Source organism: Aethalodelphis obliquidens, unplaced genomic scaffold, assembly GCF_003676395.1.
Source record: "Aethalodelphis obliquidens isolate GAN/ISIS:26980383/991018 unplaced genomic scaffold, ASM367639v1 scaffold58, whole genome shotgun sequence".
Taxonomy (NCBI): domain Eukaryota; kingdom Metazoa; phylum Chordata; class Mammalia; order Artiodactyla; family Delphinidae; genus Aethalodelphis; species Aethalodelphis obliquidens.
In genome coordinates, this window is record NW_020838002.1 from 203,108 (window position 1) to 275,196 (window position 72,089).

General features: G+C 39.5%; 1 long non-coding RNA gene across 1 annotated transcript; it reads right to left on the reverse strand.

Moving 5' to 3' along the window:
* Nucleotides 1–27,442: 27,442 nt before the first annotated feature.
* Nucleotides 27,443–47,419, reverse strand: LOC113609647 (uncharacterized). The gene is made up of 4 exons (XR_003428749.1): nt 47,408–47,419; nt 46,376–46,383; nt 44,795–44,801; nt 27,443–27,542 (listed from the first exon to the last, which is right to left on the reverse strand). It is a non-coding gene; the product is annotated as an uncharacterized LOC113609647 (long non-coding RNA).
* Between the last annotated feature and the right edge of the window lie 24,670 nt (nt 47,420–72,089).

Genomic DNA, 72,089 nt, shown 5'->3' on the forward strand with positions numbered 1-72,089 from the left:
TGTGCCTGTTGGCCATCTGTGTGTCTTCTTTGGAGAAATGTCTATTTAGGTCTCCTGCCCATTTTTGAATTGAGTTGCTTGTTTTTTTTCATATTGAACTGTATGAGCTGTTTGTATATTTTGTATATTAATCCCTTGGTGGTCACATTGTTTGCAAATGTTTTCTCCCATTCTGTAGCTTGTCTTTTTGCTTTGTTTATGGTTTCCTTTGCTGTGCAAAAGCTTTTAAGTTTCATTAGGTCCCATTTGTTTAATTTTGTTTTTATTTTCATTATGCTAGGAGACAGATCCAAAAAAATCTTGCTGCAATTTATGTCAAACAGTGTTCTACCTAGGTTTTCCTCAAGAAGTTTTATAGTATCTGGTCTTACATTTAGGTCTTTAATTCACTTTGAGTTTATTTTTGTATATGGTGTTAGAGAATGTTTTAATTTCATTCTTTTACATGTAGCTGTCCAGTTTTCCCAGCACCACTTACTGAAGAGACTGTCTTTTCTCCACTGTATATTCTTGCCTTCTTTTTCATAGGTTAACTGACCATACGTGTGTGGGTTTATTTCTGGGCTTTTTATTCTATTCCATTGATCTGTGTCTTTTTTTTTTTGCCAATACCATACTGGTTTGATTAACATAGCTCTGTAGTATAGTCTGAAGTTAGGGAGCATGATTCTTTCAGCTCCCTTCTTCTTTCTCAAGATTGTTTTGGCTGTTCAGGATATTTTGTGTTTCCATACAAATTGTGAAATTTTTTGTTCTATTTCTGTGAAAAATGCCTTTGGTATTTTGATAGGGATTGCATTGAATCTGTGGATTGCCTTGGATACTATAGTCATTTTGACAATATCGATTTTTCCAATCCAAGAACACGGTATATCTTTCCATCTGTTTGTGTCATCTTTGATTTCTTTCATCAGCATCTTATAGTTTTCAGGGTACAGGTCTTTTGCCTCCTTAGGTAGATTTATTCCTAAGTATTTTATTCTTTTTGATGTGATGGTAAATGGGATTGTTTCCTTAATTTCTTTTTCTGATAGTTCATTGTTAGTGTATAGAAATGCAATAGATTTCTATATATTAAATTTTGTACCCTACAACTTTACTGAATACACTGATGAGCTCTAGTAGTTTTCTGGTAGCGTCTTTAGGGTTTCTATGTATATTATCATGTCATCTGCAGTGACAATTTTACTTATTTTTTTCCAGTTTGGATTCCTTTTATTTCTTTTTCTTCTCTAATAGCTGTTATGCCTGCCTTTGAATTCTTGGCTTTTTGAGGTCAATACTCAACTCCCTATTTCCCTAAGTGGGAGAATTTTCATTAGTCACTGAAAGCGCAGACAGTGGGGCTTAGGTTACTTGTCTTGCTGGACAATGAGTGTCTTAGGTCTAAGAGCATAGAAGGACATTCCTAAGGCCCTAAGCTCTTGTCCATGTTCTGAGCTCCATGGACACTTAGAGAAAATGGACAGCTTTGCATTAGATCCTAGGCCCTGTTGGTGTCTTTACTATGTTAGGCTGGCAGCTGTAGGGCAAGGCAGTGGGAATTTGTGATTAGCAATTCATGTAGTCCTCATTCTTAATGACTAGGCAGTTTATTATTAATGATTCTTGGGTATTTTAAGCACTAATAAAACTAATGATTACTTTTGAATTTTAGCAGATTTCTATATCCCTTTTAGAGATAGATGGCTGTCAAGTATATATATTTCAGAGTGAGTGTCCAGCCCGAGTTGCCTTTTTTGGCAAATGTTCTTTCCCCCTCGGTGTGGACCTCTAAGAGCTTATATCTGTGCTATGTGATCTTAGTCCCTTAGCCACACACAGTTGATTAAGCCAAGGCTGGACACCTAACTCAGGGAGACTGTTAGGAAACAAGTATTTGTGTTGCCCCCAAATTCATATGTTGAAACCCTACCCTGTAACATGATGGTATTAGGAGGTAAAGCCTTTGGGAGGTAATCAGGATTATATGAGGTCATGAGGATGGAGCCCTAATGAATGGGATTATTGCCCATATAAGTGTCACAAGAGAGCTTGCTTCCTCTTTCTCTCTCCACCATGTGAGGACACAATGAGTAATCCATTGTCTACAACCCAGAAGAGGGGTCTCACCAAAATCCAACCATGCTGGCACCTTGATCTTGGGCTTCCAACTTGTAGAACTGTGAGAAATATATTCCTTCTTGTTATAAGCCACCCAGCCTATGGTACTTGCTATAGCAGCCCTAACTGACTAAGACAGGGATCTATGATTCTTTGAGCCAGTCTATTATTTCTACTGCTAAATTGAATAAAAGGCTAAAGAGAATGGCTGGATGAGATGGTACTGGGCAGGAAAGGTCAACACAATGTTGGAGCCAGAGTTGGAGCCATGGTCAGCTGGTTCTGTGGGCAAACTGAAGGTATGGGGAGAGACTCTGGAGCCTTGCCCAGAAGCTGGTCTTTGGAGAACATGAGTTGAGAGAAGCAGAGATGTGGGAGTACCTGGTACAGAGGGAGGGTTTTGGAAGTATCCTCAGTCCATCTGGGCCCAATTTCCTGGTTGCTCAACTGCTTGTTGTCCTACAGTGCCTAGTTTGAGTGGGTTTCTCTTCCTTGCAAGCAAACAACCCCTGACCAGAATAATGGTCTCTGCTGACCAGAGGTGACTGATCACAGAGTTAGGAATTGTCAGACTATCAGTGTAAAGGTTTGCAGCTTCCAGTTGGGCCAAAAAGTCTTCCTTGGAGCCAGAGCGTGCCATTTGTCCCAGGTAGGGCATGCTGTGCGATGGTGCCTCTGAGCACAAGTGTCCTGTAGAGAGCAGGGAAGAGAAAGAGTGGAAGGTTGAAGGTCTAGGGGGTTCCAGGCACTGGGTTAGGTGCTTTACACAGATGTCTTTTGTCCTTCAGTAGTTGTGGTAGGTAGAAGAATGGCCTCCCAAACATGCCCACCTTCTAATGCCCAGAACCTTTGTAATTTTATATGGTAAAAGGGACTTTGTGATGTGATTAAGCTAAGAATTTTGAGATGGGGATTATCCTGGATCATCCAGGTGAGCTGGTATAATCGCAAGGGTCTTTATAAAAGGGAGACATGAGGGTCAGTGTCAGAGGAGAAGGTTATGGGATGAAGTCAAGATTGGAGTGATATACTTTGAAGGTGGAGAAAGGGGCCACGAGCCAAGGAATATTAACAGCTATAAAAAGCTGAAAAATGCAAGGAAATGAATCTTCCCCTCAGAACCTCCAGAAGGAACCAGTCCTGCTGACACCTTGACTTTAGCCCAGTGAATCCAAGTTTAGACTTCTGACCTCTAGAACTGTGAGAGAGTAAATCTGTGTTAAAGCCTCTAAATTTGTGGCAATTTTTTATAGCAGCAGTAGCACACTAATACAGTATTGTTCTTGTAATCCCTGTTTTTACAAACAAGGAAAGCTCAGTGGGGTTGAGTAACATGCCCAAGAACACACAGCTAGTAAGAGATGGAACAAAGCTTTGGTCCCAAGACTGTCAGACTCAGAGCCTCTGCATTTCCTACTATGTGATTTTGCTGCCAGTGGAATCTTCTTTCCTAAGTGCATTTTGAACACAACAAAGGTTCGATTTGTGTCCAACAGATCAATGCAGGGCTACCTGGAGCCAGAGGATGGGTGGGATGACCTCTCAATATCCTTCCTTTTAGCAATGCCAAGAAGTACAATTTTTGCCAACTGTGTAGATGTGCACATAATCTCCTGTGGCCTCAGCAGCTGGGCCCTCCCAGCTAGATCTGGCATTGGGATCTTTTAGGTGCCTGCTTCTTTGAGGTTGCAGGAGTAGGTCTGATTTATTATGATGCATTCCACAATTTCATGCCAAATTATTCAATTACAGTTTCCCTCTGCACTCAGGAGAGGTTTCCTGCTGGCTTACAAAGATGAGACTGGGAGTGGCCTGGAGCATGTAGGAAAATTTTAGCTTATTATTTATTGGAAGGGGAAGTGGCATTTCTCCTACTTTGGAATAAGTTATTTAATCACTGTTTATGGGAGGAGAGGGAGGAAAAAATCTCCTTGTTTCCAAAACGAAGCCAGGTTTTAATGAAGAAATAAGGCAATGTTTTTTACCTTCTTTTCCCTCACTGCCTCATGCCTGTCAGTCAGCTCAGGGTTACTCCTGCTCTGTTGAAAGGAATGAAGGTTTATGGACTTCCCACTAACATAAAAACAATGGTTCTCACTTATTAAGCATTTACTGTGTGCCAGGCACTGTGCTAGGCAATTTACAAGTAATCTTTAAATTGAGCATGCAAAGTAAATGTTACTAGGCTTATCTCATAAATTGGGAAGCAAAGCTCAAATAAATGAAGGAATTTCCCCAACAACACCCAAGTGGTCAGCTAGAATTCAAACCTAGGTTTTTGAGTCTGGAGTGCTTATTGTTTCCAGAAGTGATAGCATGTGCTTTATTTGGGTATTTTATTGTCTGCTCCTGTAAACCCTGCAGGTCTCAGCTCAAATGTCATTTGTTTCATGCAGTCTGCCTTATCTTCAAGTCCACATCCTCCTTAGTATTGGGTACTCGTCCACCCAGTGCTGTGTTAACTGCTGTATTGTAATTGTCTGCTCCTCATCTGTGTCCCCCCTCTACCATGAATCCTTGAGAGCAAAGACTTTGTCTTCTTCACCACTGCATGCCAAGTGCCCAGTACAGAGCAGTTGTTGTCAGTGGTTGCTTGTTGAATATGTAAGTGAGGAAATGACACACACACTCACACAAATGCTGTCACTGAAAATTATCATGAACTTTAAGATATCATTTGAGGGAGGCACCATAATTTACAATGTGCATTCAAATACTATCACTTAAAAATATGGGATTCATGAAGGCTGATACAAATGACTGATTATGATGAATTTGTTGGGACAATTTATTGGTGTCTAAGCTAAACCTTAAATGACTTATTGTACCACATGCAAGAAAATTCCCTGAAATCATCAAACCTGTTTCTTTAACACTGACATTCCCTATAGATTGGCCCAGAGGGCTGTAAAAATATTGTCTTGTTCTAGAGTATATTTGGACTTTTATTTTCAAAGCATCCTTTTGGATGTGTTTTCCCCATTCACTCACTCATTCTCTAGTTCAAAATTTATTTCTCTGAGCCCATTTGAATGCAAGCACGTTAAGGGCATGACTGTGTCTTGTTCACTGCTGTATGCTCCAGCTTCTAGGACAGTGCATAGCATAGCTCACGGGAGGCTCTCAGTTTATCTTTGTTGATTAATTGATGGGATCTTCCTAGTCACCATAGTGGGAGGGTTAGAGAGGGGTAAAAGGTCACATGCAGAGGCAGTGAGTTGAGAGGTGGGAACCAGTCAGTCAGTATCTCACTCCCTAATGTAATGGGTGATGCTTATACAGTTTACCTGTTACTCCTGGCCCACTAAGCCAGGTGGAATCATTCACACACCATGCCCCATACTCCTTTATGCCTCCCAAACAAGTCCTGAATGCCTGAGAATATTCCAGGTAATCACTCAAGTCCTCCCTCATTGCTCACTTTTGCCTCTGACCTTCTCTCCTTTTCATTTTGTCTCCTTGTTCCAAATTCCTTGACATGGCCACAAGCTCTATTCCTCAGCTTTGATCCTGGCCCATGGTCTTTTCTTGGAGCCAGAGTGCCTGGGTTTTTGAATTTAAACTTCACTCACTGTCTAGCTGTGCGGCCTTGGGCAAATTCCTTAACCCCTCTGCTCCTCAGTTCCCCGATGGTGAAATGGGGATAATAGCGGTACCCTTCAGAAGACTACTGAGATGATTAGATGATCAAATATGTGTAAAACCCTTAGACCAGCGTGTGACATGCAATAGACATGAAATGCCTGTCTACTGTTACTATTATTATCATGCTGTCATTCTTGGTCTCTCAATGGGCTGTCAGAGAAAGGCCAACAGAGTCACAACAGGATGGAACACTTGGTAATGCCCATGACATCTGTAGCAGTGTGCTGATATGAACTATTGCCAGAAAGAAAGTCTTACCTGTAGCTAGCCAAGAAAAATACATGGAGTTCAGAGAGTAAAACCTGTTTCTTTGCTGCTCCATGTGATCACCTCTCAGTACACATTGAACTCTCATTGCTAGATGATTGGGAGGCTCTTCTCTCTCTGACCGCTTCCCACTCTGGGATGCTTTTGGTTTTTCTAGGCTCTCACTTCTCTTCAGAGCCCTGGCTCCATCCTGAAGGACCTCCCCATAGCCCCAGCCCCAGGTCATGCTGTGTTGTCAGAGTGAAACCTCCCTAAGACCAAAAACTTTTGCTTTGCTATTATCTACAGCCTCTTACAGGAGAACCTAGCGGCATTATTATCTTAGCAAAGTGGCTCATTTTCTGCCTTACCAAGGACCTCTGCTCAGGAAGGGGTGACTGTGGGAAGGGGAGAATGAGGGAGAACTTCCCAGAGCACCTTTCCTGGGGGTGGTGGTGAGGGCTCTCATTAGCCTGGAGCGAGTGACTTGCTTGCGATCAAGCTGCACCCTGGAGTTTAATTTCAAACCATGCAGCTGGAACCTGACTCTGTTACTGAAAACCACCTGCTCTCATCACCATGCAGACCCTGACGGAAAGAGCCATTAATTTATAAGAAGGGCGCCAAGTAACAGATGTGTGTCAATATGGGACATTCCACTCAGGTGAGGAAATAAATCTCGTTTTGGAATCAATGTCACGTTTGACTTTAGAGCATATAAACTTGTTATGTAATTGATCTCCAAGCAAAGTGAAGACGTGATAAAGAGATAGAGGTTGCACATCTGATGTTTAGTTCACTGCCTTCTCTTCCCCACCTCACCCTCTTCCTCCCTGTCCTGATCCAATGAGAACCCATCTGCTTTTCTTTTCATTGATACCCTAGGGAGATCCTGGGCACAGCGGGCCAGTGGTCAGAGAGTGTGTGCTTCCCACCTGTATACACAGCTTTTGTTTGGCAGAGTGGGGTCTGCTATGGGGGATTGAAGATGGGGGCATAGCTGCAGGAGACAACCCCATAGCACCGAGATAAGCATTTTGGGAAACAATTCATGACACCTGTTTCACCTTTGGAGTAATGTGCACAGAAGTTCACAAATTTGCATATTACATCAACTGGAACTGATGGCATTATCTTAATGTTCACTTAAGTCAGAACTTGAACAACAAAAACAATGGGAGTCTGGTTAAATAAAGATGACTAATCCAGGACCAGATGGCTTCACAGGCGAATTCTATCATTCAGAGAAGAACTAACACCTATCCTTCTCAAACTCTCCCAAAAAATTGCAGAGGGTGGAACACTCCCAAACTCATTCTATGAGGACACCATCAACCTGATACCAAAACTAGACAAAGATACTACAAAAAAAGAAAATTACAGGCCAATATCACTGATGAACATAGATGCAAAATCCTCAACAAAATACTAGCAAGCTGAATCCAACAACACATTAATAGGATCATGATCAAATGAGATTTATCCCAGGGATGCAAGGATTCTTCAATATATGCAAATCAATCAATGTGATACACCATATTAACAAATTGAAGAAGAAAAACCACATGATCATCTCAATAGATGCAGAAAAAGCTTTTGACAAAATTCAATACCATTTATGAGAAAAACTCTCCAGAAAGTGGGCATAGAGGGAATCTACTCAACATAATAAAAGCCATATATGACAAACACACATCAAACATTATTCTCAAGGGTGAAAAAATGAAAACATTACCTATAAGATCAGGAACAAGACAAGGGTGCCCACTCTCACCACTATCATTCAACATAGTCTTGGAAGTCCTAGCCATAGCAACCAGAGAAGAAAAAGAAATAAAAAGAACCAAAATTGGAAAGAAGTAAAACTGTCACTGTTTGCAGATGGCATGATACTATACATAGAAAGTCCTAAATATGTCATCAGAAAAGTATTAGAGCTAATCAATGAATTTAGGAAAGTTGCAGGATACAAAATTACTGCACAGAAATCTCTTGCGTTCCTATACACTAACAATGAAAAATCTGAAAGAGAAATTAAGGAAACAATCCCATTTACCATTGCAAAGAAAAGAAAAAAATACCTAGGAATAAACCTACTTAAAGAGGCAAAAGACCTGTACACAGAAAACTATAAGATACTGATGAAAGAAATCAAAGATGACACAAACACATGGAGAGATATACCATGTTCTTGGTTTGGAAGAATCAATATTGTGAAAATGACTATAACACCCAAAGCAATCTACAGATTCAATGCAATCCCTATCAAATTACCAATGGCATATTTCACAGAACTAGAATAAAACATTTTACAATTTGTATGGAAACACAAAAGACCCCGAATAGCCAAGGCAATCTTCAGAAAGAAAAACAGAGCTGGAGGAGTCAGGCTCCCCAACTTCACGCTATACTACAAAGCTATCAAGTAATCAAGACAGTATGGTACTGACACAAAAATAGAAATACAGATCAATGGAATAGGATAGAAATCCCAGAGATAAACCCAAACACCTATGGTCACCTAATCTATGACAAAGGAGGCAAAAATATACAATGGAGAAAAGACAGTCTCTTCAATAAGTAGTGCTGGGAAAACTGGACAACTATATGTAAAAGAATGAAATTAGAACATTCCCTAACACCATACACAAAAATAAACTCAAAATGGATTAAAGACCTAAATGTAAGGCCAGAAACTATCAAATTCTTAGAGGAAAACATAGGCAGAACACTCTTTGACATAAATTGCAGCAAGATCTTTTTTAACCCACCTCCTAGAGAAATGGAAATAAAAACAAACATAAACAAATGGGACCTAATGAACTTCAAAGCTTTTGCACAGCAAAGGAAACCATAAATAAGACAAAAAGACAACCTTCAGAAAAGGAGAAAATATTTGCAAATGAAGCAACAGACAAAGGACTAATATCCAAAATATATAAGCAGCTCAATATCAAAAAAAACAAAAAAAAAAACCCAATCCAAAATGAAAATAAATAAGGGAACATAACCTGTAAATGACACATTAGATAAGATGGACTTAAATGATATTTATAGGACATTGCATTCAAAAACAACAGAATACACTTTCTTCTCAAGTGCTCATGGAATATTCTCCAGGATAGATCATATCCTAGGTCACAAATCAAGCCTCAGTAAATTTAAGAAAATTGAAAATGTATCAAATATCTTTTCTGACCACAGTGCTATGAGACTAGATATCAATTACAGGAAAAAAAAAATTAAAAAGAAAAAAAAACACATGGAGGCTAAACAATACACTACTAAATAACCCAGAGGTCACAGAAGAAACCAAAGTGGAAATCAAAAAATACCTAGAAAGAAATGACATTGAAACATGACAACCCAGAACCTATGAGATGCAGCAAAAGCAGTTCTAAGAGGGAAGTTTATAGCAATACAATCCTACCTCAAGACACAAGAAACATCTCAAATAAACAATCTAAACTTACACCTAAAGCAATTAGAGAAAGAAGAACAAAAAAACCCAAAGTTAGCAGAAGGAAAGATATCATAAAGATCAGATCAGAAATAAATGAAAAACAAGTGAAGGAAATGATACCAAAGATCAATAAAACTAAAAGCCAGTTCTTGAGAAGATAAACACAATTGATAAACCATTAGCCAGACTCATCAAGAAAAAAAGGGAGAAGACTCAAATCAATAGAATTAGAAATGAAAAAGGAGAAGTAACAACTGACACTGCAGAAATACAAAGGATCATGAGAGATTACTACAACAACTATATGCCAATAAATTGGACAATCTGGAAGAAATGGACAAATTCTTAGAAATGCACAACCTTCTGAGCCTGAACCAGGAAGAAATAGAAAATATAAACAGACTAATCACAAGCACTGAAATTGAGACTATGATTAAAAATCTTTCAACAAACAAAACCCCAGGGCCACATGGCTTCACAGGTGAGTTCTATCAAACATTTAGAGAAGTGCTATCCTTCTCAAACGCTTCCAAAATATAGCAGAGGGAGGAACACTCCCAAACTCATTCTACAAGGCCACCATCACCCTGATAAGAAAATGAGACAAAGATGTCACAAAAAAAGAAAACTACAGACCAATATCACTGATGAACATAGATGCAAATATCCTCAACAAAATACTAGCAAACAGAACCCAGCAGCACATTAAAAGGATCATACACCATGATCCAGTTGGGTTTATCCCAGGAATGCAAGGATTCTTCAATATACGCAAATCAATCACTGTAATACACAATATTAACAAATCGAAGGATAAAATCCATACGATCATCTCAATAGATGCAGAGAAATCTTTCAACAAAATTCAACATCCTTTTATGATCAAAACCCTCCAGAAACTAGGCATAGAGGGAATTTTCCTCAACATAATAAAGGCCATATATGACAAACCCACAGCCGACATCGTTCACAACAGTGAAAAGCTGAAACACTTTCCACTAAGGTCAGGAACAAGACAAGGTTGCCCACTGTCACCACTATTATTCAACATATGTTTGGAAGTTTTAGTCACAGCAATCAGAGAAGAAAAAGAAACAAAGGAATCCCAATCAGAAAAGAATGCTGTCACTGTTTGCAGATGACATGATACCATACATAAAGAATCCTAAAGATGTTACTAGAAAACTACTAGAGCTAATCAATGAATTTGGTAAAGTAGCAGGATACAAAATTAATGCACAGAAATCTCTGGCATTAATGAAAAATCTGAAAGTGAAATTAAGGAAACACTCCCATTTACCATTGCAACAAAAAGAATAAAATACCTAGGAATAAACCTACCTAAGGAGAAAAAAGACCTGTATGCAGAAAACTATAAGACACTGATGAAAGAAATCAAAGATGATACAAACAGATGGAGAGATATACCATGTTCTTGGATTGGAAGAATCAACATTGTGAAAATGACTCTACTACCAAAAGCAATCTACAGATTCAATGCAATTCCTATCAAACTATCACTGGCATTTTTCACAGAAGTAGAACAAAAATTTCACAGTTTGTATGGAAACACAAAAGACCTAGAATAGCCATAACAATCTTGAGAAAGAGAAACAGAGCTGGAGGAGTCAGGCTCCCCAACTTCAGACTATACTACAAAGCTACAGTAATCAAGGCAGTATGGTACTGACACAAAAACAGAAAGATAGATCAGTGGAACAGGATAGAAAGCCCAGAGATAAACCCATGTGCATATAGTCGCCTTATCTTCGATGAAGGAGGCAAGAATATACATTGGAGAAAAGACAGCCACCATTGATAAGTGCTGGTGTGAAAACTGGACAACTACATGTAAAAGAATGAAATTAGAACACTCCCTAAAACCATACAGAAAAATAAACTCAAAATGATTTAAGGTCTAAATGTAAGGTCAGACACTATAAAAGTCTTAGAGGAAAGCATAGGCAGAACACTGTATGACATAAATCACAGCATGGTCCTTTTTGACCCACCTCGTGGAGAAATGGAAATAAACACCAAAATAATGAAATGGGACCTAATGAAACTTAAAAGCTTTTGCACAGCAAAGGAAACCATAAACAATACGAAAAGACAGCCCTCAGAATGGGAGAAAATATTTGCAAATGAGGCAACTGACAAAGGATTAATCGCCAAAATTTACAAGCAGCTCATGAAGCTCAATATCAAAAAAACAAACAGCCCAATCCAAAAATGGAAGAAGACCTAAATAGACATTTCTCTAAGAAGACATACATATTTCCAAAAAACACATGAAAAGATGCTCAGCATCACTAATTATTAGAGAATAGCTAATCAAAACCACATGAGGGGGCTTCCCTGGTGGCACAGTGGTTGAGAGTCCGCCTGCCAATGCAGGGGACATGGGTTTGTGCCCCAGTCTGGGAAGATCCCACATGCCGCGGAGCGGCTGGGCCCGTGAGACATGGCCGCTGAGCTTGCACGTCCGGATCCTGTGCTCCGCAACGGGAGAGGCCACAACAGTGAGAGGCCCGCGTACCGCAAAAAAAAACCCAACAAAACAACCACATGAGGTATCACCTCACACTGGTCAGAATGGCCATCATCAAAAAATCTAGAAACAATTAATGCTGGATAGGGTGTGGAGAAAAGGGAACCCTCTTGCACTGTTGGTGGGAATGTAACTTGATATACCCACTGTGGAGAAGAGTATGGAGGTTCCTTTAAAAACTAAAAATAGAACTACCATATGACCTAGCAATCCCACTACTGGGCATATACCGTGAGAAAACCATAATTGAAAAGATACACGTACCACAATATTCATTTCAGTACTTTTTACAATAACCAGGGTATGGAAGCAACCTAAATATGCATCAACAGATGAATGGATAAAGAAGATGTGGCACAGGGCTTCCCTGGTGGCACAGTGGTTGAGAGTCCGCCTGCTGATGCAGGGGATGTGGGTTCGTGCTCCAGTCTGGGAAGATCCCACATGCCGCGGAGCGGCTAGGCCTGTGAGCCATGGCCACTGAGCCTGTGCGTCCGGAGCCTGTGCTCCGCAACGGGAGAGGCCACAACAGTGAGAGACCAGCGTACTGCAAAAAATAAATAAATAAAATAAATAAATAAAAGAAGATGTGGCACATATATACAATGAAATATTACTCAGCCATAAAAAGGAACGAAATTGAGTCATTTGTAATGAGGTGGATGCACCTAGAGTCTTTCATAGAGATTGAAGTAAGTCAGAAAGAGAAAGAAGTACCATATGCTAATGCAAATATGGTATCTAAAAAAACGATACTGATGAACCCAGCAGCAGGGCAGGAATAAGGACACCAATGTAGAGAACAGACTTGAGGAAATGGGGTGGGAAAGGAAGCTGAGACGAAGTGAGAGAGTAGCATTGACATGTATACACTACCAAATGTAAAGTGGATGGCTAGTGGGAAGCTGGGACACAGCACAGGGAAATTAGCTTGATGCTTTGTGACGACCTAGAGGGGTGGGATAGGGAGGGTGGAAGGGAGGCACAAGAGGGAAGGGATATGGGGATATATGTATACATACAGCTGATTCACTTTGTTGTACAGCAGAAACTAACACATTGTAAAGAAATTATACTACAATAAAGATGCTAAAAAAATTAATGAATGCCGGAGAGGGTGTGGACAAAAGGCAACCCTCTTGCACTGTTGGTGGGAATGTATATTGATACAGCCACTTTGGAGAGCAATATGGAGGTTCCTTAAAAACTAAAAAAAAGAACTATCATATGATGCAGCATTCCCACTACTGGGCATATTCCATGAGAAAACTGTAATTCAGAAAGACACATGCACCCCAATGTTCATTGCAGCCCTATTTACAATAGCCAGGACATGGAAGCAATCTAAATGTCCATCAACAGATAAATGGATAAAGATGTGGTATATATATATATATATATATATATATATATATATATATACACACACAATGGAATATTACTCATCCATTAAAAGGAAGGAAGTTGGGTCATTTGAAGAGATGCGGATGGACCTAGAGAGTGTCATACAGAGTGAAGTAACTCAGAAAGAGAAAACCAAATATCGTATATTAATGCATATATGTGGAATCTAGAAAAATGGTATAGATGATCTTATATGCAAAGGAGAAATAGAGACACAGATGTAGAGAACAAATGTATGGATACCAAGGGGGAATGAGGGGTTGGGAGGAATTCGGAGATTGGGATTGACACATATGCACTATTGATATTATGTATAAAGTAGACAACAAATGAAAACATACCGTATAGCACAGGGAACTCTACTTAATGCACAGTGGTGACCTAAATGGGAGGGAAATCCAAAAAGGAAGGATGCATGTATATGTGTGGCTAATTCATTTTGCTGTGCAGTAGAAACTAACACAAAATTGTAAAGCAACTATACTCCAATAAATATTTATTGACAAAAATAATACCCCAGGGAAAGGGATGCTAAAGTAACTAGCTCCTCAGGCTTCTGTTTTAACTGTTGTTCTGGCCACAAAGTTGTGCCCTAGGTCTGCCTTGCATCCTGCCTGCTGTGCCCTGGGTCTGTTTCTATTCACTCTGAAATGCAGAGGACATGAACAGCACCGGTTTGAACCTTTTAAAGACTGTGGTAGTAGTTGTCTTGTGGTCTCTCCATCCCCAGATATACCCACCACTAGCAACATCAGGCCTCCTTCCCCTCTGCTCCTTCTACTCATGCCCTCCCTAACTTCCACCATGATCCTTACCACCTCCCTTCTTAATTAGGCCAGCGAGTGGTGACAGAAAACTCGGATCCTGCTGATGGGAAAATGGTATAAGCGGTGATGAGAAAGCATACCATTAAATTTTAGGAGTCTGAATACCATGGCTTGGAAGCTTGGTATGATTTATTTATGGGCTGGCCTCTGTCTCCCAGAGTACAGCAATATATCAGCCACTATGTTGAAGGTGCCCCCAGTGGTTTATGGTTGTGATAATGGACTTGTTAACAGGCCCCAGTGAGCTGGAATTTATCAAGGCCCAGGTTCTTCTTCTCTGTGGAGCTGGCACTGAGATATCACTTAACCTCTGTTAGTATCAATAACAGTAATAATAATAATAATAATAATAAATAGCTCATGCCTGCTAACACTTTAGTATGTGACTGGCACATATGTTAACACTCAACATACATTATTTCATGCTCCTCAAACTGTCTTCTAAGGTAGACATTATTCAATCACTAATTTACAGGCGAGGAGACGGACACATGTTGAAGTTAAGCCATGTCTCCTAGGCCACACAGTTGGCAGGATTTGAGCTGGGAATTCAAACTTAGCCTGAATCCAGGGTTTTTAGTTTTATTTAATTTTTATTTTTTATGGGTATTAATTCTGAGTGCTTTGTTTACTCCCTGAACTAACAGCCACTGTGGAGATAAATAGAGATTACTGAAATGAAAACAAGGACTACTTCTTGACAGAGTCCATCGCCACCACTGCTTGCATTTAGCCCTGCTCTGCTAACAGTGACAGAAGGGAACATCTCACTTTGACATTGACATTGAAGCACTTCTTATTCTCAGCACGCTCTGACTTTGTGTGTGTGTATGTGTGTGTGCATGTGAGTATAGATATGTGTGCATGTATATGTGTGTTTGTAAGGGCAGCTGCAGCCGGCACGGGAGCATCCTGTACCATACCAGTGAAGCGTGCTGGCTACCGATGCACCTCGGCCTTTGCCTGCCCAATCCCCTGTCCTCGTTCTCTAGGGTGGGCTTGTGGAGCTCCTTTGCAGGGGGAAGTCAGGGACGGTGGACTCAGGGTCATTTCCCACCACCACTCCATGGCACCTTTGTCTCGGGTGCTAGCCACAGCCTCCTGCAGGCTCCTCGTATGCAGGTTCAATTAACCCTCCCTTGGGGACTGTAATCTGCAGCCTACATTGAGCTTTAATGCACACACCTCACTGAGACCTCAGAGTGTGCTGTGAGGCAGGAGTGGGCTCAGGTGAGGAGGCAGGGAGTACGACTAATACAAGTAAGTCAAGAGAACAAATGGTTCCCAGGCCAAGCTGGAGTCAAATTGGTGGATATTAGTGCAGCTTAAGGAAGAATGAGTCCAAAAGTAGGAAACTAGTCAAATGAACACATATGTGTAATAGACTACCATACAACCATTAAATTAATGACTGAGAAGAATTTTGGCAACATGAAAAGTTGGTTGCTATATATTATTTAGTGAAGAAAAAGTCACCAGCAAGTATGTACAGCATGATCTTTCTTATAAAGACACACATGTGTATATATGTATATATCTATATGTATATGTTTTACCATGTACAGAAAAAATGTTGGATGTTTATAGTCCAAAATATTGACTGTGGTTATCTCAGGGTGGTGAGACTGTGGATGATTTAGAATTTTGTTCTTTTACGTAGTATTCTTGAAGTTTTTTTTTTTTTATGGAAATGTATTTGAAATAAGGTAAACATTTATAAAAGGAGGAAAGGACAATCCACTCAAAGGAGGTACTTGGTGTCAAGCTCAGGAAAATGGGGAGCCAGGAAGAGAATAGAAAGGTGCAGTTTACAGCAGTCTCCTCATTACTGAGACCTGAATTTGAGAATTCTAAGCCCCGTTGTGTCCAGAGATGGATTGTGAGCTGGGTCTCACCTTGGCTTCCTTCCTTCCCTGGCTCTGACTCCACACCCACTGGGATTTTCTATTTTTCTTTTTTAAAAAAAAATATTTTTTTAATTGAAGTATAGTTGGTTTACAATGTTGTGGCAATCTCTGCTGTACAGCAAAGTGATCCAGTTATACACATAGAGACAATCTTTTTTTATATTATTTTCCATTATCGTTTATCCAGAATCTTGAATATAGTTCCCTGTGCTATACAGTAGGACCTTGATGTTTATCTGTCCTATATATAATAGTTTGCATCTACTAATCCCACACTCCCAGTCCTGCCCTCCCCCACCCCCTCCCCCTTGGCAACCACAAGTTTGTTCTCTATGTCTAAGTCTGTTTCTCACACTCACTGGGATTTAAAATTTGAACTTAGTGTACCCTGATATCGGGAAGGGGTGTGTACTAGTTAACAGACTAGAAAATTCTAGTTACAAAACAGAGGAATGGTGTCCCCCATGAGAAAAAGGCATTTTGACATCCTGATTTATAACTAGTTCATTATGAGCTTGGTTAGTGGGAGTCTATCCAGAGTAATTGGTTAATCAACTCTTGAGCTTGACTGAACACAAGACCCAGAAAGGGGGTGGTGAGCCTGAGGACTTCTCTGGTCAGAGCTGGTCAGCTGGCCTTTCCCTGGCAATATCTATTCTTGGGAGAGAGTGTGATATGCTGGACAGGGCTTGAACTTGGAACAGGGTGGACTCATAGTCAAAACCTAGCTTTGTAATTTCTTAGCAATGTGTGTTGAGATGCTTACTTAATCCCTCTGAGACTTGCCTTTCTCATCAGAAAAGTGGGCATAAGAATACATTATGGAGTTCCTCTACAGATTAAATAAAATATGGAATGTAAAATTTCTAGCACCTTGTTGGCATGCAACAGCAGCTGGTTCCCTTCTCCTTGTTTATCTGCAGTATCAGGGAGGGCAGGAATAACAGAAAACAATATCCCTGTCATCCCCGATCTTGGGTCCAGAGAGATTATATGCTTTGCTCATGTAGACACAGTAAAACCAGATCACAACTCAGGCTCCTTTCTTCCTGTGGCTTCTGCTCCAATATGACCCTGGGTCTCTCCAGAGCAGGAGTTGGCAAACTGTGGCTTATGGGCCAAGTCAAACTTGGCCCAACTGCCTATTTCTGTAAGTAAATTTATTAGAAAATAGCCATGCTCATTCAATTACATATTGTCTGGGGCTCAACAGCAGAGTTGAGCCTGCATGGCCACATAACCTAAGATATCTATTATCTGGTACTTTAGAGAGAAAGTTTGCCCATCCCTGGTGTAGACTGTTGTTACCTTCTTAGGTGCAAGGAATTGCAGAGTGGGGAATCACAGAATGGAGAAATTGAGGAAACCCTTGAAAGGTTGAAGAAGAGAAAGATTTGGGAGAAAACACTAGCTTCTAGGAAAGGGACGGAGGAGAATGAAGGGAGAATAAAGACCTTTAGCAGACTTGGAAATAGCTCCCAAAGACAGAAAATATTAGGAAATCGATAAATCTGCTCCCTTTAATTCCATTGTCTTTGCAGGGGGTGAAATGCCATTGGTAGAGGATAACAGATTTCCAAGAAACATCAAGTTTCAGATCCTGAAGTCAGAGCCCAGAGGCAGGCACTCTCCTTGCCCTGCTTTTCTGGGCGTGTAAGCATCTCCTCACCCTTCCAGGCCCAGACTAAACACCACCACCCCAGGAAACCTTTCCCTAGTCCTGCATGAGCCCAGTTCCTCTCTGCTTCCATAGCATTTTGCCTATTGTTAATATTGATCAGATTTTCCTATGTGCAGACCCCGTTCTGAGCTCTTTATATGAATTAACCCTTAATGATGCTCACACAAACTCTATGAAGTGGGTACTGTTTGTTATCTCAGATGTAAAGCTTAGGAACCTGAGGTTTATGAGACAAAGCAAATGTCCAAGGGCTTTATTATTATATTGCAGTTCATTGTACTGATTTGTTTTCCAGTCTGAGTTCCTCACAGACAGGGGTCTAATTTTATTCACTTTCTATGCTTGAAAATGACATGTTCTCAGAAGCTATTTGTTGTATGATGATATGTTGCCATTCAATACATTAATATATTTATTGATTAATGAGTTTATTTTATACTGATACATAATGGGGTATGCTCAACAAATATTTATTTCCCAAGTGGTTTAAGAACAGAGTCATCAGTCAATGATGGATGACCCATTCTTTTAGAAGCAGCACATGATCAGCTAGACATTCCAGTGGTGTCTGCAGTTGTTGCAGGAGAAATCTGCACCTGAAAAAGCATTTGCTTTGCAAGCTGTTCTCTCTTGATCATCGTGGCCTTCTCATGATGATCTTCAAACAGCTGGGCTGCATTGTGATTCATCACATGCCTAGATCAGACAAATTTGCTCCTGACCCCAAAACTTGAGACAAATCCGATGTCACATACCTTTAATTTGACCATTGGGAAAGCTTTGATTCCATCATATAGTAGGGTGGCTGACAGTACTTTTTGGCTCAGAAACCAGCAGTGGAGTTAAATTGATTCAAATGAATTGAGTCTGAATTAAGTGCTAACCCTTGAGGGAGATTTTAATAGCATGGAGATGAATAAGGCATGTACTGTTCATGAATTGTAAGTGCTCACAATCTGAGGCTGAAGGAAGAGATAGATTATCAGTAATGCCCACCTGTTACAGCTGCTGTGAGGAGTGAATGAGATAGTGCAGCAGGTAAAACACATAGCACAGTGCTGGGTGCTTTAGTAAGTGCTCAGTTAGTATTAACTGTTATATTATTACATATACAATACAGTGTAATGAGTGTTATCTCTGTGATGTATACAAAATACTTTTAGAGCACAGAGTATCTAATTTTGCCTAGAGAATTCAGGGAGACATTAACAGGAGAAGTAAGATTTCAACAACACCCTAATGAATGTGTAGGGATGCTTCAGATAGATAAGGCAGTGGTAAGGGTAGGGGTGGGCATTAGAGGGAGAGGAAACAATTAGTATGAAAATAATTTTTTTTCTGAGTATAACAGGAACTTCAGTAAGGAGTTTAGTGGGTACTACGGGAGAAAGGAGGGAAATGGAAAAGATGCGGTAGACAGAATATGTATTTCTCTCCTCCAACCCCCACCAAATGCCTACATCCCTGGTACTTGTGAATATGTTACCTTACATGGCAAAGGGAATTAAAATTGTAAATGAAATCAACTGATCAGTTAATTGTTGATCAGTTAATTGTTGATCAGTTGACCTAAAAATAAGGAGATTATCCTGGATGGTCTCAATGGAAAGATATCCCATGCTCTTGGACTGGAAGAATTAACATTGTTAAAATGGTCATACACCCAAAGCAACCTACAGATTTAATGCAATCCCTATCAAATTACCCATGACATTTTTCACAGAACTAGAACAAATAATCCTAAAATTTATATGGAACCATGAAAGACCCAGAATTGCCAAAGCTATCTTGAGGAAAAAGAACAAAGCAGGAGGCATAACCCTCCCAAGACTTCAGACTATACTACAAAGCTATAGTAATCAAAAAAACATGATATTGGCACAGAAACACACATATAGATCAATAGAACAGAATAGAGAGCCCAGAAATAAACCCACATACCTACGGTCAATTAATCTTCGATAAAGGAGGCAAGAATATACAATGGAGAAAAGACAGTTTCTTCAGCAAGTGGTGTTGGGAAAGTTGGACAGCCATATGTAAATCAATGAAGTTAGAACACACCCTCACACCATACACAAAAATAAACTCAAAATGGTTAAAAGACTTAAACATAAGACATGAACCATAAAGCTCCTCGAAAAGAACTTAGGCGAAACATTCTCTGACATAAATCATACCAATATTTTCTTAGGTCAGTCTCCAAAGGCAATAGAAATAAAAATGAAAAGAAACAGATGGGACCTAATCAAACCTACAAGATTTTGCACAGTAAAGGAAACCAAAAACAGAATGAAAAGTCAATCTACAGAATGGGAGAAAACATTTGCAAACAATGTGACCAACAAGGGCTTAATTTCTAAAATATGCAAAGAGCTCACACAGCTGAAAAACAAAAAATGAACAACCCAATCAAAAAATAGGCAGAAGACCTAAATAGACACTGCAAGAAGACATACAGATGGCCAACAGGCACATGAAAAGATGCTCAACATCACTAATTATTAGAGAAATGCAAATCAAAACTGCAATGAGTTACCACCTCACGCTGGTGAGAATAGCCATCATTAAGTCCACAAATAACAAATGCTGGAGAGGGTATGGAGAAAAGGGGACCTTCCTACACTGTTGGTGGGAATGTAAATTGGTGCAGCTACTATGGAAAACAATATGGAGGTTCTTTAAAATGTTAAAAATAGAATTGCCATATGATCCTGCAATCCCACTCCTGGGCATATATCCAGACAAAACTATAATTTGAAGAGATACATGCACCCCAATATTCATAGCAGCACCATTTACAATAGCTAAGAGATGGAAACAACCTAAATGTCTGTTGGCATTTAGATAAATGGATAAAGGAGATGTGGGATATATACAATGGAATATTAGTCAGCCATAAAAAATGCAATAATGCCATTTGCAGCAACATGGATGGACCTAGAGATTATCATACTAAAGAAGTAAATCAGAAAGAGAAAGACAAATACCATATGATATCACTTATATGTGGAATCTAAAATATGACACAAATGAACTTATCTATGAAAGAGAAACACAGACATAGAGAACATACTTGTGGTTGTCAAGGTTGGGGGAGGGATGGATTGGGAGTTTGGAATTAGCAGATGCAAACTATTATGTATAGAATGGATAAACAATAAGGTCCTACTGTATAGCACAGGGAACTATATTCAGTATCCTGTAATAGAATATGAAAAAGAATATCTATACCTATATCTGTATCTAAATCACTTTGCTATACACCAGAAACTAACACAACATTGTACATTAACTATACTTCAATAAGAAAATTAAAGAAACAAAAAACCAAAACCAACTGTCATTAAAAGTGATAGAGGGAGGGAGAAACAGAGTTAAAGTGATGCAATGTGAAAAGGACTCAACTCTCTTTGACCTCAACTGGCTTTGAGGATGCAGAAAAGAGCCATGAGCCAAAGACTGCAGCTTGTCTCTAGAAGTTGTAAAAGGAAAGGAAATGAATTCTCCCCTAGATTCTCAAGAAAAAAGCACAGCCCTACTGACACCTTGATTTTTGTTCAGTGAGACCCCTGTTGGACTTCTAACTTCCAGAATTATAATAAAATTGTGTTGTTTAACCCACCAAGATTGTGGTAATTTGTTACAGTTGCAGTAGGAAAGTGATACAGCTCAGGAAGAGAGACTGAAGGAGAGGAGGCTATGAAAAACTTCATAGGTTACACTCGCTTTCCCTGTAAGACAGGGATTCCAAAATAGTGTCCTGTCCCTTAACATGTTCAGCAGACAGGGTCCAAAGATCAAATAACTCTGGGTATCATTGTACACTCTTGTCCTCATTTGAAAATTCATAATTAACATTAATAATTTAAAGTCTTCAAGAAGTCCTGTAGCAAAGAGATCTGTTTAACCTTGTTTAATTAAATATTTCCAAAATTTACTTGATCATCAAGTTTCCCTTTTTTCACACAAGACATGTTAACATCCAAACACACTTCAGAAAATTCTACTATAGGTGATGAGACCCCATCAGAGTTTTAATTTTAGTAAATAATTTTTTTTAGTTGAAAAGGTAGTTTAACCTCATTATGAAAAATAGATAAAAGGAAAAAGTTACAGTTAATTTCATCACATCAATTCAACTACTAGTTAGTGCATTTTGGTCTACTTTTTACATGCATCTATTCTCTTGCATATTTTTAGTATTCAAAGCTAGTTTTGAGTTATTTGAACAGCATGTAGTAAATTCCCATTTTTTCTACTCATATCCACTCCTCCTTTTTCCAGTAAAAAAAGCACAATTCTCTCTCCCCTCCATGTCTCCAATAGTGTAGTACAAGAGAAAGAGGAAGCAAATAAAAAGTAAATGAAGAGAAGTACAAAGCACAAAGTAAGATGGCAGAAGCCCAGTTTGTATATATCAATGACAATAAACATAAATGGATTGAACTCATCAGCTAACTGATAGATTGCCATATTGGATTAAAAAGAGTGAATGGTTTTTAAGGAGATGGTGATTGATAGTACATCATTTTTTGGCAAATTTGGCTATGGGAGGAAGGACTGAGACAGGGTAATTCCATGGGTCAGAAACAGCTTTGGGGGAATTTTTCAGAATTAGCCAGATTCAAATATCAGGTATTTCCAAAGTCATGTGATGGGCAAGGAATGAGAGGAAGGCTTTGTTCTTTGACTTTGCCCCAAAGGGTAGGCATTGCTTTCCAAAAGAGTGATATCTTAGTGTATAATTGCTAGAATTTAAAAATTGTTTGGTACTGGGTTTGAGATGGAAGGGAGGGATGATTATGAAAGGGTCTTTGAAACAGAGAGGAAAGAACTAGGAAAATCTTGCAGAAATACATTATTCATTTATGATACTTCTTTCACCTGACTACATTACCACAGACTTATTCTGCTGTAGAGCTGAAAGTATACCTTACATGTATAAAAATGATTTGAAGGCAGCATGGTATAGTGGAAAGATTTCTGGAGTTTAATCAGAACCTTGTCCTGGATCCCAGCTCCATAATTGTGTGGTTATAAACTGAGGAAAATTCCTTCAGCTTTCTGGGTCTCAGGATCCTGGGCTGGGAAATAAAACCACCGGATGATACAATCTCTAGGATACCTCCCAGTTTTCACATTTTCTAAGGGACTCTGTTCCTTCCGAAGTCTCAGAGAAATGGAATCATCCCAATTCATTGAGGTCAATTCTTTCCTCAACTCCAAATCCATAGCTTGCCCTGGAAATGGAATGAAGCTTGGATCTTGAGATGTGATTGAGTAACTAGGACATTTGTTGAACCTGAGCATATCTTAAGATAGGGTGGTTTCTCAGGCAGCATTTACCAAAATATATTCAGGGAACACTAATCCTGTAAGATATTCTGTCAAGTAAGTTTCAGAAACGCATTTCTTATCTCCCCTTAGAGATGTACAATGAAAGCTAAAGAATTGTGGCTTGGAGCTGAGCAGGGTTATGGTGGATTAGCATGAATTCTCCAGAAATGAGGTGAACGTTCATGAAGTCACTCATCAAAGGCCTCCAGGCCCATGTTGAGGGAAAGGAGGGAGGGAGAGGATTGTTCTTTACTTTTGCTCCTAAGGGCAGACATCGTTCTCCAGGGAATAGGGTTTTTATGAGTACTAACCAGAATTCAAAAATTGTTTAATAATGAGAATGTGGTTGGGAGTGGAATGGTAGCAGAGGAAAGTTGTGGGATGAATAATGACTGCGTCAGTATGACATTGTCTGCCTTGCTGAGGGGGCCCAACAAAATCCTCTTTCTCAGAAGCAGTGTAAGTGGTATGAGCTTGGTAGATGTCAACTTGGATATTGAATTTTTAGAGTCAAACTGCTGCTAGAAAGCATTGAGTCATAACAATTTTGTTTAAATAGGGTTGGAAAAAAGATTAACCCTTAGGTTGGGCAGCAACATCTTTTGGTTGAAGAGGAAGGAGGGAGCATGTCTATCATCACATGGTTAACTTGCTTGGTGGATTCAGAAAGGTGTCAACTAAAAAGTCTTCTCTTGTTGTGGCCTATCCAACTACCAGCAAACTATCTACAGCACACCAGTGTGACTCCCTAACTACCTACAGCACACCAGTGTGACTCCCAGTGTACCTAACTACCTACAGTGCACCACTGTAACTACCCACACTGTGCTAGGCTCTGTGTTAGCTCCTTGAGATTTTGGAGGGTAAGACATGGCTTGCTGCAAGGACCTCAGAATCCAGGATATCTAGAAAATCTAGGAAATGGAGTAAGAGCTTTGTCTGACAAAGCTTGGGCATTAGAAGGACAATATGGGGGGAGAACATAACCAGGAATGTCAGGGAAGGTTTCCTGGGGGAGGTGATACCTGAGTTGTGTTATGAAGGATGAGTAGGCATTAGGTTGATGAAGTGTGTTGACAGATGAGCAAGGAGGGCATTATGGGCACAGTTGAGAACAATTGTATTGGGGAACAAAACAGTGAGTGGGGGACAAGATGCTGCTCTGTATTGCTGGAAAGAAATATGTGAGGTGGGGAGAGGTGCATGGTGAGGCTAGAGTGGTAAGAATCATGTTATGAGGGACCTGATTACCATTGCAAGGAACTAGGGCTGCCCTTAGCCTAAGGTTAGTGTTTTTCAAAGTTTGATCCCTATACTCTTTGCATCAGAATCCTCTTAGGTGCTTGTTAAAAATTCAGGATTTACTGAATCAGAGCTTTTGGAGGAGGCAGCCAGAAATCTGCATTTTAGAGAACATAACAGGTGATTCTGGAGTACACTGAAGTTTACAGCTGCCACTTACGGAGACAAGGGTCACTGAAGAGTTTCAAGTGGTGATGTTGCTGAATCCTTGGTTTAGCTAACTTGCCCTGGAGAGTATTAGATTAGATAAAAGCAGGGAGACCATCTAAAGGCCTCTTGAAATAATCCTGTTGGAAGTTGAATATGCCCTGACCACAGTAGTGGTAGCCAGGATGCCAAGACATACTGATAAGGCCACAGAAGCAGAGTACAGGTAAGCACTGAACACACATCCGAGGCCTAAGTAGCTAGTTCTGGTTTGGAAAAGGGCAACAAGCATGGGCTTGTCTGGCTGATGGGGGGCATGAGTAGGGTAAAGTTAATTGGGAGTAATGGTCTTTGGAAGATGTTGTAAGCAGTAGAATGATTCTAAATTGATAGAACTCAAAAGTCAGACTCCACTTCAGTGTCTAGGTTAAATGCAATAATACTTTAGGATGATGCACATACATGGTGTCTGAGATTCACCAGCCAGTAGGACGCATGGGCACAAACATCTGCATTAGGGAGCAGAGGACATCATCTTCACTTATAAAAGGGAAGATGTTCAATGTTCACAGAAAAGTCCAGAGACTTCCCAAGTTCAGGGTGGAGAAAATCAGAATTAGCTCTAATGCAGAAGTTCCCAAGTGATGGGGTTTGCGTTCTCTTCCTTCACACAACCCAGTCTCCTCTCGGGAGGTATCTTCTGTGAAGAGTTTTGTGTTTAACCTTCCAGATCATCTTCTATGCTTGTACATGTAGGTGTATATATTTCTACGGAAGTACATAATTTTATTTTGAGGGTGCATGTGTGTTTCTTTTTAGGGTTAATTTAAGGAATTTTCTTTTTAAAAATTTCCAGTTTTTCTTGAGATGTAATTGACATATAACACTTTATTAGCTTAAGGTATACAACATAATGATTTGATGTATGTGTATATTGCAAAATATTACCACAGTAAGTCTAGTTAACATACATTACCTCACAGAGTTACAATTTTTTCTTGTGATGAGAACTTTTGATTCACTCTCTCATCAATTTTCAAATGTACAATTCAGTGTTGTTAACTATAGCCATCATGTTGTACATTACATCCTCAGGACTTATTTATCTTATAACTGGAATTTTGTACATTTTGACCATCTTCACCCATTTCACCCACCCACCCACCAACCCCCACCTCTGGCAACCACCAATCTGTTCTCTTCCTATGAGTTTGGTTTTTTTAGATCCACATATAAGACCATTTGTCTTTGTATTGTGAAGTATTTGTGTTTCTCTGACTTATTTCACTTAGCATAATGCCCCCAAGGTCTATCCATGTTGTCACAAATGGCAAGATTTTCTTTTTTATGGCTGAATAATATTCCATTGTATATCTATACCCAACTTTATGCATTCATCTATGTTAATTTGTTTGTTTTTTGAAGTATAATTGACCTACAGTACTATGTTAGATCCTGTTATGCAATCTAGTGATTCACTTTTTGTATACATTACAAAAACGATCACAAGGATAAATCTCATTACCATCTGTCACCAAACATATTACTTTGTTATTGACCATAATCCCCATGTTGTACATTTTACCCCTGTGACTAATTTATTTTGTAACTGAAAGTTTGTACCTCTTAATCTCTCTCACCTATTTCACTCATCCCTCATCCCTTTCCCCTCTGGCAAACCACTTGTTTGTTCTCTGTATTTATGACTCTGTTTCTGTTTTGTTATATTTGTTCATTTGTTTTGTTTTTAGATTCCACATAAAAGTGAAATCATACAGCATTTGTCATTTGTCTTTCTCTGTTTGACTATTACACTTACAGACCCTCTAGGTCGATTCATGTTGTCACAAACAGCAAGATTTCATTCTTTTTTTATGGCTGAGTAATATTCCATCATATATATATATATATATATATATATATATATATATATAACTTCTTCTTTATCTGTTCATCTATTGATGGGCACTTAGGTTGCTTTCATATCTTAGCTATTGTGAATAATGGTGCAATTAAACATTGCATATATGGTTCATATTGTACCCATATATATTGGTACATATATCTTTTCTAATCAGTGTTTTTGTTTTCTTTGGAAAAATACCTAGAAGTGGAATCTAGACCACATGGTTGTTCTATTTTTAGGTTTTTGAGGGATCTCTACATTGTTTTACATAGTAGCTGCACCAATTTACATTACCACCAGCAGTGCACAGGGTTCCATTTTCTCCACATCCTTGCCAACATTTGTTATTTCTTGTCTTTTTAAGAATAGTCATTCTAAGAATAGTCATTTTAAGAATAGTCATGACAGGTGTGAGGTGATATCTCATTGTGGTTTTGAATTGAATTTCCCTGATGATTAAGGATACTGAGCATCTTTTCATATGTCTGTTGGCCATCTATCTGTATGTCTTCTTTGGAAAAATGTCTATTCAGGTCCTCTGCCCATTATTTAATCTGGTTGTTTGTTTTTTTTTATTGTTGAGTTATATGAGTTTTAAAAACTATTTTGGATATTTAATCCTTTGTCAGATATATCATTTACAAATATCTTCTTCCATTCAATAGGTGGCCTTTTCGTTTTGTTGATAATTTCCTTTGCTATGCAAAAGCTTTTTAGTTTGATGTAGTCCCATTTGTTTATTTTTGCTTTTGTTTCCCTTGCCTGAGGAGACAGATCCAAAACTATATTGAGCATACTGCCTATGTTTTCTTCTAGGAGTTTTATGGCTTCAGGTAAGTCTTTAATCCATTTTGAATTTATTTTTGTGTATGATGTGAGAGAGTAGTTCAGTTTGCTTCTTTTGCATATAACTGTCCAGTTTTCTGAACATCATTTATTTGAAGAGGCTATCTTTTCTCCATTGTGTATTCTTGCTTCCTTTGTCATTTATTAATTGGTCATATAAGTGTGGGTCCATTTCTAGATTATTTTATTCCATTGATCTATGTGTCTGTTTTTGTGCCAGTGCCATACTGTTTTGATTACTGTAGGCTTTGTGGTATAGTTTGAAATCAGGCAGCTGATTCATTCTTTTAAATTGCTGTCTCTTGGTATGGTGATACCACTTTTCTATTGCATACTCAAGGTTGATCCAAATGTATAACTGCTTCCCTTGCACTAGGTTGGGACCATGAACATCCTCATCCTTTCCTCCTCATATCTCCTTCTGATACCAAAACTAGAGTTTCCCTTCTTGTTTCCCAGGATCTCCATGTCACTTCAGCTAAAAGTATTTTCCTGGCAGCTGGCCATGCCACATCTTTGAGTTGTCATCTGGCTATATCTAATGGGAACAAGGAAGCTTGCTGTCTGCATTCCTGTTCTTGAAAAAAGCCTTCATAGATGAAAGATTTGAGAATCCTATATATGGCACATTGACTTGTGATATGCCCTCACAGCCATGGGGCTCTGAATATACACACTCTATTATATGGTACATTCTCATCTGAACTGAGCAGTCCTGTTTCCATTTCTTTATCACTTACCTTTTTATAAGTCTCAGTGTCTGCTAACAGAGGAAAGGCATTTATTGGAGAGTGAGCCCACTGGGAGAAAAAAGAAAAGTACTTGATAAAGAATTTCATGATTTGGAAAAACATAATGATAATTTTGGCACTTGAAAAAGATGTTAAAGTTACAGCAGATTTGTCCTGACCACATCTCTTCACACAGACATCAGTGCGGGTTACTTGTAACAATACCAGTCAAGGAGATGAGATTTTGGCTGAAAATAATTGGAAGGTCTAAGCCAACCACGGAGCCAGGGTCACTGAGACATCTCTGGCTTCTCCACCCGCATGCTAATGGAAGAGTTGTGTGGGCTTTAATTTAATTGAGGCAGTCAGAATGGAAACGGCAGAAAATCTCCTGCTTCTATTTATTCTCTGAGTTTCTATGGAGAGATGAGCTCTGAGTAGTTGTCCTTTTAAAAAGGGATATATGAGGAAAATAGTTTCCTGGTGGCCAGGGAGGAACTTGGGCTTGGGTGGAGTAGCTGGCTGTATTCAAAGGGCAATTTGAATGGTGTGGTGATGGGAAAGAGGAGGTAAATAGAATTTATGTCCCCTTGAGTTTTATTAATAGTAATGATAATAATAAAATAGTAGCTCACATTGTTTTGAGCACCTACTGGGTTCTGATCACTGTCTTAATGAATTCTCAGACATCTGTGAGGTAGGCAGGGCAGAATTCTTATCCCAATTTTACTGTTGAGGTTCAAAGAGGTTAAGTTAATTGCTGAGGTCACATATCTGTTAAGGGATATTGCCTAAATTTGAAAAACAGGTCATATGATCCTGTAACTTTTGTTTTTAATATTTATGCTATATGGCTATAAATATAGAGATCCAAACTGAGGGAGAATAAAGTGCAGAAGGGCAACAAGTTGGTCAGAGGGGATCAGATTTAGCTGGTTACAAGATTCTTAGTCATCATTTTAGACTCTCTGAGCACACTGACGGACAGGTATGCCAAAGTCTCACAATCAAGGAACTCTTTCTAGGTGCTTGCAGTATTTCATCACCCTCTACCACCACTAAACTTCATGAGCACCCTTGAAAGTATATTCTCCTCAGAGATCATAGCTCAGGATTCTTCAGAGTCATCTACTTTCTTTCTTAAGGATTAGGAAGACACCAGAATTAGCAGCATCTTGAAAAGAATGTTTGACCATCTTGGATCAGAAGGAGGCCCTGTATCATGAGACAGTGTAGCAGGTGGGGAGCCTTCTTGGTGCAGGAGTAGAGGAAAGGTCATATCCAGGAAGGTTTCAAGTCTGAAGAAGGAGGAGAGAAAGAGCAACGAGGTCAAGAGGCCTTGAGATTTGAGAGGGTTGGGATGTGGTGTGGGTGGAGCAGGCAGTTTTGAGTTTATGAATAGACAGTAGACATGAAAGCTATGCTTTGATGGTATTTGCTGCATGACATGGGGGATAGGATTGCTCCTAAATGGCTGAGCAGGTGGACAGAGCCCAGGACAATGCCTCAAACATGGGCTTAATTATGCCTGGTATTTGTATGATGCTTTTCAATTTCCAAATTACTTCTAGGTCATCATGCAATGTATTTGCTGCATTAAACTGAATAAAGGGGAGTCTCTGTTACAAGTTATTACTTAGAAGTTCAAATGTGTCCATGCGTATTATGATAATTTAGGAAGTGATTGACTCTTATAGGATTTAGCACATACCTCAACTTCAAGTTTTGGGGTAGCTTATTATCTTGAAACAAAATGACAGCAGGTAGTTCCTGTGACTGCACTGGAACAAGTCTACAGTCTAGAGAACCATAGAGGGAAATGCTAAGTTTGGCTCCTTCCCAGTGAGGGAGGGAAGTGAAGAGGATTGAGTTGAGAATTACCCTGAAGTAAAAAGGATAGAACTTCCTGGCACAGGTAGTCAACAGAGGGACAATCCTTGCCACTGGTGACCTCTCTCATCTCTAACTCCACCAGCCTTTTATCTGTTTCTCTTTTGACATGTTGAAGTGGAAATTCCTTGTTTTGGGGCTACCCAGGCCCATTTTTTCTTTTGGTAACAGCACCCAAAATTTCCTTTGGGCGACTCCTCCTCCCTTACTGTCAGGCCACAGCTTTGGGTGAAGATAGCTCCACTGCTGGCTTTGGAGGTGGATCATGTGACCACACCTGGATGATGAGAACACTGAATTCCTCTAGCCATGGTGATTGGTTCAGGGGTGGGCACATGACCAGGACTTAGTGGGCACTACAGGAGGAGAGGTGGTCTCTTTTTGCTGCCTTGGATCTTGATGGTGTAAGGATGGGAGACTCTAGACACCAGTAGCCACCTTGCCCCACCATGAGGGGAGATGGAATACTCAAAAGGGCTAAGTGAAGTGAGGTTAACATCATAACTATTTACAGAGGCATCGGGGAGGATTAAGAGAACATAGAAAACATAGTGAAGTACCCAGGGACTTGCAACAGTGGGCCTTGGAACCCTTAATTCTGAAGAGGGGAGAGGAGGGAACAGTGTTACCAGAGCCTGACAAGAGTTAGAAGAGGAACGCAGTCACTGCCAGACTATCAAGGCAGAGAGGAAGTGGGGATGGGCTGGGGGTAAGTAAATACTCTGACCTTACCCACCTCAAGCTTTCAAATCTTATGCTGTTTCTTACACTGGCTGGACACAATCAAAGCCAGCAATCAAGCTCAGGTCAGTGCAGGGTAGAGAAGGGCACAGAATGGATCTGAAGTTGGGGAGGTAAATGGAGAAAACCAGCACAGAGCTGCTCTTAGTGTCCTATTAGGTTTGACAGAGAGCCAGTAATCCTCCTTTTTGCGTAAGCCAGTTTTGGTTGGCTGTTGTCTGATTTGTACTACCAGAGTCCTATGTGAAACATAAATCTTACCATCTAGCTGTTATTGTAGTTATTGGTTATGTCTCATCTTTCCTACTAGATGTGAACTTTTCAAGGGTAGGGACCGTCCTTTATGCTTCTGTATTCTCAGTGAAGTGTCTGGCACAGAGTAGATACTCAGTAAATGCTTGCTAAAGTGAGTCAAACTGAATTCCATGCAGAGGGAATGGCTCATGCAAAGACACAAGGCACACCCCACCACAGCAGACTGTGAAGTCAATAAACGTGGGTGTTGGAATGGGTGGCCATTTGTTGCATGGTGATAGAACACCCTGGGCCACTTCACCCCTATTGTGAAAGAGAAGAGTTGAGCTCCCTAAAAAGGAATTTGTGCAAGTGTGTGGGAGGGTTCGAGGGAGCAGAGAGAAGAACATTAATGTTTCAAGCTATGGGGAGTAATTCAGGCACCATGGATTCTGATCGGCAGGACAGCTAAGGTGGAATTTCACAGGGGAATAAGGTGTTCAGCAAGAAAACTGGAATAGAACGTCAGTGTTAAAAGAGCCAATAGAAATTATCTGGTATAATCCTTAGCATGTGAAACTGTGAGTGTGGGATGGCAGTGGATGACTCTAAAGCACCAGCACATAAAGTTGATTCAGTACAACATGCTAATACCTTAGGAGAAAAAGAAATCACAAGCCAGGATAAAAAAACTCAGGGACGGGTTCTGATTAGCTTGGTTGGGTCCAATAGCCATCCCTTCTGCCAATCACAGAGGCCAGGAGGTCTCATGGTTCTTTCTGTACCAATTACCAGAAAAGGTGGGGGGAAAGCTACTGGGAAGATAGAAGCTACATTCTAATGTTTCCAAACATTTCAGTCAGTCTGGAGCCAGGATCTCTATATTGTTTTTTGCAGATATTATTGTACAGATCTCATACCAGAAGGGGTAGTCTGGGGTTCTAAGGGACCATAAAATGCTACAGGCAAGAAAGATGTGGGATATTCTTAAACAATTGGCTGGGAAAATGCAAGGAACACAGTCAAACTCTGAATGTATTCTGGGCGTTCAAATTATTATGCCTTAAGGCAGTGTTTCTCAAAGTGTGGTCTGGGGAATCCCTGGGAACCCCCTTTCAGAGGGTCCTCAAGGTCAAAAATATTTTCATAATAATATAGGGCAAACAAGCAAACAAAAATAAATTTGCTTGTTTCACTCTCATTCTCTGAAATTGTACAGTCAAGAAGGAAAGTGAAATCTTCCAGCGACTGTCTGCCATGTGATAATGCCACAGACTGAATGCAGAAGCAGGTATGAGAATCCAACACTTCTATGGAGCCAGACATCAAAGAGGTCTACAAAAATGTAAAAGAATGTCACTCTTCTATTTTTTTGAAAGTAGTTATTTTACATAAAAATAAATTATGTTAATCATGAAATGGGTTTATTGTTATTTTTGAGATTAATTAATGGGTTTATTGTTATTTTTGAGATTAATTAATATATAAATATTAAAAATTTGTCTCTGTTTTAGTTTCTAATATGCTAGGTTTTAATAGATATAACCTACATAAACAGAAGCTCTTTGGAGTCCTCATTAATTTTTAAGAGTGTAAAAATTTGGTCCTGGGACCAAAAGTTTGAGAATCACTGCCTTAAGGTAGTGGTAAATCCCTGGCAGTGGACAGGGGACGGGAATTCTGTTTTGCCAGCTTGTATTTTTGTTACTGGTAGTTTGTTTGAATACTGAGGTTATATTGAATGAATGACAGTACTTGTCATCCTGTGGAGATAGCCCCATGCAGGGAGTAGTGGAAAGTTCATGCATGAAATTTAGTCAGGCTGTCCCGGCTTTAACTTCTAGTTCCTTTGGGCAAGTGATCATGATCAAATTACTTACTATTTCTGAAGGGCAATTTCTTATTAGTAAAATGTAGATGGTAACAGCTACCCATTGACAGGAATTTTGTGAAGATTAGATGACATCTTTATGAAAACATCTAATCTGTTGTCAGGTAATAGTAGGTTTTCCATAAATATTAGTCTTCTTTCCTCCCTCTCAGATTGCTCCAAAGAATCAGTCCTTTCAGAATCTTCAACAAGAGTTCTTGTCTGAAGTGGTTTCCAAAGATAGGACTGCCTGGTCTCTGGTCCCATAAGTCTCTTGCCCCTCTGAAGAATCAATACCAGTGCCACTGAATTATATATCCTGGATTTGCTTACTCTTGGTGGATATAGTGAAGCCACAGGGGGAATTTTATCTATCTTCTATCTACCTATCTATTTATCTATCTATCATCTATCTTCAGTGAATTTTTTTTTTACAAACACCCACTCCTTTTCCTTTGGGATCAGTATTGAGTTAGAGGGGAGGGGAAAATGTCCCAGTCTGAGGGTTACCTAGCAACAGTTGGACTTCAGGTGAAATCTGCTAATTAGATTGGTATGGACTGTGGTTGGTGAGGAGTTGCCTAGCAACCAACAGTTGCCTGGAACTCCCTGCAGATATTGGTGGCAGCGTTCACACTGCCTTCAGAAGGGGTTCCCATAGTTGCTTGCTCATGGAAATTTTCAACCAAATTTATCCATCTGGATGGTCTCTCTCAATCTCTGTTTTTCTTTCTCCTCCCCCATTTTCTCTTTTTCTCTGCATCTGTCAGTTAACCAGTCAGTTAAAAGAAAGTTGAAATTTGGGGGAAGCAACAAGGGCTAGTGGAAAAAGCATGAATTCTAGAGCCAAATAAATATGTATTTCAAACCTGTTCTGCCACTTACTGACTCTATGAGTTAGATAAGTTACCTCATCTCTTTGAGAGTCAGTTTCAAATGAGAGATAATAGAGCCAAGTTCAGAAGGCTATTGTAAGGTTTAAATTAAATAAGGCCTAGAGTACCAGGCACATGGCAATACTCACTACATTGTATTTCTTTCCACTCTTTCTCTTTACAAATTAGATATTCCTGACTCTGTATGGAATCAAAATAGAAGTGTATGCCTAAAACATAAACAATACAGAGGAGTATGCCATAGTTGTTCATAATACTGTATTTTAAATAAATATATTGGGAACGACTTCTCCTACCAGTTCTTTAAAACTAGACATTTAGAAGTGAAAAAAGAGAACAAGATATGCTTGAACATTGGTGAAGGTGTTTTTATGTTTGCTTTTTTCCTGTGTATAGAAGATGCTGTCAGATCACGAATCTGCTTTATTTATTTTTAAATTTTTAATTGAAGTATAATTGACATATAACATTGTATTAGTTTCAGGTACACAACATGAATCTGTTTCTATATCAGAAACATTAGGTTGCTGTCTAGAGAGATAATGGTTCCTCAAAGATGTCCACATCCTAATCTTGCAATTGTGATTAAGTTAACGATCTTGAGGTGAGGAGATTATATTGAATTGTCATCTGGGTACTTATAAGGGAAAGAGGGAGGCAGGAGAAGAGAGGACAAGAGCAGAGATCAGAGAGAAGGAGATATGAAGATGCTACAATGCTGCTTCCGAAGAAGGAAGGGGTCACAAGTCAAGGAATGCAGTGACCTGTAGAAGCTGGAAAAGACAAGGGAACCAATTTTCCCCTAGAGCCTCCTTCAACAGAAATCCAGCCCTACCAACACCTTAATTTTAGGCCAGTGAGATTCATTTAGGACTTCTCATCTCTAGAACTGTAAGATAATAAATTTGTGTTGTTTTTAACCCACTAAGTTTTTGATAATTTGTCATAGCAGCAATAGGAAGCAATACAGACACCTTTGAGGGTTGGGGTGGGGTGGGGGTGGGGTGGAATCAGACTCCCGGAAACTTGACCCCACTGTGCTCCTGTAGCTGCCCTTGACTAGTTGAGACAAGCCGATTCTCAAAAACAACAAGACAGGGCTTCCCTGGTGGTGCAGTGGTTGAGAGTTCGCCTGACGATGCAGGGGACACGGGCTCGTGCCCCGGCCCGGGAAGATCCCACATGCCGCAGAGCGTCTAGGCCCGTGAGCCATGGCCGCTGAGCCTGCGCGTCCGGAGCCTGTGCTCCGCAACGGGAGAGGCCACAACAGTGAGAGGCCCGCGTACCGCAAAAAAACAAAACAGCAACAACAACAACAAAAAAAAGTCAGTTCGTTTTTTCACCTGTCTATTTCACCTGGTCTAGTCTAGCATTGGACTAGACCAGGATCTCTCCTGGGTCTCTTCCAGGGTGATTTCGTGTGATTCCAGGTCTGTCTAATGGAGACAGTTGGAGTGAATAATTTAAAATGTCACTAGGTTCTTTGGAGGGCTTTGTATTCATTCAACAAACTGGTAGGTGCCAGGTGCTGTGCTAATTGCTGGGACTATAAAGACAAATAAGCTGTTTCTGCTCTTGCAGAAGCCGTGGTCCAGTAGGAGAGGGAAAGAAGAGGGTAGGACAGTGCTAGGCCAGGGGGATTCACGGTGTGCTGGGGGCAGGGCTAAGGCTCCTTATTGGTGTGAAAGTGGCAGCACCACTTCCCAGAAGAGATGAACGATGAGGAGTGTTTAGCAGGAAGAGGGATGAGTGAGGACAGTTTTCCAGGCACAGCCTGTGCAAAGCAGGGACACAGCATAGCTGGCTGACTGATTACAGCAAAGAGGAAATGGGCCTGTGTGAATGGAGGGGGAAGTCATGGGCTCAGGATGGGAATGAAACAGGAGTCAGAGCCTGGAGGGCTCATGAGTCACATCCAGGGCAGCAGGGAGCCCCTAAAGGGTTTTCCATGGGGCATGGCAAGATATACTTCATGTGCTGTTATTACTTTTCACTATTTTAAAACTTAGGGAGACTATGGGATGGAAACTTGCCAACAAGTTATTACATCATAGATATTAAAAAATGTGAAGGCCTAGAGAAAAATATGTCAAAGCATTAACTCTGGAGCTAAAATATTTGGTTTTAAATCTTGGTTCTATCACTTGCTAGCTGTATGACCTTGGGCAAATTGCTCAACTCTTTGGTGCCTCAGTTTCCTCATCTATAAAATGGGGATAATAGCCTTATTGCTTCAGAAAATTAAACGAATGTAATGAAGTGCTTAGAACACTGCCTAGAATACATCTAAAGTTCTATAAGTCTTTGCTATTTTCAATGAAAATTCAATTAACTTTCAAGTTAAGAAGAAAAAAGGGAATTTTATTTGAGCCAAATTGAGGATTATAACCTGGGAAGCAGATTCTCAGAAAGCTCTGAGAACTGTTACCCCTGTTAGAAGTTGGAGGCAGAATCATATATATTTTTGAGGATGTACATCAAAATGACATACTGGGGTGAAGGGGGCAGCTAGAGTGACTCTTCAGACCTGGCCAAGGTGTGTGTGCAGAGTGAGACCGGAAGCCAGTAGACAGTTTTAACAATGGAGTGACCTTCTACATTTTGTCTGTGGTATGGTGAATGAACAGTAGATGGAAGATAATAGCTAACATTTATTAAGCACTTATGTGCCATGGGGATGAAAGACTCTTGGTGCTACAGCCAGGAGTCAGTGCTGTGCCTCTGAGGTGGGAGAGACAACTTCAGGACACTGCTCCACAAGAGACCTCCCAGCTCCATATAATATCAAATGGGGAAAATCTCCCAGACATCTCCATCTCAACATGAACACCCAGCTTCACTCAACGACCAGCAAGCTACAGTGCTGGACACCATATGTCAAACAACTAGCAAGACAGGAACACCCACCAATTAGCAGAGAGGCTGCCTAAAATCATAATAAGTCCACAGACATACCCAAACACACCAACAGACGTGGACCTGCCCAACAGAAAGACAAGATCCAGCCTCATCCACCAGAACACAGGCACTAGTCCCCTTCACAAGGAAGCCTTCACAACCCACTGAAACAAATTTAGCCACTGAGGACAGACACCAAACACAACAGGAACTATGAACCTGCAGCCTGCAAAAAGGAGACCCCAAGCACAGTAAGATAAGCAAAATGAGAAGACAGAAAAACACACAGCAGATGAAAGAGTAAGATAAAAACCCACCAAACCTAACAAATGAAGAGGAAATAGTCAGTCTACCTGAAAAAGAATTCAGAATAATGATACTAAAGATGATCCAAAATCTTGGAAATAGAATAGACAAAATGCAAGAAACATTTAACAAGGACCTAGAAGAACTAAAGATGAAACAAGCAATGATGAAAACACAATAAATGAAATTAAAAATACTCTAGATGGGATCAATAGCAGAATAACTCAGGTAGAAGAACAGATAAGTGACCTGGAAGATAAAATAGTGGAAATAACTACTGCAGCGCACAATACAGAAAAAAGAATGAAAAGAACTGAGGAGAGTCTCAGAGACCTCTGGAACAACATTAAATACACCAACATTCGAATTATAGGGGTTCCAGAAGAAGAAGAGAAAAAGAAAGGGACTGAGAAAATATTTGAAGAGATTATAGTTGAAAACTTCCCTAATATGGGAAAGGAAATAGTTAATCAAGTTCAGGAAGCACAGAGAGTCCCATACAGAAAAATGCAAGGAGAAACACACCAAGACACATATTAATCAAACTATCAAAAATTAAATACAAAGAAAACATATTAAAAGCAGCAAGGGAAAAACAACAAATAACACACAAGGGAATCCCCATAAGGTTAACAGCTGAACGTTCAGCAGAAACTCTGCAAGCCAGAAGGGGGTGGCAGGACATAGTTAAAGTGATGAAGGAGAAAAACCTGCAACCAAGATTACTCTGCCCAGCAAGGATCTCATTCAGATTTGATGGAGAAATTAAAACCTTTACAGACAAGGAAAAGCTGAGAGAGTTCAGCCCCACCAAACCAGCTTTACAACAAATGCTAAAGGAACTTCTCTAGCCAAGAAACACGAGAGAAGGAAAAGACCTACAATAACAAACCCCAAACAATTAAGAAAATGGGAATAAGAACATACATATCGATAATTACCTTAAATGTAAATGGATTAAATGCTCACACCAAAAGACACAGACTGGGTAAATGGATACAAAAATAAGACCCATATATATGCTCTCTACAAGAGACCCACTTCAGACCTAGAGACACATACAGACTGAAAGTAAGGGGATGGAAAAAGATGTTCCATGCAAATGGAAACCAAATGAAAGCTGGAGTAGCAATTCTCATATCAGACAAAATAGACTTTAAAATAAAGACTATTACAAGAGACAAAGAAGAACCCTACATAATGATCAAGGGCTTGATCCAAGAATAAGATATAACGATTGTAAATATTAACGCACCCAACATAGGAGCACCTCAATACATAAGGCAAATACTAACAGCCATAAAAGGGGAAATCGACAGTAACACATTCATAGTAGGGGACTTTAGCACCCCACTTTCACCAATGGACAGATCATCCAAATTGAAAATAAATAAGGAAACACAAGCTTTAAATGGTACATTAAACAAGATGGACTTAATTGATATTTATAGGACACTCCATCCAAAAACAACAGAATACACATTTTTCTCAAGTGCTCATGGAACATTCTCCAGGATAGATCATATCTTGGGTCAAAAATCAAGCCTTGGTAAATTTAAGAAAATTGAAATTGTATCAAGTATCTTTTCCGACCACAACACCATGAGACTAGATATCAATTACAGGAAAAGATCTGTAAAAAATACAAACACATGGAGGCTAAACAATACACTACTTAATAACGAAGTGATCACTGAAGAAATCAAAGAGGAAATAAAAAAATACCTAGAAACAAATGACAATGGAGACACGATGACCCAAAACCTATGGGACACAGCAAAAGCTGTTCTAAGAGGGAAGTTTATAGCGATACAAGCCCACCTTAAGAAACAGGAAACATCTCGAATAAAGAACCTAACCTTGAATCTAAAGCAATTAGAGAAAGAAGAACAAAACAAACCCTAAGTTAGCAGAAGGAAAGAAATCATAAAAATCAGATCAGAAATAAATGAAAAAGAAATGAAGGTAACGTTAGCAAAGATCAATAAAACTAAAAGGTGGTTCTTTGAGAAGATAAACAAAATAGATAAACCATTAGCCAGACTCATCAAGAAAAAAAGGGAGAAGACGCAAATCAATAGAATTAGAAATGAAAAAGGAGAAGTAACAACTGACACTGCAGAAATACAAAAGATTATGAGAGATTACTACAAGCAACTCTAAGCCTATAAAATGGACAACCTGGAAGAAATGGACAAATTCTTAGAAATGCACAAGCTGCCAAGACTGAATCAGGAAGAAATAGAAAATATGAACAGATGAATCACAAGCACTGAAATTGAAACTGTGATTAAAAATCTTCCAACAAACAAAAGCCCAGGAACAGATGGCTTCACAGGAGAATTCTATCAAACATTTAGAGAAGACCTAACACCTATCCTTCTCAAAATCTTCCAAAATGTAGCAGAGGGAGGAACACTCTCAAATTCATTCTATGAGGTCACCATCACCTTGATACCAAAACCAGAGAAGGATGTCACAAAGAAGGAAAATGACAGGCCAATATCACTGATGAACATAGATGCAAAAATCTTCAACAAAATACTAGCAAACAGAATCCAACAACACATTAAAAGGATCATACACCATGATCAAGTGGGGTTTATTCCAGGAATGCAAGGATTCTACAATATACCCTAATCTATCAATGTGATAAACAATATTAACAAATTGAAGAAGAAAAACCATATGATCATCTCAATAGATGCAGAGAAAGCTTTCTTCAAAATTCAACACCCATTTATGATAAAAAGCCTGCAGAAAGTAGGCATAGAGGGAACTTTCCTCAACATAATAAAGGCCATATATGACAAACCCACAGCCAACATCATCCTCAGTGGTGAACAACTGAAAGCATTTCCATTAAGATCAGGAACAAGACAAGGTTGCCCACTCTCACCACTCTTATTCAACATAGTTTTGGAAGCTTTAGTCACAGCAATCAGAGAAGAAAAGGAAATGAAAGGAATCCAAATCAGAAAAGAAGTAAAGCTGTCACTGTTTGCAGATGACATGATACTATACATAGAGAATCCTAAAGATGCTACCAGAAAACTACTAGAGCTAATCAATGAATTTGGTAAAGTTGCAGGATACAAAGTTAATGCACAGAAATCTCTTGCATTCCTATACAATAATGATGAAAAATCAGAAAGTGAAATCAAGAAAACACTCCCGTTAACCATTGCAAGAAAAAGAATAAAATATCTAGGAATAAACTTACCTAAGGAGACAAAAGACCTGTGTGCAGAAGATTATGACACTGAGGAAAGAAATTAAAGATGATACAAATAGATGCAGATACCATGTTCTTGGATTGGAAGAATCAACATTGTGAAAATGACTCTACTACCCAAAGCAATCTACAGATTCAATGCAATCCCTGTCAAACTACCACTGGCATTTTTCACAGAAGTAGAACAAAAAATTTCACAATTTGTATGGAAACACAAAAGACCCCGAATAGCCAAGGCAATCTTGAGAATGAAAAACGGAGCTGGAGGAATCAGGCTCCCTTTCTTCAGACTATACTACAAAGCTACAGTAATCAAGGCAGTATGGTACTGGCACAAAAACAGAAATATAGATCAATGGAACAGGATAGAAACCCAAGAGATAAACCCACGCACATATGGTCACCTTATCTTTGATAAAGGTGGCAGGAATGTACAGTGGAGAAAGGACAGCCTCTTCAATAAGTGGTGCTGGGAAAACTGGACCGGTACATGTAAATGTATGAGATTAGATCACTCCCTAACACCACACACAAAAATAAGCTCAAAATGGATTAAAGACCTAAATGTAAGGCCGGAAACTATCAAACTTTTAGAGGAAAACATAGGCAGAACACTCTATGACATAAATCACAGCAAGATCCTTTCTGACCCACCTCCTAGAGAAAAGGAAATAAAAACAAAAATAAACAAATGGGACCTAATGAAACTTCAAAGCTTTTGCACAGCAAAGGAAACCATAAACAAGACCAAAAGACAACCCTCAGAATGGGAGAAAATATTTGCAAATGAAGCAACTGACAAAGGATTAATCTACAAAATTTACAAGCAACACATGATGCTCAATAGCAATAAAACAAACAATCCAATCCAAAAATGGGCAGAAAACCTAAATAGACATTTCTCCAAAGAAGATATGCAGACTGCCAACAAGCACATGAAAGAATGCTCAACATCATTAATCATTAGAGAAATGCAAATCAAAACTACAATGAGATATCATCTCACACCAGTCAGAATGGCCATCATCAAAAAATCTAGAAACAATAAATGCTGGAGAGGGTCTGGAGGTAAGAGAACACTGTTGCACTGCTGGTGGGAATGTGAATTGGCACAGCCACTATGGAGAACAGTATGGAGGTTACTTAAAAAACTTCAAATAGAATTGCCATATGACCCAGCAATCCCACTACTGGGCATATACCCTGAGAAAACCATAATTCAAAAAGAGTCATGTACCAGAATGTTCATTGCAGCTCTATTTACAATAGCCAGGAAATGGAAACAACCTAAGTGTCCATCATCGGGTGAATGGATAAAGAAGATGTGGCACATATATACAATGGAATATTGCTCAGCCATAAAAAGAAATGAAGTTGAGCTATTTGTAATGAGGTGGATGGACCTAGAGTCTGTCATACAGAGTGAAGTAAGTCAGAAAGAGAAAGACAAATACCGTGTACTAACACATATATATGGAATTTAAGAAAAAAGAATGTCATGAAGAACCTAGGGGTAAGACAGGAATAAAGACACAGACCTACTAGAGAACTGACTTGACAATATGGGGAGGGGGAAGGGTAAGCTGTGACAAAGCGAGCGAGTGGCGTGGACATATATACACTACCAAATGTAAAATAGATAGGTAGTGGGAAGCAGCCGCATAGCACAGGGAGATCAGTTAGGTGCTTTGTGACCACCTAGAAGGGTGGGATAGGGAGGGTGGGAGGGAGGGAGACGCAAGAGTGAAGAGATATGGGAACATATATATATGTAAAACTGATTCACTTTGTTATAAAGCAGAAAATAACACACCATTGTAAAGCAATTATACTCCAATAAAGATGTAAAAAAAACCAAAAAAGACATACTGATATTTTACATAATTCACCATAGTCCAGGTGACCACATACAAAGCAAGCAGCAAGTCACTATGAGAACCTACAGAGCTTGGAAAGAACACTATTCTTTTAAAAGGTTATGTTGCTAGTGTTAGAAGAAAGAAAATAGATCTTTAAGGTTGAGCAGGTACTCCCATCTTTGAGGAGCTGAGGTTAAGATGTAATGCAGATGCACACTGCACATTAGGAAAGGAGCAGGACCAAACAAACACAGAGAGAGGATTTTATGTGTAATTTTTTCTTGTCTTGCCTTAAAATATAAATTTTATTTCATCACTGTTATACTTTCTGATAAGATCCCACACATTAGAGTTTTTTTAAACATCACCCTGAAAAGCACACTGTTGTTTTTTTTTTTTTTTTTTTTTTTTTTTGCGGTACGTGGGCCTCTCACTGTTGTGGCCTCTCCCGTTGCGGAGCACAGGCTCCGGACGCGCAGGCTCAGCGGCCATGGCTCACGGGCCTAGCTGCTCCGCGGCATGTGGGATCTTCCTGGACCGGGGCACGAACCCGCGTCCCCTGCATCGGCAGGCGGACTCTCAACCACTGCGCCACCAGGGAAGCCCACACTGTTTGTTTTGAGGCCGATGTTTCTCTTAGACCACATCCACAGACCTCATTATTATTATTATTTTTAAACATATTTATTGGGGTATACTTGCTTTACAATGGTGTGTTAGTTTCTGCTTTATAATAAAGTGAATCAGTTATACATATACATATGTTCCCATATCTCTTCCCTCTTGCGTCTCCCTCCCTCCCACCCTCCCTATCCCACCCCTCCAGGCAGTCACAAAACACCGAGGCGATATCCCTGTGCCATGCGGTTGCTTCCCACTAGCTATCTACCTTACGTTTCCTAGTGTATATATGTCCATGACTCTCCCTCGCCCTGTCACAGCTCACCCTTCCCCCTCCCCATATCCTCAAGTCTGTTCTCCAGTAGGTCTGTGTCTTTATTCCTCACGGACCTCATTATTGCATGTGGTAAGTTTACCAAGGTGAACCTTGTTAAAATACCAGTTCTTTTAAAACTCTATTTGGCAGCAAAGACTCCAAGGAGACCATTAAAGTAACACTCTGGGGTATTTCAGGAATGTTCTTGGTATCGTTGGCCTCAGCTGGACAGGCCTAGCAGGGTAGCCCAAGGCAAAACTTGTTTAAGGCCAAGCTTATCTTTGGCTTCCTCTTACACTGTCTTGAGAAGGTCTGCCAGGCTCTTTGACCTTAGGCAGGGCACTGGCTTCCTCATTCATAAACAGGGGATAACGATAATACTGCTTTTTATCTAACTCAAAGAATTTTTCATTCATTGTATTAGCTACCTATCCCTGCAGCAACAAATTATATCAAAACTTAGTGGCTTAAAACAATAAACATTTATTATCTCCTGGCTTCTGTTGGTCAGGAATTTAGGCTGAGCTTAGCTGGGTGCCTCCGACTTTGGGTGTCTCATGAGGTTGTTATCAAGCTGTAGCCCAAGGCTACAGTAATCTCAAGCCTCAAGTGGGTCAACATACAGATGGCTGACAGGCTGACAGGCACATGAAAAAATGCTCAACATTGCTAATTATTAGAGAAATGCAAATCAAAACTACAGTGACGTATCACCTCACTCTGATCAGAATGACCATCATTAAAAGGTCTACAAATAGGGCTTCCCTGGTGGCGCAGTGGTTGAGAGTCCGCCTGCCGATGCAGGGGACACGGGTTCGTGTCCCGGTCCGGGAAGATCCCACATGCCGAGGAGCGACTGGGCCCGTGAGCCATGGCCGCCGAGCCTGCGCGTCCGGAGCCTGTGCTCTGTAACGGGAGAGGCCACAGCAGTGAGAGGCCCGCAAACCGTCAAAAAAAAAAAAAAAAAAAAAAAAGTCTAGAAATAATAAATGCTGGGGAGGGTGTGGAGAAAAAGGAACCCTCCTACACTGTTGGTGTGAATGTAAATTGGTACAACCACTATGGAGAACAGTATGGAGGTTCCTTAAAAAAACTAAAAAGAGTTACCATGTCATTCTGCAATCCCACTCCTGGGCATATATCAAGAGAAAACTATAATTTGAAAAGGTACATGTACCCCAATGTTCATAGCAGTACTATTTACAATAGGCAAGACATGGAAGCAACCTAAATGTCCATCAACAGATGAATGGTTAAAAAGGATGTGATATATATATATATATATATATATATATATAATGGAATATTACTCAGCCATAAAAAGAATGAAATAATGCCATTTGCAGCAACATGGATGGACTTAGATATTATCATACTAATTGAAGTAAGACAGAGAAAGACAAATATCATATGATATAACTTATATGTGGAATCTAAAAAAAAGATACAAATGAACTTATTTACAAAATGGAAATAGACTTAGAAAACAAACTTATGCTTAACAAAGGGGAAAACGGGGGAGGGATAAATTAGGAGTTTGGGATTAACATATATAAATATTATATATAAAATAGATAAACAGCAAGAACCTATTGTAAAGCACAAGGAACTATATTCAGTATCTTATAATATTATAATGGAAAATAGTCTGAAAAAGAATATATATATAACTGAATCCCTTTGCTGTACACCAGAAACTAACACAACATTGTAAATCAACTGTACTTCAATTAAAAAAAAAAAAGTATCCAAAACTGCTGTTCCTGGTGCTGCATTGGTGAAGTTTCACAGCTGAACTTCTGCACACCCTGAGAGCTGCATATGAACACCTCGGCTCTACACATCAGGAAAGGGACCCTTGGGTGCCCGTGTCTGCAGGGCTGGGAGGCAGACCAGGGTTGTCCCCATGCATGGTTATTCATCCACATAGTGCTGCTCTCAGTGGATGGGTATCTGCAAACAGGAGCACAGGTGAGATGTTATTTTGAGCGGAGATGAGCAGGGAGACTTGCCAGTGTCCCTTAGTATTGATCTTCTGCTCTCAGATGGTCTCTGTTTCCCAAGAAAGGAGATTAGAGGAAATGGGCAGCAGGGTGTTTACAGTTCACACCTTACTTTTTGACTCAAGGGACCTAGTGGGTATTATCGCTGTTCAGCTGTTTTCTGCTACTGTTCACAGAAAAAGATAGAAGAGAAATCCCTTGGTGAGAAGGGTGATCACACTACTTGATCTGCTATACAATTGTACATCGTTAAAATACAAGACATTCTCATAGGACAAGAAGGTTTGACTTTATCAAATAATTTGGCCTCTCAGCCACTGGCTCCTTTCTTTTGAAATAATAGTAACTGTGTGCCAGGCACCTTTCTAAACTCTTTTTAGGAATTAATTAATTAAATCTCAGATAAATGCCTAGTGGTGGAACTTCTGGATTACAGGGTAGATATATGTTTAACTTTAAAAAAAACTGCCAATCAGTTTTGCAGACTGGTTATGCTGTTTTACATTCCTACCAGAGAGTCCTGGTTACTATCTTTTTCACTTTATCAATTTTATCATGTATGTAGTGGTATTTCATCATGGTTTTAATTTCACTGAAGACTAATGTATTTTTAATGTGCTTATTGATTATTTGTGTGTAATTCATTTAAAAATCTTTCTTATAATTAAATAAAAAGTAATTTAAGACTGAATTTTCCTGAGTGTAAGTTTAGTCATATCCCAAAGGGTTTGAAAAGAAGGGTTCTACATTTTTTAGTTCTAAATAATTCTGTCATTTTATTTCTAATAATTGCTAAAAAGTCCTAAGTAATAAAGGATCATTTACAGATTACCTCAGTGGCTATTACTTTTTTGCTTGCCTATCTCTTAATTATTTTCTTCTGAATTTATGACAGTGTAGTCAATGAACATGACCTGTAAAATACTAACTTTTTAAGAAAAAGCATACAGTTATTGCCAAGTACATGCTCATAGTTTTTTCAAGCTCTATGGGCATAAAGAATATATTCTTTCTTTTAGTGTACATGGTTTCTTTCTATATATCTATTAAATCAAGATTGATAATTATGTTGTCAAAATAATTTATGTACTTATTCCTTTTTTGTCTGTTTAATTAAAAAAAATTGGAGAGGTGTTTTAGACTCTCTCATTATGCTTTTCTTTTATCATTGAATTATCTTTGCATTTTTAAGAGCTTTGCTCTTAGCTATTGTTTAGTATATAATTTTTCATGCCTTTTATAACTTGTTCAAAGAGTGTCCTTTTGTCACTTAGAATATTCTTCTTTGAACTATTTAAAAATTTGACCTAACATTCTATCTTTAATCTTAAATATTTCTACCTCTGCTTCTTTTTTTTATTGAAGTATAGTTGATTTACAATACTGTGTTAGTTTTAAGTGTACTACCTCTGTTTCTTTTTGTTTGCTTTTATCTGATATCCATTTGCTCATCTAATATTTTCCAACTTCACTGTGTCATTTTGTTTTAGCTTAATTTCTTTAAGACAACATATAATTGGACTTTTGTTTTTCAAACGCATTCTAAGGATCTTTGTCTTTCTATAGCAGAATTCAACCTTTTGACATTTATTTGGGATTCAAGATGTTTGGTCTTATTCCTGCCATTTAATAATTTTATATTGATACTTTCTATTACACTTTCTATTTGTTTCCTCATTTCCACTTTACTTATTGGGTTGGCCAAAAAATTCATTTGGGTTTTTCCATAACATCTTACTGAAAAACCTGAATGACCTTTTTGGCCAACCCAATATATTTGTTAAATTAATGAAATTTTCTTTTTCATTTTTTTCTATCCAATGAATTGGAAGTTCTAATATGAATTTATATTCTACTAGTGTTTACATTTAAACATTTAATATACATATTTAAACTTACATTTTCTAACAATTACAAAAATGAAGTAATGACCATGTCCCTTTGAAATGCCTCTTATATTTCAAGAATCCATTAACCCTTGCATTGCAGTTTAATTTACTTAGACTTAATTATTAATAAGTGTTTATTCAGTTGAATTGTAGGAGAACCTTTTCGTCTCTTTGCTCATTGACTTGAGGACAGGGACTATTAAAAAAAACAATTCCCTATATTCCCCCAGAACCTTCCACCTGGTAGGGAATTCACACTGGTAGTGTGCTGTAGGAGACATAGAGTTGGCCTTGAAGTTTAACTTGTGTTTGTTCCAACTCTGCCACTTGTCAGTTACAAGTAAACCACTAACATCATTGACCCTCAGCTTCTTCAACCCTAAGATGGGAATAACTTGGCAGGCTAGTTATCAAGGTCAAGAGGATCAAATCTACAGAAATTCTGAGAACCGTAGAGCAAAATTGCTGGATGAACAAATGGATGCATACAAATTGAAGAAAAACAGAGTCAAAGCCTACAGACTCTGAAATGTATCCTGGACATGAAGACTGTTCCATGGAGCATTTGCTGCCTTTGCTTTTTAGCTGAAAGTGTTTTCAGTGAGCTCAGCCAAGAGGTGGCTGCAGAATGTAGCTGGAGGTGTTGGCGAGAGTGTGGGGCTTTATGATCTCCCAAGTCCACATGTACAGCCAGATGGGCCCCTGTGTGAGACTCAATCTGCTCACCATGCTGGGTGCCAGCCTGTGCTGTCCTGCTATTTACCAGGAGTCAACCTGGCAGAGAGCATTGGAATGGTGACCTGGAGGCTTGGCAAGGGCGTGCTGGATTTCCAATGAGTTTGTTTGTTCAGTCACATTGGTTTCTGGTCCCCTGTGACCTGAGGAGACCTGGTGCTCATCTTTCTCCCCTCCCCACCATTTGTTTGCCTGAACCCTTGGCTCCCTTTTTAAAGCTACTTTAAAATTTTTAAGATTTTCCTTTATTAAAAAGCACTCTGTGTGTGTGTAATTTATAAAATCTGGGAGCTTAGCACACAAAATGGCCCAGCTCGATGTTTATTTGCTTTCTATTTTTCACAAGGATGAGAGAAATTGCTATGGCAGGGAAGAGACGGCCAGTTGACCTCTCCTGGCTTTCTGCTAGTGTTGCTTGTCAACTCCAGTATCTCTGAACACTGAGGGCCTGAGTGACATTGAGCTAAATTTGCTCTTAACTGTGCTTCATGCAAGGGTCCCCTATACTCATGCTGAGCTTGGTACCAAGGGGTGATACATCATTTGAACTGAGGACTCCCCCTCCCTTGAGTTAACTTTTTGTTTTGGATTATCAGAAAAGTTGTAGAGAATTCTTAAATACCCTTCACCCAACTTCCTTTAATATTAACATCTTTTGGCCTAATACTATATACAAAACTATAGACTTCAGAATTCACCAGGTTTTTCACTAATGCCCTTTTTCTATTCCAAGATCTAATCCAGGATCCCACATTGCATTCAGTTATCACAGGCCCTTAGCCTGCTCCCATCTGTGATAGTTATCTCAGTCTTTTCTTCTTTTTCGATCTTGAAAGTTTTGAAGAGTACTCCATTTTAATTTAGCAAAATACAAGTTCTCTTGCATTTGAAAAGGAGGAAGAACAATTTATTATTTTCTGCCTTCTCAGTGGAAATCTGCTCTCATCTAAGCCATTTTTCTGGTAGTGTCATCAATATTCTCAGGAGATTATTCAGAAGGCAGTTGGGGAAATGAGTTTTCGTCCCTATACAGAAGTTTGGCTGAGCAGTACTTAATTTATTATCTCCATGACGCTGACTTAGTATGTGAACAGGGAATACATGGAGTTGACAGGTTAATAATGTCCCTGGATTTGTTATATATGGTTGTGCCCACTCTCAGGTGGGAGAGTCCTGGTTCTGCCACTAATCTGTGGTGAGATTTGGGCTAATTCACTATCTTTAGTTTCCTTGTTTGTGAAAAAAAAAAGGGGTTGTGGATTAGATAATTCTAAGTTTCCTTCGAAGTCTAGCAAATGATGATTCTTATTAACTATGTTGCACCCAAGATAACTTGCCTCAGCCCTCACCAGAGGACTTCTTTTCTTTCTTTCTTTTTTTTTTAAATAAATTTATTTATTTATTGGCTGCATTGGGTCTTCGTTGCTGCGCACAGGCTTTCACTAGTTGAGGCAAGTGGGGGTTACTCTTTATGGCAGTGCACGGACTTCTTACTGCGGTGGCTTCTCTTGTCATGGAGCACAGGCTCTAGGCACGCGGGCTCAATAGTTGTGGCTTGCGGGCTCTAGAGCACAGGCTCAGTAGTTGTGGTGCACCGGCATGCGCTCTGCGGCACGTGGGATCTTTCTGGACCAAGGCTTGAACCTGTGTCCCCTGCATTGGCAGGCAGATTCTTAACCACTGCACCACCAGGGAAGTCCCTTATTCTTTTCTTTGAGTGCCACCATGTGAAAACTTTAGGGAACATCATGATAGTGGAGAGTGTTCTTTTGGCCACCTGACATCCATTTCCAATTCCTAACAGCACCCCAATATCTTTTTGGGCAATTACCTCTTCCCTGGGGATATTAGTCTGATGGGGTCCTGTCCTTCTGTAAACACAGGGACATGTGACCCAAACCAGGCCATCCAGATGTTCCTTTCCTGGAATTTGAATCTTGAGCAAATAGGAAAAGACTGCCAATGTCTGGTGTTGCCCACTCCAGTTGGCATCTGGATGTGGCCACTCATGCAGCAGGACCTTCCTATACTTCTTGCTTCTAGGAGCTGTCTATGCCCTAGTAGTGTCCAGGCCTGGGTCCCAGCCTTCCAGTTGATTCTGAGAGCCCCTGACCTCCTTCAGTATAATCCCTTTTTTCTTACACTAGACAATATCAGTTTCTATTATTTGCAACCATAGATCTGTAAATATTGAGAAAATTTCTACTAAACTTCTGAAATGTGAACTTGTGGAGAGAATATTTGCCTTAGTTTCAGATAATTCCAGAGTTCTGGGAAATATGGGTCATGCCACCTTGTGATATTAAGGCTCTGGAATGAAACACATCTAAGCCAAATTGAATGTGATGTCTGGAGTCACCTTTGGTTATTCCTGTCCTTGGATAACTTTCTAACTCTTCTTAAGCCTCAGTTTTTTGTTTTTATGTTTTTGTCAATTACATGGGGATAATAATAATACCAGCCACACTGAATGGTTGTAAAGATTTAAAAAAATATTCATAGTAAGTTCTCAATAAACACTGAATCCGATTGTGATTGCAATCATGGAAACTTGGATTGTTGGTGATGCTGTGTCAGGTCTCATCTGTCTCTAGAGGCCCAAAATCACTAGGAACAGAGACTGAGAACAACAACAGCAGCAGCAGCAGTGCACACTAATATAAGCACTTACTATGTTTCAGCTACTGTCCCTATTAACTCATGTAATCCTTATAACATAGGGTACTATTATTACCACCACTTTATAAATGAGGAATTGAGGCATAGAGCAGTTAAATAACTTTCTAAGGCCTCCAGAAGCACTTTACCTGCTCTGATGTTTTCTGACCTGGAGAAGGCAGGGCAGACAGGCTGACACCGTACAATACATGCAGTGCAGAACTCTATGCTTTCTCTGCATCCCTCTCCTGGTCTCAGGGAAGGCATTGCCACTGCAGTCGGGGAGGGAGGCAGCTTCATCTGTAGGTATGACTCATAGCCTGTGCTCCTGGATTTGTTCTTGAAGTGAGATCTTACTGTATTTATTGCAAACAGACAGGCAGCTCTGTTTCCTGTTGGTTCAATTTCATTCCCACTAAGTTACCGAACTTCAAGGTTGGGGAGGGCGAGCAGGAAGGGAGGTTAAACAGGGTTACAAGAGGACTGACTTCAGCAAGTAATGACTTTTCTGGTAGTCTTCCCCACTTAGTACAGATGTCTTGATAGGATGTGAAGATGGGCTTCATTGCTCTGCCCAAGTTGCAGCTTGGAAGGTTGTAGCTCCTCTTGGGAAGCTGGCCCAGGGACCAGACATCTGCTGCTGAGGCCAGAGGGGAGACTGGCTAGTGTTCTGGCCACACACCTGCACAGCTGAGAGAAAGATGGAGCAAAGCCATGGGGTGTAAATGGAGGCTGTAACAAGGAGTTCAGTCAAAGAGCCAGAGGGGCTTCCCTTCAGTGAGTTCTTCACTGGTGACACATATAGAGAGCCAGGAAGGAGTGACCACACACTGAGAGCCTGCTGTGGGGAGACACAGCAACAGACCCATCCAATACCTACCTCACTTAATCACCAAGCCAACCCCCCAATGCAATTGTATTATCCTACCTTACAGACAGGAAACTGAAACTGTAGATCTAGGATTCAAGATCTGCTTGACTCTAGGGTCATTCCAGAAATCTCTTTCCTTTGGGCCTTTCTGCTAAGATTTCCATCTCTGACCACCATTTAAATGAAATACAAGAATGCAGATAATTTATAAAATCCCAGATAAAATAGATGTGAATGCCTTTGTTTTGGCTGTGGTTGTTGAAGAGGAGGTGACAATTGATGTGAGGGGTTTTTGTCTAATGCATGAAATGCTTATGCTGGAGAAGTTGAAGCAGGTTGGAGGGCTTTAGAAACCATTGGGTCAGTGGTCTTCCACTGGTGGTGGTTTTGGTAATGTCTACAAACATTTTTGGTTGTCATCACAGGAATGGTGGGGCTGCTAGCCTCTAGTGGGTAGAGGCCAGGGATGCCACTGAGTGTCTTGCAAGCTACAGGACAGCCACCACATCACAGAATCATCTGACCTAAAGTGTCAGTGATGCCAAGACTGAGAAAGCCTGATCTTGGTATCCTGTATTTACAAGGTGTGTAAACAGGGTTCCAAGAGGTGAGGTGCCCTGCCCCAGGAAGCACAGCTTTTGTGAGGCAGACATGAGACCAGAACCCAGGTTTGCTGCCCGCAAAGTGAGTGATATTTACACTGTGCTGCATGGCCTCAGTCAAGGGGTACAGGAATGGGTTTTGGATGGAAAGGAGGGGTCCCGTGCAACTCAGCTTAAATTGTCCAGGCCAGGTAAGGGCCTGCACAGGTCTCTCTCTTTGAGGAAGAGATGCTTCTAGTCTGCTGATTTATCCATGGGGTCCAGGACCCTGGGAGGAAGGGCACTATGGGGTGTCCTTGGAACCAGCACAAGCTGGGTGCTACTGAAGGAGATTGGTAGGAAGTCCCGAGATGCCACTTCCCCCGCTGCCCTCTAGTGACCTGCATGCCCACCCAATGGGAAACATGGGAACAATTGTAGCCCCTGACTCCTGAATAGCTCTCTTTTTTTTTCTTTTTTGGCCATACCATGTGGCATGTGGGATCTTACTTCCCCAACCAGGGGTCGAACCCTCGCCCCCTACATTGGAAGCGCAGAGTGTTAACCACTGGACCACCAGGGAAGTCCCCTGAATATCTCTTGATAGTTTAGAAAGAGCTTCTTAATGTGCTGTCTTTTCATTGACTGTGTGATCCCCACAACAGCTTCATGAGGTAGGCTGAGCAGGCATGATAGTCCCATTTTAGAGACAGTGGAAGTGGGGTTCTGGAGGTTGGTCAACTGTCCACACATCTTGCTAGAGGCCCATGGAACCATAACTCCAGCCCTGTGGCTTTTGCCTTGTGTTCTTTCCACGATGTTTTACCAGTTTCCTGTGAGGGGGAGCTCTAGGTCTGCACACTGCCATGCCTGTCTCTTCTACCCTCCTTCTTCTCCATGTCCTTGCTTTGCACTGTTTCTCCAGGGTGTGAATATCTCAGTTTTTTTTTTTTTTTGGCCGCGCTGCACAGCTTGCAGGATCCCTAGCAGTGAAAGCACTGAGTCCTAACCACTGGACCGCCAGGGAATTCCCATCAGTTTTCACACTCCAGTGAACACAGATATTCAGTATTTAATTTTCATTTTAATAAATGAATCTTCCACTTGAGGTGTATTTGCATTTGTGAGGCTTGGTGCTGCAAGCAGGGACACGGTGCTGACCAAGCCATGGCACCATCTCTCATATGCTCAGTAGGGGATACAGAGGCAGGAACAGGCAGTGATTTGGAACGTAAGCAGAGGGTGCCACGGGCCTGGAGGTGTGCAAACAACCAGTCCTGGAAGGGCTCCCAGAGTAGCAACGAGAAACCGCTGACCTCATATTACTGCTTTATAATTTGCATTGTGTAACTCTCTCCAAAATACCTTATGCTTCTTCAAGAGCAGAGAGCATTTCTTTTCAATTCTGCCTCTCCAGCCCGTAGAAGAGCTCTTGGCACATAGTAGTAACCCAATAAATGCCAGATCCTTCTGTTCTCTCTCTGGGGGCACTGTAGAGAGTAGTTAAGAGCATGGCTTTTGGAGCCTCAGTTCCTTAACATATTTGCTGTGCAACTTGGGGAAAATTAATTAATCTCTCTGAGTTTTAGGTTCTTCATTTGGAGCAATGGGTTCTGTGAAGATTATCTGTGTAAAACACCAGCACTGTAGGAAGATGTCAATAAATGCAGCTTCTATAGTGTGATTATATAATTGAATGGTGATGCCCATGCCTGTCCAACACATGCACCAGCGCTACTTAGATCCCAATTCCTATTGGTTGATTTGAATGGTACAGGCACAGGTGTTGTAGTATAGATTTTACTCGTTAACCACCTTACAGTGCTTTATAGTTGGAAGTGAGGTCACCTGTTGACATGCTAAGAAGTATCAATACCTTTAACACCTCCCAAAACAGAGGAAAAAATATTCTGAAGCATCATACAGGTGGCTCTACTGTGGTTGAAAGGACATGGGGCCAACAAGTTTTGGATTCATGCTTGAAGCTTGTTGCTTACTGACTTTCCTGTTCCACTGCATAAACCTTTGAAACTCTCCTGTCACTGCATCTATTCCATAGCTAAGTGTGCCTGCAGCCAGTTCAGGAACAGTTCGGAGACTCTGAGTCCACAACGCCAGGATTGCTAACATTCTTTGCCCTCTCCTGGATCTGCCACATTCTCTTTGCTAAGCTCCAGGAGGTAATTTACCTCTTGATCATAACTAACATGTTTGTAGCCATCTCCAATGGTGGCCAAATAGTGGTCAGGATTGCCGACTCTGGGTAGGTCTGTGCTAGGATCCTTCTGACAGAGATAGGAATCTATCCCGCTTCCATGATGCTTGAATGTCAGGGACAGAGCTCCAGAGGCCCAGCCACCCCACCTCGATGCAGCCTGGGGTGAGCCTCTCTCTGCAGCAAGCTCAGCATTCCCATGCTGTTCCCAGCACACATATACAAAGACATCTTTTCTCCTTTCTGTTGGTACATCGTCAAAATGTTAACATCTGGGTCCGTGCTTCCCTTTGCATATCCAACCACCTGTTTGAACATTGTTAGGCAGTCAGCCACGGGGACCAAGGCATTTGAAGCTTTGAGGCAGCCGCTGGCTTTTTATTTTTATTATTTATTTATTTATTTTTTTTTTGTGGTACACGGGCCTCTCACTGTTGTGGCCTCTCCTGTTGTGGAGCACAGGCTCCAGACGCGCAGGCTCAGCGGCCATGGCTCACGGGCCTAGCCGCTCCGCGGCATGCGGGATCTTCCCAGACCGGGGCACGAACCTGTGTCCCCTGCATCGGCAGACTGACTCTCAACCACTGCGCCACCAGGGAGGCCCTTTTTTATTTTTATTTTTTTATTTTTATTTTTTTTCAGCTGCTGGCTTTTAAGTGGGGACGTGGAGACTTACTGTCAACTCCACTCCTCTGCTCTGCAGGAATTGTAATGACATCTGCAGAGTGTCTAACCACACATTACAACAATCTTTGTGCCTTGGCAGGTAGAGGTGGATAGAGATTTTTGATCAGTCCAAGCATGTCTTCCCAGTAGACTTAAACTTTTAATGAAATCCTGTGTCTATAGATGCTGAGTTTTTGTGACCAGCTTCCAGGGGCCTCCTTTGCTTGATTTTATCCAGGGAAATTTATGATCTTCATACTGGTTCTCTGCCAGGTTCTCTGACAGGTTACCTGCCCCCAACTCCAATTTGTAAGGTTGATGTCAAAAGAGTTCCATAACTTCCTTCTGACTTTTGGGAGATATTCCTAAGGATATTTTCTAAACTGTTAGGAAAGAAGGAAGATGGGGTGAACAATAAATCTGAGGATGAAGGTGGGACAGATGATGCCCTTGAAGGTAGAATCATACCTGCCAACCACACTGTGATCTGAAGCTAAATATGGGGCCCCTTACATCAGTCAACTGAACCAAGGCTTCTGTGCAGCAAAAGTAACATGTAATGTCAGTGGTAGGAAGAAGACTCTCTAAAGGAAATGAAACAGGTTGGATGTCTCTAGAGAGAGAGTTAGAAATTCATCCTTATCTTGAATCATTTCTAGAACCCCTGGAGTATGAGATGAAGACTTTGCCCACGTGGATCAGTGCTCTGGAATGCAGTGCCCTTCCACCTCGGGACACCATCTGGGGGAACATCTGGATGTTTTGTTGTACAGTGTGTTCTGGGGTGCCCAGTATTTCACCATAAGGATGAGACCCAGAGAACATGACATTTCATTGAGCAGAGTTATGTATTCAAATATGCAAAAGTAAATATGAGGAGGGTCTTGTGTGGTATAGAAAGTTTAAGAGAACTGGCTGGAGTCTTGAATCTGCTGAGGAAAATGGTGAGAAGAAATTTCCATTGCTTGGGGGAAGGAGACATAAGATTTTCAAGAATGGGGATTTTTGGTATTAAACTGCAAGTTGTTTTTCTTTGAAATAAATCCTTACCTATTGTGACCAAACCCTCAGTAAATTCTTCTAGACATATGGTTTAGGGTGTGTGTGTGTGTGTGTGTGTGTGTGTGTGTGTGTGTGTGTGTGTGTGTGTGTGTTTTGTAACCAAAATAAATGTTTATTGAATGAGTGAGTGAATAAATGAAATGAAGGAAAATGAATTACTTATTCAAATAGTACATTTCTATAAAAACTACCATTGTTAAGGAAAAATAAGGTATTGGGGCATGGTTTTGGGCAAAGTCAGGAAAAAGGAACTCTGCTGCACATTAGGATTGGTGAGGGGAGGAAAGAAGAGGTGGGGAAGGGAATTCATAAATGAGACAGAGAATTCGGTAGGAGCAGGGATTGAAAGTCAGCGGAGGTTAGCAGAACATATACCTTTGGGGATTCATAGAACTCTTGGGGAGGGCATTGGACTCCCTGCAGAATGTGGACATAGGCATTGGTGCCAGTTTTATTTAAACCCTAAAGCTTAGAAAAATCTCATCTAATACCTGAGTTTATATGGATGCACATAGATAAAGGTCAGGAAGAAAAAGTTCAGGAAGACCATATCAAGCTTTAGCTACATCTAGGGAGTGTTACTTTATGTGAGTGATTGGTAAGTTGAGGGAACCTTCACTTTTTTCTCTACATATACTCCAGTATTATTTCAATACAAACTTATTAATTAAAAATGTACCATTTTATTATTTAAAAATAAAAAAGGCACAAACCTCTCCTAAGCTCATTGCCCAGGTGTGATAATTTTTAACATTTGATGTGTATTCTTCCTGATGTTTCTATTCATGTGTAAACACATATACATGTACATGTAAAAAATGAGATCATACTATATTTGTTGTGTAGCCTGCCTTTGGAAGCTAATAATATCTTTTTCAAATTTTTAAAAAAATTAAAAATTTTATTTATTTTTAATTTTTTAAACTTTTTTATATTGTAGTATAGCCAATTAACAATGTTGTGATCATTTCAGGTGCACAGCAAAGGGACTCAGCCATACATAAACGTATTTCTATTCCCCCCCAAACTCCCCTCCCATCCAGGCTGCCATGTAACATTGAGCTGAGTTCCCTGTGCTATACAGTAAGCGCTTGTTGGTTATCCGTTTTAAATATAGCAGTGTGTACATGTCAATCCCATATTCCCTAACTATCCCTTCACCCCATCCTTCCCCCCTGGTAACCAAAAGTTCATTCTCTAAGTCTGTGAGTCTGTTTCTGTTTTGTAAATAAGTTCATTTGTATCGTTTCTTTTTAGATTACGCATATAAGGGATATCATGCGATATTTCTCTTTCTCTGTCTGACTTCACTTAGTATGACAATCTCTAGGTCCATCCATGTTGCTGCAAATGGCATTATTTCATTCTTTTTAATGGCTGAGTAATATTCCATTGTATATATGTACCACATCTTCTTTATTCATTTTTCTGTTGATGGACATGAAACCTAATAATATACCTTACACATCTTTCCATGTCCTCAAAATATAGATACACACCATCATCTTTTAATAGATACATGATACTGCATGGCTGATGTAACTGACATTAAGGACATTAAGGTTGTTTCCATATTTTTCATACCATATACAGCGAATATCTTCATACATGCATCTTTTCACATTTTTTAATTATATCTATAGAAAATATTCTGAGAGGTGGAATTACTGGATCAAAGAGCAGTTATATTAAAAATTTTGATACATATTATCCAACAATCCTCCAGGAATATACCAATTTCCACTTTCTAGCAGCTATCAGCACTCATATATGTTTTGAACACTTACTCTGTTCCAGACAAATAGAAATTATTTTTTCCCTGAGAGAGTTTACATTCTACTAAATAGCTGGATAACACATACTAAGATTCCTTATTTATTTAACAAGCCCTTACACAATGCTTACCATGTGCCAGATAGTTTTCTAAAGATCTTATAATATTGTCATTTAATTCTCATGACAACTCTGTAAGTCAGTACTATTATTATTTCTATTACAAATGAAAAAGCTGAAGCAAAGAAGTTAAATAACTTATTTAAGTTCTTACTGGAGATAAGTGGCAGAGCCAGGAGTCAAACCTAAGAAGCACCCTAGCTCCAGAATCTGTGTTCTTAATCTCATGCATAACAGGTAATAAATCTCTCAGCATCAAAATAGTAATCCAGTGGCTTGGAAACCCTATATTCAATCATGGAAGCTAACAAGGGAGAGGGGTTACCAGTTGCCATCCTTTAGGTTTGGGGCAATGGACCCTCAAAGGGCTCAATTACCCTAGTCTGGGCAGTGGAGGATAGAATGAAGGAGTGAGGATCATGGAGTTTTCCTTGGAATTTTCCACTTCAAGGCTATCATTGGAGGAGACCCAGGAATAGGTAAACTAGCTGAGGCCTTATGGCTGACCCAGGAAGATGGAACTCTTTTTGGAGGTATGAGTGATACATTAATTCTGAAGAAGGATGAAAGTTGAGAATGAGGAAAGAGGAGAAAGAGAGATAGAGAGATAGGTAGATAGATAGATAGATAGAGAGAGAGAGAGAGAGAGAGAGAGAGAGGGAGGCTTAAATAGAAACTTAAGCTTGAACAAAGGTCAAAAAGGCCATAGTGCAGAGCATGAGGGTATGTTTTCGTGGTAATGAGCAGTAAGCCATGAGTGGAGAGCAAGCTGCAGATGGGGTTAGGTGGGAGATAAGAAAGACAGCTGGTTTCAAATCTCAGAATGCTCTGAGCCCAGGCAAGGAGTTGGATTGAGGACAATGGGAAGCCATGATATGTTAAAGCAGAGAAGTGACTTGACCAGAGCTGTGTTTTAGAGATATCTTGCAGGAGGTATGGAAAGATTTATGAGAGGACAGACTAGATGGGAGATCCCTGTAATAGTCTGAGCAAGAGGCATTTGGGGTTTGATTTAGGGCCTAGGCAATTTGAGCAAAAAGTTGGGATAATGCAGTCAATGTGAAGATGAACCTGAGAAGTTTGCATGACTGATTTTGTGGGGCTGAAGGGAGAATAAGTAAGGAGAAAATATGATTTTGTGATTTTCAGCTTGAGCATTTGGGAAGCTACTCCTGTCCTTAACTGAGATGGGACACCCAGGAAGAGGGTAGATGGAGGGTTGGGATGAAAGAGACTTCTGTTTTGGATTTGTTGATTGAGAGCTCTGTGAGATATCCAGATGAAAGGGCCAAGCAGCATAAGGAAATGCATGTTTGGAGCTAGGGAGAGAACTTAGGAAGTTGAGTCCTGAGAGACACCAGCCTAGGGGACAGCTGTGAAGCAGTGAGTGGGGAAGGGATCCTACAGGGAGAACATGCAGAGCAGGAAGAGCAGAGGACAAAGGGCTGTTTCTTAAGAAGCGCCCCTGTTTAGAGGAGTGGTTCTGAACCTTGGCCCCATGTTAGAATCGCCTGGAGACTATATAAGCTCCTGATGCATTGGTCCCACCCCCAGATATTCTGATTTCATTGACTTGGAAGCCAGCCTGGGCATCAGATACTTTAAAGCTCTCTTGGTAATTATACTGTGCAGCTAAGGTAGAGAGCTATTGATCGAAGGTGATTACAGAAGAGGAATAAGAGAAGGAGCTATCTTAGTAGAGCAGGTGAGAATTTAGAAGTGTTTTCATTTGTTATATAACATTTGCTGAGTGCCTAATAATAATAATAACTACCAATTATTGAAAGCTTTGTTCTGTCAGGCCCTGTGCTGAGTGATTTACACACATTATCTCATTTTAATGCTCACACAACACTATGAGATAGACATCTTTACCTCCTTTTTCAGGTAAAGAAACTAAGAATCAGAGAAGTTAAGAAACTACCCAAAGTCACACATCTAACTAAGTGGTAGAGTCAGGATTTGAACCTGGTAATGAATGTCTTGGGGTTAATCGTTGTGATATGCTGCTCACTACCTGATAGACCTTGTACTTGAAACTCTCAAGGGCCTCAAAATCTGATGGGTATAGAACAGTTATGTATAATAAGGTAAGTGCTGTCATGGAGAAATGTATAAAGTGCCATGGGTACCAAAAGGAGGAAGCTCACATCAGTCTGGAGGACTCAAGGAAAGCTTTGCCTATAAGCCAATGCCAGGGGAAGCATTTTCCATTTATTTCTGCACCCACAAATGGGCTTTGCTTCTTGATAGAAGGGTGGCATATGTGTACAGGGAGGAAAGAATGACCACAGGATGGTGGCCATTATGGAGCTAAGCAACTGTAGTCTTGATCAACAAATGTGCACATTTGAGAGAGGACTAGGGACTGTATTAACTTTCCTTTCAGATCCTTTGGCGCTAAGAATGTGACAGAGCCTCTCTAGTGAATGGAAACCAGATTGGTTTCTGTCTATTTTTAAGCTTCCCTAGAATAAAAGCCACAACTACTGAGAAGGTGATCCTAGCCTCAGTAACACTGAAGAATTCTGCATAGTCAGAGCAGTCAGCTGAGCCAATGGCAACATCCACTGTCCTAAAGAGAAATCCTTTAGATAAAGTTTGACATCTTACTTGGTAAGGTATCTCCTAAGCCAATGTGAATTTACTGTATCTGGAAGGAGAAAGGACACATTTAGGCTTTCAAAAATGAGAAGCTAAAAGTGGGCATCAGTCAGGGTTGTCATCACCTTATATATCAAAACTGGGATCATGCTGATGTCATTCTTGACTTAGAACATAATGAATTTTAAAATTGCCAGTCAAGAGGCTGCTGCTCATGCTTATGATTAATGACAGAAATCAAGGTGTTACATAAACATCTCCACTTCCCATTTATGTTTGCATGAAATTCAGGGGAAAAGAGAAGCTGAACTCTTTGTCAGGCATGGTCAACAAGACTATGGTCTCAGAGGGAACCAAGTTTTCCTGTACTGGGGAGTGGCCAAGATGGTGGAGCAGGAAGACACATCTCCCACAGCAAAATTGCAACTACTTACAGAGCAACTATTGATGAGAAAAAATTGAAGACTAGCAGAAAAGATTTACCATAGCTAAAGATATAAAGAAGGAACCACATGATGAGTAGGAGGGGCAGAGATGTGGTATAGTCAAGACCCACACCCCAGGTAGGTGACCAACAAACAAGAGGATAATCACAATTACAGTGGTTCTCCCCAAGGAGCAAGAGACTTGAGCCACACATCAGGCTCCCCAGCATAAGGGTCCTGTAATGGTTAGACAAGCCCGCAGAAGGTCAGGCCTTGAAGGTCAGTGGGGCTTGCGTATGTGAGAGCCAGAAGGCAGTAGGAAATAGAATCTAATCTTAAAGGGCATGCAAAATCTCACACGCTCCAAGTCCCAGAAGAGGCAGTAATTTACAAGGAGTCAGGATCAGACCCACTTGCTAGTCTTGGAGAGCCTCATGGAGAGGGAGGAGGCAACTGGGACTCCCCATAGGAATACAGATGCTAGTTGAAGCCATTTAGGGAGCTTATTCTACCACGAGGACATGGGTGCTACAAGTACCATTTGGGAGTTCTCCCTCTAGCCTACTAGTGCTGGAGGCTTAACTACTTCAGGGCCCCATGAGTCAGCCATCCTGGGACTTGGCCCAGCCCACCAGCAGCTGACAGCCTCAGCATGAGGCAGTGCCTGGCAGCAAACTGGGCTGTGGGTCAGCCCCATCTACCATTATTTCATTCTTTTTTTCTGGCTGAGTAATATTCCATCATATATAGGTACCACATCTTCTTTATCCAATCCTCTGTCAATGGACATTTAGGTTGATTTCATGTCCTGGTTATGCCCAAGTAGCTGGCCCTACCATAACAGAAGAGCCCACACAGCCCACATGGGGAGCACCCCTAAAACATATAGCTCTGGTGACCAAAGCAGATTGTGCTCCTGGGCCCCATAGGATGTTTTCTACATGAGGCCACTTCTCTGAGATTGGGAAATGTAAATGACCTACTTAATACTTAGAAATTAAAACAGAGAGTTAGGCAAAATGAGGCAACAGAGGACTATGTTTCAAATGAAGGAATAATATAAAACCTTAGGAGGAAAACTAAATGAAGTGGAGATAAGCAATCTACTTGATAAAGAGTTAAAGGATATGATCATAAAGATGCTCAATGAACTTGGAAGAAGAATGCATGAACACAGTGGGAAGTTTAACAAAGAGAAAATACAAAGAAGAGCTCTGGTGGAATCAACGGTAGTATAGATGATACAGAGGAACAGATCAGTGAACTGAAGCACAGACTAGTGGAAATCACCCAAGTTGAATTTAAAGAAAAAAGAATTTTAAAAAATGAGGACAGTTTAAGAGACCTCTGGGACAACATCAAGCATACTATCATTTGCATTATAGGGGTCTCATAGGAGAAGAGAGAGAAAGGAGCAGAGAACTTATTTGATGACATAATACCTGAAAAATTTCTTAACTTAGGAAATGAAATAGACATCCAGGTCCATGAAGCACAGAGTCTCAAACACGATCAATCCAAAGAGGACCACAACAAGACATATTGTAATTAAAATGGCAAAAATTAAAAATAAAGAGAGAATCTGAAAAGCAGCAAGGGAAAAGCAACTAGTTACAAACAAGGGAACTCTGATAAGACTATATCTCACTTTTCAGCAGAAACTCTGTAGGTCAGAAGGGAATGACACAATATATTTAAAGTGATAAAAAGAAAAACCCTACAACCAAGAATACTCTACCCTGCCATGCTACCATTCAGATTTGAAGGAGAGATCAAGAGTTTTACAGACAAGCAAAAGTTCAGCACCACTAAACTGGTTTTACAAGAGACATTAAAGGGACTTCTTGAAGCAGAAAACAAAAAAACATAACTAGAAATGTAAAATTTACCAAAGGAAATATCTCATTGGTAAAGGCAAATATAAAGTAAAAATAGTAGATCAGCTACTTGTAAAACTAGTCAGAAAGTTAAAAGACAAAAGTAGTAAAATCACCTGTATCCACAATAAGTAGTTAAGGGATACACAAAACAAAAAAAATGTAAAATGTGATATCAAAAACATTAAATGTGGTGGTGGGAGTAAAAATGCAGTAATGTTAGAATACATTTGAACTTAAGAGATCATCAACATAAAGTTAAAAAAAAAATATATATATATAGCTATATATAAGCCCCATGGTAACCACAACACTAAAAAAAGAAAGGAATCCAAACATAACACTAAATATAGTTATCAAATCACAAGGGAAGAGAGCAAAAGAATAAAGGAACAAAAAAGAACTACAAAAATAACCTGAATACAATTAACAAAATTGCAACAATTATATACCTATCAATAATTACTTTAAATGGACTAAATACTCCAATGGAAAAACATAGAGTGGATGAATGGGAAAAAAAAAAAAAAAAAGACTCATATACATACACACACACACACACACACTCACACACATACATATTCATATATACTGCCTATAACAGACTCACTTCAGATCTAAAGTCCCACACGAACAAACTGAGGGGATGGAAAAAGGTATTACATATAGATGGAAATGAAAAGAAAGCTGGGGTAGCAATACTTATAGCAGACAAAATAGACTTTATTTATGTATTTATTTATTTATTAAATTTTATTTATTTATTTATTTTAAAATTAAGGTATAGTTGCTTTAAAATATATTAATTTCAGGTGTACAACACAGTGATTCAAAATTTTATAGATTATACCCCAGTTAAAGTTATAAAATATTGGTTATATTCCCTGTGCTGTACAATATATACTTGTAGCTTATTTACATATTTAAATTTGTAAAATTTATTTTTTTATTTTAAATTTTTTAAATTAATTTTTTATTGGAGTATAGTTGATTTACAATGTTGTGTTAGTTTCTGCTGTACAGCAAAGTGAGTCAGTTATACATATACATCTATCCACTCTTTTGTAGATTCTGTTCCTATATAGGCCATTACAGAGCATTGAATAGAGAGTTTCCAGTGCTATACAGTAGGTCCTTATTTGTTACCTGTTTTATATATAGTAGTGTGTATATGTCAATCCCAATCTCCCAATTTATCCCTCCCCCCCATTTTCCCCCTTGGTAACCATACGTTTTTTTTCTACATCTGTGACTCAATTTCTGTTTTGTAAATAGGTTCTTTTTTTAGATTCCACATATAAGTGATATCATATGATATTTGTCTTTCCCTGTCTGACTTACTTAACTCTGTATGGCAATCTCTAAGTCCATCCATGTTGCTGCAAATGACATTATTTCATTCTTTTTTTCTGGCTGAGTAATATTCCATTGTATATAGGTACCACATCTTCTTTATCCATTCCTCCGTCAATGGACATTTAGGTTGATTCCATGTCCTGGTTTTTGTAAGTAGTGCTGCAATGAACATTGGGGTGCATGTATCCTTTCAAATTATGGTTTTCTCTGGATATATGCCCAGGAGTGGGATTGCTGCATAATATGGTAGCTTTATTTTTAGTTTTTAAGGAACCTCCATAGTGGTTGTACTAGTTTGCATTCCTACCAACAGTGTTTTCTCTGCACTCTCTCCAGCATTTATTGTTTGTAGAGTTTTTGATAATGGCCATTCTAACCGGTGTGAGGTGATACCTCATTGTAGTTTTGATTTGCATTTCTCTAATGATTAGTGATGTTGAGCATCTTTTCATGTGCTTTTTGGTCATCTGTATGTCTTTTTTGGAAAAATGTCTATTTAGATCTTCCACCCATTTTTTAGATTGGGTTGTTTTTGTTTTTTTTTTTGATATTGAGCTTCATGAGCTGTTTGTATATTTTGAAGATTAATCCCAGATGGATCACTTTGTTTGCAAATATTTTCTCCCATTCTGTGGGTTTCCTTTTCGTTTTGTTGATGGTTTCCTTTGCTGTGCAAAAGGTTTTAAGTTTCATTAGGTCACATTTGTTTATTTTTATTTTCATTACTCTCAGAGGTGGATCAAAAAGGATCTTGCTGTGATTTATGTCAGACCGTGTTCTGCCTATGTCTTACTCTAAGAGTTTTATAGTATCTGGCCTTACATTTAGGTCTTTAATCCATTTTGAGTTTATTTTTGTGTGTGGTGCTAGGGAGTGTTCTAATTTCATTCTTTTACATGTAGCTGTCCAGTTTTCCCAGCACTACTTATTGAAGAGACTGTCTTTTCTCCATTGTATAGTCTTGTCTCCTTTGTCATAGATTAGGTGACCACAGGTGTGTGGGTTTATCTCTGGACTTTCTATCCTGTTCCATTGGTTATTTATTTATTTAGTTTTAGTTTTTATAAGTTTATGTATTTATTTATTTATGTATTTATTTATTTTTGGCTGCATTGGGTCTTTGTTGCTGCACGCAGGCTTTCTCTAGTTGTGGTGAGTGGGGGTTACTTTTCATTGTGGTACACAGGCTTCTCACTGCGGTGGCTTCTCTTGTTGCAGAGCACAGGCTCTAGGTGCACATGCTTCAGTAGTTGTGGCACACGGCCTCAGTAGTTGTGGCTCACAGGCTCTAGAGCACAGGCTCAGTAGTTGTGGCACAAGGACTTAGTTGCTCTGTGGCATGTGGGATCTTCCTGGACCAGGGCTTCAAACCATGTCCCCTGCATTGGCAGGAGGATTCTTACCCACTGCACCACCAAGGAAGCCTGGTTATTTATTTTTTAAGTAGTAGTTTGTAACTCTTAATCCTCTTCCCATATATCACCCTTCCCCATTCCCTCTCCTCATTGGTAACTACTAGTTTGTTCTATATATCAGTGAGTCTGTTTCTGTTTTCTTATATTCATTCACTTGTTTTATTTTTTAGATTCCACATATAAGTGACAACATACAGTATTTGTCTTTCTTTGGAAAAAACAGACTATAAAACAAAGACCATGAAAAGGGACAAAGAAGGAGATTATATAATGATAAAGGGACTGTTCCAAGAAGAATATATAATTGTAAGTATATATGTAACCAACATAGGAGCATCTAAATACATAAAGCAAATATTAACAGACATAAAGGGAGAAATTGACAGACACAATAATAGTAGGGGACTATAACCCCACCTCCATCAATGGACAGATCATCTAGACAGAAAATCAATAAGGAAACACTGGCCTTAAATGACACATTACACCAGTTAGACCATATATATATATTCCATCCAAACTAAGAAATGGAGGAGAAGTTACAACTGATACCATATAAATACAAAGGGTCATAAGACATTCCTACAAATATTTATACACCAATAAAATGGACAACCTAGAAGAAATATTCCTACAAACATACAACCTCCCAACACTGAACCAGCAAGAAATAGAAAATATGAACACCAATTACAATTAATGAAGTTGAATCAGTAATTTTAAAAAAGTCTCCCAATAAACAAAAGTTCAGGACCAGATGGCTTCACAGGTGAATTCTACCAAACATTTAAAGAACAGTTAATACCTATCCTTCTCAAACTATTCCAAAAATTTGCAGAGTACAGAATGCTCCTGAACTCATTCTATGAGGCCAGCATCACCCTGATACAAAACCAAAGATATCACAAAAAAATAAAATTACAGGCCAATATCACTGATGAACATAGATGCAAAGACCTCAACAATCTATTAGCAAACCAAAGTCAACAATATATGAAAAGGGTCATACATCATAATCAAGTGGGATTTATCCCAGGTATAGGAGGATCATTCAATATCAATCAATGTGATATACATATTAATAAATTGAAGAATAAAAATCGTATGACCGTCTGAATAGATACAGAAGAAACTTTTGACAAAGTTCAACATCCATTTATGATAAAAAGCTTCAACGAAGTTGGTATAAAGGGAACATACCTCAACATAATAAAGGTCATATATGATAAGGCCACAACTAACATCATAGTCAGTGGTGAAAAGCTGAAAGCATTTCCTCTAAGATCAGGAAGAAGACAAGGATGTACATTCTTGCCTCCTTTATTCAACATGATTTTGGATTTCCTAGCCACAGCAATCAGACAAGAAAAAGAAATAAAAGGAATCCAAACTGGAAAGGAAGAAGGAAAGCTTCAATATTTTCAGATAAATGAATTCAGTAAAGTTGCAGGATATGAAGCTAATATACAGAAATCTGTTGCATTTCTATACATTAATGAGGAGCTATCAGAAGAGAAATTAAGAAGACAATCCCATTTACAGTTGCAGCAAAATGAATAAAATAAATAGAATTTTTCACAGAACTAGAACAAATAGTTCTGATATTTGTGTGGGAACACAAAACACCTCAAATGTCCAAGCAATCTTGAGAAAGAACAAAACCAAAACTATCAAACTCCCTGACTTCAAACTATTCTACAAAGTTACAATAATCAAAATAGTGTGGTATGGTGCAAAAACAGACACATAGATCAAGGGAACAGAATCAAGAGCCCAGAAATAAACTCATGTTTATATGATCAATTAATCCATGGCAAAGGAGGAAAGATATACATAATGGGGAAAAGACAGCCTCTTAAATAAATGGTGATGGGAAAACTGGACTGTTACATGTAAAAGAATAAAAATGGACTGCTTTCTCATATCATATACAAAAATAAGATCAAAATTGATTAAAGAGTTAAATGTAAGACCAGAAGCTATAAAAGACATAGAAGAAAATATAGGCAGTATGCTCTTTGACATCAGTTTTAGTAATCTTATTTTTTATATATGTCTTCTCAGGCAAAGGTAACAAAAGCATAAATAAACAAAATGACTACATCAAAATAAAAAGTTACACACAGTGAAGGAAACTATCAGCAAAATGAAAATGTCACCTACTAAATGACAGAAAATATTTGGAAATGGTGTATCTGACGATGGGTTAAAATCCATAATATTAAAAAAAAAAAACCTCCTACAACTCAATATCAAAAAAATGAATGACCCAATTAAAAAATGGGTACACATAGAGAACAAACATATGGACACCAAGGGGGGAAGGGGAGAAAGAACTGGGAGATTGAGTTTGACATATATACACTATTGATATTATGTCTAAAATAGATGAATAGTAAGAACTTACTGTATAGCTCAGGGAACTCAATGCTCTGTGATGACCTAAATGGGAGAGAAATCCAAGAAAAAGAGGGGATATATGTATACATATAGCTGATTCTCTTTGCTGTACAGTAGAAACTAACACAACATTGTAAAGCAGCTGTACTCCAATAAAAATTAATTAAAAATAAAATAAAATACTCTATGCAAGAAAAAAATGGGCAGAGAACCTGAATAGACTTTTCTCCAAAGAAGACATACCAATGGCCAACAGATACATGAATATATGCTCAACATTATTATGAATAATCAGGGAAATGCCAAACAAAACCACAAAGAGATATTACCTTACACTAATCAGAATGGCTCTATTATCAAAAGACAACAAATAATGAGTGTTGATGAGGATGTGGAGATAAAGGAACACGTGTGCACTGTTGGTGGGAATGTAAATGTAAATTGGTTCAGCCATTATGGAAAACAGTATGGAGATTCTTTGAAAAATTAAAAGAGAGAACTACTGTATGATCCAGTAATCCATGCTTGGGTACTTATCTGAAGAAAATGAAATCACTATCTCAAAAAGATATATGCACTAGTACGTTCATTGCAGCATTATTTACAATAGCCATGGTATGGAAGCAAACTCAGTGCCCAGAAATAGATAAATGGATAAAGATCATGTGATACGTTTATATAACAGAATATTGCTCAGCCATAAAAAAGAAAGACATCTTGTCATTTGTGACAACATGGATGAACCCGTAGGGTATTATGCTAAGTGAAATAAGTTAGACAAAGACAAAGAAGTATGATTTCACTTATATGTTGAATGTTAGAAAACCAAACAAATGAACAAACATAACAAAGCAGAAACAGATACAGGAGTAAACAGGTGGTTGCCAGAGGACAGCAGAATATGAGAAGGAGAGAAACAGGTGACGGAGACTAAGAGGTGCAAGCTTTCAGTTACAGAATAAACGAGTTATGGCTATGAAATGTACAGTGTGGGGTAAATAGCCAATAATTATGTAATAGCTTTGTATGGTGACAGGTGGTCACTTGACTTATCATGGTGATCATTTTGAAATAAATGCATAGAAACATCAAAACATTATGTGTTGTACCAGGAACTAACAAAGTGTTATAGGTAAATTATACTTCAAAAACAAACAAACTCCAGAAAAATAGATTAGATCTGTGTTTACCAGAGGCGAGGGATGTGGGGAGTGGAGATTGGATGAGGGTAGTCAAAATGTCAAACTTCCAGTTATAAGGTAAATAAGTAATAGGGATGTAATGTACAGCATGATAAATATAATTAACACTGCTGTGTGTTATAAATAAAAGCTGTTGAGAGTAAATCCTAAGGTTCTCATCAGCATGAAATTTTTTTTCTATTTCTTTAATGTAGTTTCTATATGAAATGATGGATGTTTTCTAAATTATTGTGGTTATTATTCATGATATATGTAAGCCAAATCATTATGCTGTATACCTTAAACTTGTACAGTGCTGTATGTCACTTATATCTCAATAAAACTGGACTACATCAAACTAAAGAGTATTTGCATGGCAAAAAAAAACTATCAAGGAAACAAAAAGGCCACCTACTAAACAGGAGAAGATATTTGCAAACGATACATCTGACAAGGGGTTAATATCCAAAATGCGCAAAGAACTCGTACAATCAATATCAACGAAATAAACTCGATTAAAAAATGGGCAGAGGACCTGAATAGATTTTTTTTTACAAAGAAGACATACAGATGGCTAACAGACACATAAAAAGATGCCCTACATCATTAATCATCAGGGAAATGCAAATGATAACCACAATGAGATATCACCTCACACCTGTCAGAATGGCTATTATCAAAGAGACAAGAAATAACAAGTGTTGGGAATTCCCTGGCGGTCCAGTGATTAGGACTCTGTCCTTTTTTTTTTTTTTTTTTTTTTTTTGCAGTACGAGGGCCTCTCACTGATGTGGCCTCTCCCATTGCGGAGCCGGTCGCGCAGGCTCAGCGGCCATGGCTCACGGGCCCAGCCACTCTGCGGCATGTGGGATCTTCCCAGACCGGGGCACGAACTCGTGTCCCCTGCATCGGCAGGCGGACTCTCAACCACTGAGCCACCAGGGAAGCCTGGACTCCATGCTTTTAATGTCAATAGCCCGGGTTCAATTACTGGTTGGGGAATTAAGATCCTGCAAGCCTAGCGGTATGGCAAAAGAAACCAACCAACGAACAAAAGCAAGTGTTGGTGGGGGTACAGAGAAAAGGGAACCCTCATGCAGGGTTGGTGGGAATGTAAATTGGTGCAGCCACCATGGAAAACATTATGGAGGTTCCTCAAAAAATTAAAAATAGGACTACCATATGATCCAGCAATTCCACTTCTGGGTATTCTTCTGAAGAAAACAAAAACACTAATTCCAATAGATATATGCATTCCTGTGTTCATTGCAGCATTATTCACAATAGCCAAGAGGTAGAAGCAATCTAAGTGTCCATTGATTCATGAATGGATAAAGAAGGTGTGATATGTTACTCAGCCATAAAAAGAATGAAATCTTGCCATTTGTCAGAGAGAGAAAGCCACACAGAGAAATACAAATACAGTATGTTTTCTTTTATATGTGGAATCTAAAACAAAACAAATTAATAAACATAACAAAACAGAAACAGAGTCATAGATGCAGAGATCAAACCGGTGGTTGCCAGAGGGGAAGGTGTGTGTGGGGGATGAGTGAAATAGGTAAGGGAGATTAAAAGACACAAACTTACAGTTACAAAATAAATGAGTCATGGAGTTGAAATATACAGCATCAGGAATATAGTCAATAATAATGTGATTTTTTTGTATGGTGACAGATGGTAACTAGACTTATCGTGGTGAACATTTTGCATAGAAATATCGAATCACTATTTTATGCACATGCAACTAACAATGTTTTAGGTCAATTATATGTGCAAAAAAAAAAAGGAAAAATGTTTGCTACATTTTAAGATCTGGTCCTTGGCATCTGCCTTGACTTAGAATGACACCTCTGCATTAATCACACAAACTCTCTGCTCAGTCCCTGAGGCTTCTCAAGGGAACCAGCTGGCAAACAGGTTTAATTGAAGTTCCTGAAAAGTCAGGGAGTTGAGAACTCTTTATTTAAATGCAATAGCTATATCATTTAAGACACAATTAGTGACCAAATAAAGAGTTTCATACAAGTGGCCCTTACCAATTTGCAGCTTGCTTTTATTAAACTTACTTTTAGTGAAATCATTCAGGGCTAAGATCTAATACATTCAACACTAGCATGAAAAATGGCAAAATATGGTGATATATTAAAATTAGTTAGATACACACAATGATGAGAATGTAAATGAGTATAAAACTTCAAGGGAATAATATAAATTCTAATGACTTTTCACCAAGTGATGAGATTCATGATTTAAAGAAATCACTCTAAACATTTTTTTCAACAGTCAATAATTGACCATTCACTATGGGTCATGCACTATACTATGTGCTAAAGATTCTGATGTGAACAAGATAGAAAGTCCCTGCCTTCAGGAAGCGTATAGTCTAGTGGAGAAAACCAGGCAACAAATGTAGCTCTGTGAAGGGTAGCTATGATCATTGAAAGGATGAAAGGTTTCCCCTGAGAAGAGACTTTGCAAGAGCCATGTTAGATGAATGGTAGGAATATTGAATGTGTTGAGGATTAAATGGGAGAACCATAGACAACTCTTTTAAGAGGCTTGAGGACGTCCAGAGGAGAAAGGGAATCTATAGAGGAGAATTGTAGAAGGGAGGATTTTTAAAGATTAAGTAGACCTGAGTGCATTTAAGTGTAGATGCAAAGGAAGTCAGAGACGGAGAGAGACAGAGACAGAGAGATGCACAGAGACCAAGAGACAGAGACAGAGAGATTAACTATGGGTCCTAAGAGGGTGAGAATAATTTTACAGGTGAGTGACAGGGCATCCAGTTCATAGGTGGGAAGATTTGTTAGTCAGGATGTTGTGGTTGAACCCACCCCAGTCACCCAATCTCTTTCCTCTTCTCTCAGTCATGAGGGGTTGTGGCTCCTTCTGCAGTTGCTACTTCCATGATACCTTAAAATTCCTTTTTGTCATTTCCAATTATATAGTTAACAGTTTTTATAGTAAATTTTCTCTTTTACAAATAAATGGTATGGTTTGGGTCTCCTGACTGGACCGTGTCTGATACCTACCAGTCTTTTTAGGGGGAAATTTAGGCTTATTTCTGGCGGGAATTGAGGATCCCCTGGGTCTGGGACAGACTGCCTTTCAAGCCTTCCACCCCAGGGTCACCTTGTTTCCTGCCATGCAAATCCCTGGTCAAGCGTGCTAACCAAGACTCTCAGCTTCTGTAACTCTCTTCCCTCTTTTCCACTGGGCACAGGGGACCTTCTGGGCCTCCACCATGTCAAGTGCAATCTGCAAGGAACCAGGGGACATTCTCTGCC